Source organism: Chelonoidis abingdonii, chromosome 21, assembly GCF_003597395.2.
Source record: "Chelonoidis abingdonii isolate Lonesome George chromosome 21, CheloAbing_2.0, whole genome shotgun sequence".
NCBI classification, from domain to species: domain Eukaryota; kingdom Metazoa; phylum Chordata; order Testudines; family Testudinidae; genus Chelonoidis; species Chelonoidis abingdonii.
Window position 1 is genome coordinate 439,006 of NC_133789.1, and position 61,552 is coordinate 500,557.

The 61,552-nt window shown below is 51.3% G+C and overlaps 2 protein-coding genes and 1 long non-coding RNA gene across 8 annotated transcripts; 1 reads left to right on the forward strand and 2 right to left on the reverse strand.

Moving 5' to 3' along the window:
• Window positions 1–38,526: 38,526 nt before the first annotated feature.
• On the reverse strand, window positions 38,527–39,700 carry ARL4D (ARF like GTPase 4D). The gene has a single exon (XM_032772800.2). It carries the CDS (start codon window positions 39,698–39,700, stop codon window positions 39,098–39,100), a length of 603 nt encoding a protein of 200 aa, XP_032628691.1. The 3' UTR covers window positions 38,527–39,097.
• A 5,041-nt stretch (window positions 39,701–44,741) lies between these two features.
• Window positions 44,742–46,731, forward strand: LOC116820337 (uncharacterized). The gene is made up of 3 exons (XR_004372606.2): window positions 44,742–44,865; window positions 45,685–45,767; window positions 46,508–46,731. It is a non-coding gene; the product is annotated as an uncharacterized LOC116820337 (long non-coding RNA).
• Window positions 46,732–48,367: 1,636 nt separating this feature from the next.
• Window positions 48,368–60,675, reverse strand: TMEM106A (transmembrane protein 106A). Of its 6 annotated transcripts, none has more exons than XM_075059743.1 (8): window positions 60,550–60,675; window positions 55,400–55,628; window positions 54,872–54,935; window positions 54,218–54,377; window positions 53,495–53,635; window positions 52,988–53,031; window positions 52,016–52,069; window positions 48,368–50,283 (listed from the first exon to the last, which is right to left on the reverse strand). In XM_075059743.1, the coding sequence occupies exons 1-8, from the start codon at window positions 60,658–60,660 to the stop codon at window positions 50,163–50,165; spliced, it is 924 nt and encodes a 307-aa protein (XP_074915844.1). In that variant the 5' UTR covers window positions 60,661–60,675; the 3' UTR covers window positions 48,368–50,162. The 6 variants fall into 6 exon arrangements, with proteins under 6 accessions (XP_074915844.1, XP_032628593.1, XP_032628595.1 ...); XM_032772702.2 differs by lacking the exon at window positions 60,550–60,675 and adding an exon at window positions 60,202–60,335 and having other exon boundaries at window positions 55,400–55,646; XM_032772704.2 differs by lacking the exon at window positions 60,550–60,675 and adding an exon at window positions 59,625–59,723 and having other exon boundaries at window positions 55,400–55,646.
• Window positions 60,676–61,552: the final 877 nt, after the last annotated feature.

The window sequence follows — 61,552 nt, forward strand, 5'->3', positions numbered from 1 at the left end:
TGCCATCTTTGGCAGCTCTTAGAAGCTCTCACACAAAAACAAATACATCCGAGGGCTAAATACCAGAGAGCGAGAGGAGCGATTTAAGCGTCAACATTGGCACAAGAACAAATGGATAGAAACTGGCCATGAATAAGTTTAGGCTTGGTTTCTAGCCATCAGAGGAGTGAAGTTACAGAACAGCTTTTCAAAGGGAGCAGTGGGGAGAAAAACCTAATTTGTTTTAAGACTGAGCTTGAGAAGTTCATGGAGGGGCTGGTGTGATGAGATTGCCTACAATGGCATATGGCCCATCCTCAACTGCTATTAACAAATGTCTCCAACTGCCAGAGATAGGACATTAGATGGGGAGGGCTCTGAGTTACTACAGAGAATTCTTTCCCAGGTGTCTGGCTTGGGGGTTTTCCTACATGCTCAGGGTCAAACTGATCACCACATCTGGGGTCAGGAAGAAATTTTTCCCCAGATTAGCAGAGACAATGGCAGGGTTTCACCTTCCTCTGCAACATGGGTCACTTGGTGGTTTGAAAAAAGTGTTTAAATAGTGGATTCTCTGAGGACTTCAGAAACTCAGCCAGAGTTTAGGGGTCTGTTACAGGAGCGAGTGGATGAGGTTCTGTGGCCTGTGCTGTGTGTGAAGAAGGTCAGATTAGATCAGAGGTAGGCAACCTGAGACACATGTGCCAAAGGCAGCACGCAAGCTGATTTTCAGTGGCACTCACACTGCCTGGGCCCTGGCCACCAGTCCAGGGGGCTCTGCATTTAATTAATCACTTCTAAAAGGTTGCCAACCTCTGGATTAGACCATCATGATGGTCCCTTCTGGCCTTCAAGTCTATGAGTCTAAAAAAGTAAAATAAAAAGAGTTCTTAGTTATTAAAGCAGCCACTGATTTTGGGGGCCCAACTTAAGATCATGAGGAGCTCCCAGAAGGGTGCAGAACAGCAGTTTGGGGAAAGGAATCATCTGACCTTCCAAGGTGAGAGTATTTCATCCTTAGTCCTCAGCAGCAGGAAGCTCCCTGCTCCTCCTTGGCAGCTCCCTGAGCTCTTTGCTCTCCCTTGGCTATTCTTTAACTCTGGGAAGTATGTTGAGATACAGCTTTTGACGAAAAAGCAGCAGAGAATCCCGTGGCACCTTATAGACTAACAGACGTTTTGGAGCGTGAGCTTTCGTGGGTGAATACCCACTTCGTCAGATATGCGAGGAGTGCGTCTGACTGAAGTGGGTATCACCCACGAAAAGCTCACGCTCCAAACGTCTGTTTCTGTTAGTCTATAAGGTGCCACAGGATTCTCTGCTGCTTTTACAGATCCAGACTAACACGGCTACCCCTCTGATAGCTTTTGATGAAGGACACTATGCCTTATACCTGCACAGGGAGAAGGTGTCTGCTAATAGAGGGCTCTTGAATCCAGCAGCCAAAAGCATGGCAAGGTCCAATGGCTGAAGTCACACTCAGTCATTTGTGTCTTGGAAACAAGTTGCATATTTTTAAATAAAATTGGAAACAAGTTGCATATTTTTAAATAATGAAGGCAATTAACCATTGGAACAAGGTATGAGATAAATTCTCCGTCATTTGGACATCTTTTTATCTGTCTTGGGTGCTTATCTGGCCCCCCTTACCATGTAATCTGAGCATCTCAAAATCTTTACTGTATTCATCCTCACAAAATCCACATGAGGAAGGACAGTGCTGATAGTCCCATTTCCAGGATGGAACACCGAGGCACAGAGACTAGGACTTGCCAAAGTCACACAAAGTCTGTGTTGGAGTGAAGAATTGAATGCAGGTCTCCGGGTCCAAGGCTAGTCTCTAACCACTGAACCATCCCTCCCATTCTTGTGCTAAAATACGCCTCTAGTTCAGCCACACATTCTCAGGCTTGAAATCACTAGGTGGAATTCTTGGCCCTGCGCTGTGCAAGAGGTCAGACTAGATCACCACAATGGGCCCCTCTGGTCTTAAAATCTATGGGCCAGATTCTCTCTTTCTGTGTGGCTTGTGCCCTGATTTGCACTAGTGCAAAGTGGCAGTAGAACATTTCTGAGTCACAGTGATAGTGCTCTGTGCCTTCTTTTCACTGGTCTAATTGACTACTCCAGGGGCAGACCAACAGGGACTCTGGTCCTGTGAATCTAGGAACGGTGTCAATTAGTGGCTAAGTGTTGCTGTTGCATTCCTTCCCTGCTGCCCAGGCTGCGCCTCCCTCCTGTACACACCAATCAGAATCCTTCCCATGCCATCCAGAGCAGTGCATAGCGCGAGCAAGTTTCCACCCTTCCTGTGTCTCCTGGGCTGCTTTCTGCATGTCCTCTGCATTGTTAAATCTAATAAGTTTTCCTCTCTAGGTACTGTTCAGTGGAGGCATTTGCTCTGTCGGCCCCTTTTACATGCAGCTCCAGCTGCCCCCTCTCCCTCCCCCGGCCTGCCAGTTCCTGCTCCTCAATGAATCCTCAAATGGCAACAAAGGCATCTTGGAAGAACTTGTCTCCTGCCCCCCCTCACCAGCATGACCAGTGTGTCTGGGCACCAAATGGAAAGTGCAGGCATGAGGCATCCCAGTGGGGACCCGACTGAGGTCTGCCTTTATTGAGGGTTCAATTCTTGCCGACAGGAGGACATGAGGCACAGGAGAGAACCCAAGGCCTGCTGTGAGGTGTGTATGTGCACACGCGCACACACACACACACGTTTGAGATTGGAGTTTCCTGCAGGCCTCTGCAGAATTCCTCCATGTGTCCTCTGGGGCCTGCACCACTCTGGTGCCCATAAGCCTATGAACCACCTAAGTCCTGCGAGAACCCGCAGGCACATGGACAAGGATGACTTTCATGCCCAGCCCATTGCCCAGGCAGTACCTCCCGCTTTCTCTGGGCACACCTTGCACTTGGCATTGCAAATCACCACCTCAGTTTCGATGCTGCCCCAGCGAGAGCAAAAACAATAACAGGGAGCAGCCAGGGCGCCATGCCGGGCAATGGCCTTGTTGTCATCTCTGAAGGGATTAAAGCGTGACAGCTTGGGCTTTTCCAGGAGCAGTGGGGCAAGGAGCCAGGCTTGTGTCAACACATCCACAGAGCTTCCTACCTGCCAGGATGCCACTGGGCTGAGATCCTGCCCTGCCACAGCAGGCATTGCACGAGCCTTGCCATGTTCTTGGCTGCCTGCTGCTGCATCCGGGGATCTCCCCACGCTCAGCAGCATCAGCAAGAGAGGCTGCAGCACAGTCCTGAGCCCTAGTATTTTATTTAATTATTTGGGGCTAAAATACTAACGTGGCCCGTTGACGCCAGCACTGTTACCTATAAAACAAATGCAATTAAATCTCAGCAGCAGTAAAAGGATCAGAGCTACAGGAACTCGGCAGGCAGGCAGCCAGCCAGCTACCCACTTCATCAGCCAGGAAGCAAACCCCCACACCTTCTCCCACCAGGGTCTTTTGCAGTGCTCCTGGAGAGTCCCCAAATCTGGACTGTTACAGACCAAGGCAGGGAGCAGGTTTCAGAGCCTCCGAATCCTCATAGAGGAACTTCAAAAAACAAGAAGGAGGATTTAAAAAGCAACCATGCCCTGAGCGCACAACAAGAGTCTGGGAGCAAAATTTAATAGAAAGAGATCAAAGAACCACCACTGCTACCCACTGGCCTCCCCTCTCTCCTCCTGGTGTGTCAGGACCCAGTTAGCCTGCATAGGACCTTTCCCCATCAAATAAAGGGTTGGGGAAGGAGGAGCCGTCAGGCGCCACGGGCTTTATTGAAAAGGCTCCCTGCTACCCAGGGGGAGCGGGAGGGGACAGGAGGAGCAGAGGAGAAATACCAAAATCTGGATGATTAAAGGATAAAAGGTTTTGTTAGCCAGCACATTTGAACTAACACTCCAATGCCCTGGCGGAGACAGAGCAAGTTGTATTTTAACCTAGTGAACACTTGCAGGGAGCCTAGGTTGCAACGCGATCAGCTAATAACGTTCAGCTGTAACTTGTGCTGTTTAGTGTACTGGGGTGGGGTATCAATGGTTTTTAAAGCCAGCCCTTTGTCCCCAGTGATCGTGCACAATGAGGACCCAATACCAAAGGAGGCCTCTGGGCACCGCTGCAATGCAAATAAAAATACCAGTAATGGGTCAGAGCTGCTCCTCTCCTTGTATTGCTGGAGAGGTTCCCCACTGTCCTGTCCAACTCCCCAGACCCACACACTTGCGCCCCGCTACTTCTATCTAGTAGCCCATGCAGCCTCCCCCTCAGATTCACCCAGGAGGAGATGGCTGGGGAGCAGAGCCAGGGATGCAGCTGACCTTTGAGATGCAGCATACTCTGCAGAACTGTTTGTTCATTCAGCTCTGGGCTGATGCTAATGATTCCTGACGTGTGTGAGGAGCTGTCTGAGTCAAAAGCATCCTGCAAATAATTGACTGGAGAGACCTTTGAAATCAGGGCAGGAAAGCTACAGCAACAGGGAAAATGTGACTCTCTGAACAGCTGGGGGAGAAACCAGGTCTCTTGTGTCTGCCTGTCCCCACAGCTCCTGTGACACCTCACAGCCCACTTAATGGACCTCTCTGCTAAGGGAAGAGAAGAGCTAAAGTGTGTTTCCCACGGTGCCAACCAAGCAACCGCAGCTGTGGAAATGCAGGAAAGTGATAAAGCTGCTGAATAACTAGTTCCAACCTAGCTACACCCATGATGTGCTGCATTCCTCCACTCCACACACAGATCTTACTCTCCTCCGCCAGAGAGGGCGCGAATGCCTTGCTAAGCAGTCCTGCTTCACATCCCGGACCAGGCAGGTGCTAACGGCCTAAAGCAGGAGTTTATAGCAAAGACTCCTGTGACCCACACGGTGGGAAGGAAAAATAATCAAATACTGATTGTCGATATTTATTTGTATTTAAAACACCAGCAACACCTCTCCCAAGCTCTAGACACCTGCCATCAAGTAATAGATGCCACCCCATTGTCATAGATGCCACCCCATCCGCAAATGTAGATTGTCAGCACCATATCCCACACCTCAGCCAACCCCAAAGAGAGAGTTTTCCAGCCTGCACTGAAGGTTGTTGTAAAGGCGGGTTGTTCCAGGCTGGGGCAGGAGGCAGTGAAACTTCCAGCCGAGGCTCCTTCCTCGTGAGCATGCTAATAGGCAGGATCGTGCTCCTAGCAGCGCAGGAGCTGGACGGCTGCTTGGCAGTGGGAAGTGTTAGTGGTTTATTTTTTAGTATTTCATGAGGATAGGGGGGAGCTAATGGTGGTGATTTTACTAAAATTGTGTTACAAGCTAAACATGTCATTTTAAACCTAATCAATGTTAATTGGAAGATAAATAAATACCAGAAACGTCGTCTCAGCAAAGCACTAAAAATTGCTGAAAGACCTAGTTCTACAAACACAGAAACGCATCAAGCACCCAACAATTCAAGAGAGGAATATAGACAGCATAAGCTTGGCCATCATAGAAAGAATTGTATATACACAGAAAACTTCTCAGAAATATGGGTGCTTTCCTGGACATACCTGAATACTCCTGTTAAATACTTAGGGGAGGCGGGGTTAGCTTCACTCTCTACTCTTTCTCTCTCCTCCGAAATTTGCTTCTATTCTTTATCTTATGCTAATATTTTTTCTTTAATTTCTCTATACATACACTAAGGATAAGGCAGAATAAGATCTAAAACTAATTGGATTTTTATAAACAAATTGTGTTTGTTTGTAAACTGTGTAATATATAGAACCAATTTTGTCTGTGTGTGTGTGTATATATATATGTATAAACGGAGAAAACGGTGGGGATTTTACACAGTTTTACAGTCAGCAACATGAATATAAAATGTGAACACCACACAGTGGGTCCCTTCCAAACTGATGCTTTGTCCAGCACAAAGCTGATCATGCCCCAGAACTTGTCTCTGCTTTTCCCACATGGGCCCCTGCTCAACATGCAGCCTATTGGAGCAGGGGTGCCACCAGCTATCCTGGGGCTATGCGCAGCTGGAGGCTCCCAAATCAGTGTTAAATGCAACGTAAACCCCAACCCCCACCCCCATTTTGGGAGATGGAAGATCCCCGCTGTGGCAGTGCAAAAACTCATTTGCTTCCCAGTTAAAAACTTTTCCCTTAGTCCCAGATTCCTCATGCAAACCAGCTTGCCCCTTCCTGGGTCTGATAGGAGGATTATGAGGCAGAATGACAGCAAATGGAAATGTGATTTTGGGAGCCTCCTTGTAATCAGACAGGCTGGGGTTGTTCCAAGCACAAACCATCTCACGAGAGATTAGCTGCAAGCAGCTGCTGTTGCCCAGGCTGTTTGCAATCACTCAGGCAAGTTAAGATTCGTGCAATGCACAGATGGAGCCCAGATCCCCCTGGCCCTCCCTCCTCTACAGATTAGCTATTATATAAGGAATCTCTGGCCTACAGACAGATGGACAGGTGGGAAGGGGTGTGACGTGTGGGTGAGGAGGGATGTGGTCAGTTCCAACCCTGGAACTGCTCTTGAATCTGATCAACGTTAAATCTCCAAATGAAACAAACACTGGACGCTGCAGAGCTTGTCCTAGGACTAACATTGTTCCATCGCCCTGCATGAAAATGAATTTTTAAAAAGTAAAAAAAAAAAGGACAAGATTGCAAAACCCAACACCTTGTAACTGTGTAATGACACCCTCGTGTTCCCCCAAAGCCCCCAGCAATATACCAATGGGGGCAGGGTTTTTGCTTTTTTTTTTTTCTTCAAATCTCCACTTCCTAAACCAAGTAAGAGAGAGAAGAGGAGACAGAGGAGAATGGGAGGGGTGGAGAGAAGGAGCACATGCAGGGAGGGGACCATGAATCAGATGACAGGGTATTTACAAAACACCATTAACTGGACATCCGAGATTCTGGCAGTTTCACATTTTCTGAGCACCGCCCACAAGCTTATTTCTCTTGGAGCAATAACACAATTTCCCCCTTTCCTGATCATGATTTATATCTTCAGAGGCTCGACTAAAAGAGAAGCCCCCTCCGCCCCAGACACACATCCATGCAACCCCCACACCACCACCACAGCTCTGGATTCTGGGGGTTAAAGAAAACCCCTCTCCTGGGATCACCATATTACCAGCCTGGCTGGGAACCTGACCAGGGGCTGGGGACTTCTGAAGGTGCAGTTCTTCGTCGGATGGGTCCTTGAACTGCCAATGCCAAGCTGCAGCTGGTGAATCGTACTCAGTGTTCCCTGTAAGGCGCTGGGAAGAGTATTTTTGGGTAACATGTTGAGACAGGCTCTCCTGCATTTCCAGCTGGGCAGGAGCAGGCAGGTCCCTCTACCCCCAGGGAGGAAAGGGTGTTGTGAGGATTCATCAGTGGTGTCTGTGCACGGCTTGGAGCCGCACAGTGCTGTAAACACTGAGTGTTTTCCCCATCCGTGGTAATTGCTTAAGACTCACCTCACTGCTGACGCAAGGCCTTTCCATCCTTCCCGTTATGATTCAGAGCAGCGCAGGCTGCAAATGCTGGGGAGAGCACAGTGCACTCACCTCAATCGCCGTAGGCACATTAGCTCCCTCCAGGGCTGGAGAGGTGCCCAAGCCCAGCACTGAGGTGCACCAGGAGCCTGGTGGAGCTGCTTGCTTAAGAGATGGATCTCAGGAGCTGTGCATTGTCTCTGGCAGAGGAATGGGGGCCTGCCGTAGGAGATGGATTACTCAGAGATCTAGGGGAAGGTGGGACTAAGTCCTATTAGAGTTCAGAATGAAGGGCTGTTTGTCAGCTCCCCCCACCAACCCATCCCCCTGTCTTCTTTGCCACCCCCTGGGGGAAAACGCTTCCCAAACCTGCCCCTAAAGCCACTGCCCAGTCCTCCTCCAAACCCCTCCTCAAGCCCCACTCACCTGTCGGACCAGAAGGGAACCTGCCAGATGAGGATGACTAGGGAGGTGGGCAGTAAAACGACTGCTATTTACCAGACACTGCTGGCATGCACAGGGGGAGTTCATGCAGTGCTCCTGCTCCTGCTCCTGCTCCTGCTCCTGCTCCCGTTAGGCCCTGGTTCTCTGGTACCCCCCATTGCTGTATCCTGTCGTACGGTAGATGGTAAGCGCTTTGGGCGAGGCTGTCTGTCATTACATATTTGTCCAGCACCCAGTACAAAGGGTCGCTGATGCTGAATGGGACCTCTGGCGGCTACCACAATACAAATAATAAAGGAGAAGGACATAGCACCACAGGGAGTCTGGGAAAACCCAGTCCTGGTGCAGACTTCCAGCCGGTGACTCCTGGCCAGCAGCACCTCTGCCCGGGCCAGGGGCTGATAATCTTGCCAACTTGTAATGTGGACAGATGGCCACTAGGCTGAGCGCCAAACTTCTTTTCACTTCTGTGACCTGAACTAGACTGAACCTCCAGGCTCCAGTGGTAGCTGACTAGGCCATCCCCTCAGTATGGCACAGAATCCGCCTACAGTGCTAAGCACCACATCCTGTAACAGCAACCCAGGGCACAGCTTCTGTGCATGGCCTCTGCACTGTGCTTAAGGCGGCTGGGCAGTGGCTAGCAGGACAGCAGGCAGCGCTGGACTCTCCAGTAATTTGCACCTTGTGAATATGACCTCTCTTTTGTCTTGCCCACATACTGATCACCATATTTGGGGTCAGGAAGGAATTTTCCTCCAGGGAAGATTGGCAGAGGCCCTGGACGTTTTTTGCCTTCCTCTGCAGCATGGGGCATGGGTCACTTGCTGGAGGATTCTCTGCACCTTAAAGTCTTTAAACCACGATTTGAGGACTTCAGTAACTCAGACATAGGTTAGGGGTTTGTTACAGGAGTGGGTGGGTGAGATTCTGTGGCCTGCCTTGTGCAGGAGGTCAGACTAGATGATCATAATGGTCCCTTCTGACCTTAAACCTATGAGTCTCTCCTCCAAGGATCTCAGATCCCTTCACATACTCCGAAGTGCCAATACTGAAGAAAGTTCCAAGGTTCTTGGGTTCACATTTCCTGGGTCTCAGGTGGGTGAGTGTGTGCTGCAGAGGGTGGAGCAGCTCTGAGTTAGGGTGTGGGTTTCTTTCCCAACATGAACCCAGCACACCTGCCCTGCTGGAGGCGTTTTCCATTGAGGCAGGTGGGAGCAAGGAGTGCTTGCAGAGGATTTCTGCAGCTGGGGAAACCCTCAAAGTTTGAAATCTTCCACAGCAAGATTTTGGGTTTTTTAAATAGAGATTTAGTGACATCCCCAGCTGCAAACAGACTGAATTGTTCAGTCTCTTCTATAAACAGGGCTGCTGAGTACAGAGCTCTGTACGAGCAGAGGCAGCCCTGGGCCTGTTCTGTCTGCAGTTGCTATGGGATACCTCTGCCATCTCAGTCTTTTAAAGTGTTTTGGGCCAGAAGAGGGTAAAACCCACCAATGTGAACCACCAGCCATTTCTCCCTTGCAAACCTGGGTGCGTTTGAGGGTCAGGTAAAAGCATTTATACATTTTCCCAAATCCGGAAGAGCCACTGAAAAACCCAAACATGCCAATGAGAGAGAGAGCCCTATAAACCTCTTTGTAAAGATTCTTCCTTTGCTGCACTTGCCCGACAGAGTCCCCAAGGCATGGCCTCTCTGCTTGTATGAAATCAGGCTCTGTGCAGCTTCTGCCACTGCTCTGAGAACCATGCTGGGCTCATCCTAATCCCTGCCCACAGCGTCCAGGGCTGCTCCCAAGAAACACATTGACTTTCTCTGCCCCAGAGCAGCTGCACTGAGAATGCCCTGCCTGTTCTGGGGCCTCATGTATCAAAAGCAGCATGTCTCTGGACTCCCATTTCTTGGGATCTCAATGTGTATCCTTATGCAGGATCATTAATCCCCCCGAGCCCCGGCTTCTTGCACATAGCACCTTGGCTTCATCAGGGCACCTCTGCTAATTTGTCTGTTGCCAAGGTGCTGCAAAGTCATATCATGCTTCTCAGTCCAGAACAGATGTTCCTGAAAGAAAAGGGAACAAACAAAGTGCCGCGGAGAATTGTGGACTGGAACTTCTCGTTGAGTCACTGGTTGCATGGCATCAGCCAGGATATATAGATATATATTTATATTCCTCTTTTCTATAAACAACCTGAGGTCTGAGCCACTTATGTGTCCACGGGCCTACACATTGGCCTGAGTATCTGAGTTAGCATCAGCAATCACATTTCCTGTCGAAGGTGTCTGTCCCTTTAGGCCTCCCAATAGCAGCCACGCTGATGTTCAAAACTCTAGCCAAAATGTTCAGATCCGGGTGCCTACAGATGGGCCAACAGAGCCACATTTCGATACTTCAGTAAGGATCTAGATTTTCAGTACTGAGCACCCAGTGTAGTTGTCAGCAGGAGCTGCAGGTGCTCAGCACCTCTGAAAACCATCTAATTTTTATCTAGCTCCTTTATATGGATTTAGGCAACTAATTTTTAGATACTCAAGTCTGAAAATTTTGCTCTAAGAACATAGTGTGGATAGAATTTTACCCCCATTTCCAGCTCTCAAAAATTCTTGCTTGTCTGGCTACTTCCTCCTCAACTGCAGCCACAGAGTCTCTTGCCCTGCGACAATCAGAGCCGCACAGGTTCTGTTCCAATGAGACTCAGCAGCAGCCCATTTACCTGGATTTCTGGCCCGGTAGTGTTTGACCCGGGTAGGACTGTGGCATGAGACATCTTCTTAGCACCATGGGGCCCAGTCTTCACTTTGTAACCACTTCCAGCTTGTTATCCTTTGGGACTGCCAGCCTCTTCCCTTGGTCTTTCTCAGGTTCCTATTAATTTAAAGCCTGGATTATTTTGCTCAGGTGGTATTTTATGTGCTATTCTTCCACTCCGCTCCAAGACTAACCCTGGCTCCCTTTGCTATACAGATGGTATGTAAATCTAACTGCCGCCTTCATTGATATGCAGATGATATGTAAATCTATTTGCAATTTTTTTTCTTGACCCTCCAATACTGTATCTTCTTTCAGGATTTGTTTGAGATCCTGGCTCATCATCCACAGCCCAAACGAATGGCAGATGGGGCGGGCTCCTCAGAAGCATGCATCGGGTTGACCAAACCCTGCTCCCAGTGCAAGCCAGTGGTGAAACACCCATGGACTTCAAGGGGTGCCAAGATAGGCCAACACTTTGCTCTTAAAAAAAAAATCCCTCCTGCTGTGTATTGGCTACTGGTTTGAACCCCAGCTCCTGCTAGTCTCTTGACTCAAACTCAAGCTCAATTTGCATTTAAAGGCAGTGGTCCCTAGTTCATCTTATGTAGCTCACTAAACATATTGACTAAGGCTGCTCTTTGGTGGCATGGGAACATTTTGTCTCTCTCTTTGCATGAGAAGGGAGGGCTGGGTACTAGATACAGGATATGGAGACATGAACTAGAAGGCTTCTAAAAGGAATTGGCCCTTTATTTGGGTATCAGGAATATGCAGCATTATCGTTAATTCTTACAAAGATCTGGGAGAGATAATAACCCCTGTGTAGCAGAGTTGATGCTGCTTTCTGATTGAAAGGCCAGGTTGACTCCTGATGTGGAGCCAGATTATCCCCTATTTGCTACTGGGGGTTTCTTCCCCCTTTCTTTACAGAGCTGGTGCTGGCCACTGTCAGAGACAGGAGACTGGACTAGATGGACCTCGAGGCTGATCCAGTCTGGCAGTTGCTATGTTCCCATGGGACCCTGTCAGCATTCCTCAGCTGTGAGTTCTTGTGATCTCTAGAAGCTCTCACTCACACACACACACATACCCCTTTGTGATCCATTTCTGTAAAATTATTTCCCCCAGTTCCTTTCAAAAAAACAGATGAATGGCTTTCAGCTGGTGCAGGTCTTAGTGGCTCTCTCCCTTTCTGAGCCAAGTGCCAAGGCTGCCATATGCCTGAGCACCGAAGACAGTTATTGCTCATCTCTCTACGTTTTTATTCCTTGCTCATCACCATGATATAGTCCATTTCCACAGCTTGCATTCCAGCATAAGACTTCCATGTTTTGGCACTGCGGCTCATGTAAGTTGCTAGGAATTGCGACCACTCCAGGCTGCCAGCAGGAACTACGAGCGATAAATGCACACTATTGCTGCTGGACTCTTGTAGCTCCAGACAACACCTTTAAACCAGACTTCTGTGTCTGCAGGTGATCATTGCAGCCGTGTCCCAATGACATGCATTGTCTCTGCACTGCTGACTGCACTCCAGAGCCAAGGGGTGCCATGCTACCAAGATGAGATGCTCACCAAACTGTTGGCTTTTCTGACTTGCTGGCGGTTTTCCTGTTTCTTCCATTGTTTTCTGCCAAGCTTTATTTCAAGAGCAGCTTCCCATGTATGTGACATTCAATAGAAGAAAATATGTGAGCTGCTCTTTAGGTTAACATTGAATCCCATGCACCAGCCACATCCTGGCATGTTGCTTTCATAGATTCATAGATTCATAGACTCTAGGACTGGAAGGGACCTCGAGAGGTCATCGAGTCCAGTCCCCTGCCCTCATAGCAGGACCAAATACTGTCTAGACCATCCCTGATAGACATTTATCTAACCTACTCTTAAATATCTCCAGAGATGGAGATTCCACAACCTCCCTAGGCAATTTATTCCAGTGTTTAACTACCCTGACAGTTAGGAACTTTTTCCTAATGTCCAACCTAAATCTCCCTTGCTGCAGTTTAAGCCCATTGCTTCTTGTTCTATCATTAGAGGCTAAGGTGAACAAGTTTTCTCCCTCCTCCTGATGACACCCTTTTAGATACCTGAAAACTGCTATCATGTCCCCTCTCAGTCTTCTCTTTTCCAAACTAAATAAACCCAATTCTTTCAGCCTTCCTTCATAGGTCATGTTCTCAAGACCTTTAATCATTCTTGTTGCTCTTCTCTGGACCCTCTCCAATTTCTCCACATCTTTCTTGAAATGCGGTGCCCAGAACTGGACACAATACTCCAGTTGAGGCCTAACCAGCACAGAGTAGAGCGGACGAATGACTTCTCATGTCTTGTTTCCATCAAGGACCAGGGGCGTGTGCAAGGGGGAGGCACGGGGCACAGAACCCCCCAATAATTGTCAGGGGCACAGAACTGCTGCGGAGGCAGGGAAGATCAAGCTCCTGCTGGGGCTGGGCTGGGCAGGGTGGAGGGAGGAAAGATCGAGTTCATTCCCAGGGCCGGAGGGGAAGAGGGCGGGCAGTCAGCTTCTGTGCCCCTCCAAAGGAGGTCAAATTTAAATTCCTGCACACGTTCCTGTCAAGGTGTGACCTGGGGTCCAGAACACAAGACTAAACTGGGAGCATTTGCTCTTGACTTCTCTAAACTTATGTTTGTGACTTTGGAGCTCCTGAAAATGCCTGAACTGGCAGCACAAGTTTCCCACTACAACCCTGCCAATGCACCTCTGTCCTGCTCCATACACCCCCCAATATCACAGCCCACGTGCCAATGCACCTCAGTCCAGCCCCACAGCAGCCCCTACTACTCCAGCACTGATCACACACGCAGCTCTGTGCTGCACCACAATGCTGACTGCACTACTGCTTCACACACATCCTTCACAGCTCTGTTCCGCACTGATTTTGGTGTCCTCTGTATTATGTGGAGTCTGAGGCAACTGGAAACCTTCACCTGTTCTGAAGCTCTAAACTGACACTGTTTTGCAGTGACCTCATTTTTAATCAAATCTTTCTGTAAAAGAAACATGATCTTAGCAAACTCTGCACACCTCAGGGTTGGGAAAACATGTTCCAGCTGCAGCACTTGCCCTGTCTGAAGTGGGGGAGGAGAGCCAGACAAAGCAGAATGAACACAGAGGGTCTAACTCAGCCCCGGAGGATGCCATTGACTTCAGTAGAGCTCCCCAGGGACACGCTGAGCCCAGGGGACAGTTTCATTCTTTAACCTGTCTGACTGTTTAAGAGCTTTCTCTGACCTGCAGTACAATAGCATCTGAGCAGCACAGTGTCTGTGATGTGTTTCTCCTCCCAACAGCCCTGTGAGGCAGGGCAAAGCTGGGAATTGAAGCACAGAGAAGCTAAGTGACTTGCCCATGGCCATACAGGAAGAATGTGGCAGAATAGGGAGTTGATCGGAGACTTCCAAGTGTCAGGCTAGCACTGGACCATCCTTGCTCTCGGTCAGACCAGGACCCAAGAGCTGTCAGCGTCTCATGTGTGGCAGGTGCCTCACCCCCTCCAAAGCACACAGACAAACCCAGGTATAGTCTCACAGATGCAGTAGAGCCTTTTCTATTGTTTCCTGCTTGCATCAACAGGAAACATCCCAGCTATTAATGGGAGCTAACATCTTAAAGCCCTGAAATTGGACACTGCAGGAGGTTGGGGAAGCCAAGAGTTTATCTCTCAGTGTCGCTGCAAATGGCATCCTTCCACTGACTGTGTGTCACCAAAGTCTCAAGCAATTTCCATTGCCTCCAGCGTGGTGTGAGCTGGGGCCCTCAGATTAATGGCCCAGGACAGAACATTTAATTCCCAGCCTACTTGGGGGCAGGGGCCTGTGCTGTCCCATTCACTGTTAATTCGGCATAGCATTGGGGAGGAAAAATCCTGCCACCCTGGCTGTGCTCCAAAAGGTCAGGTTAATAGTTATCCCAGTGCCACAGCCATGCTCAGATTAACCCTTCCTGTGCCAGGAGGACATTGCTGGGGGTGTGGAGGAGGTGCAGTCACACTCAATAGGAAACACCTCCGAGACAGAGTAGGGGCTCTAGTAGAGAAGCGCCTGGGAGCCTGGACTCCTGGGTCCTTTCCCAGCTCTTCCACTGACTTTCCATATGATTTTGGGAGAGTCATTTCTTTAGGCTGTAAGAACTTCTGAGCAGAACCGCCGTCTTTCTGTGCATTTGTGCCATGCCAGCTCAGCGCCACTCCCGGCAGAGCTCCAGCCTTCACCCTGTACCAAGCCCATAGCTCCAGTTCACTCTTAGACCAGACACACCCAAGAAGCATCATCTCAGCACCCTTTCTCCCTCGAGGGACAGCCTGCTGTCTCCAAGCCATGGCCGGACCATGGCACCCACTCCCTACAGGGCTCCCAGCCATGCCCTCTGCATGATGAGGTCAGGCAGTGCCATCTCAGTGCCCTCTCTCCCTGAAGGGAGCTGGGAAGTGCAGAGGCACTTGGCTGCAGGCAGCCAAAAGAGAGAAACCGCAATCGCGTGGTGGTATGAAATGACTGAGCAACATGCCTGAGAACCAGGGGAGCATATGGGAGCAGGGGGGATTGCAGCAGCTGGGGCTTCTGAGCTGGCAAGAGTTGACCCAGAGCCAGGCACAGGGCCATGACTGTCAGACTCGACACACATGAGCACCCGTTGAACTGACTGAGGCTGCAGGTGGGCAGAGAGAGAGCACAGGGTTTGCACTGTGCACATGCTGCTGCCACTCAGAACTCTCATTTGGCAGCGCATCTTGCCATTGTAAGGACTGGGGCCGGCAGCAGATGCAGATCTGACAGAGGCACTGAATGTCTGAGGAGGAGGAGGAGGCTCAAGTTGTCCCTCAGCGATGATCACCCAAGCTCTCTGCCTCATTCCCTGGAGTCACATCTGCACAGCACTAGCACGTTTGCTCTCAGCTGGCTGGGGCAGGAAGTCCCCACTGCAGAGCTGCATGCACAGTCTGAGCATGGGCTAGGAGACAGGACTGAGTCCTGAGTTCTAATCCCAGCTCTGACTCTGATGCCTTCTAGGACCTTGGGCTTGTCACTGGCCTTCTGTGCCTAAAGCTCCCTGCCTATTTGATGGCCATAATAATACATGTCTGCAGCTCAGAGGGGTTGTGAAGCACCATGGATGTGCTGTGTAGTATTATCATGGTGTATCCTACAGTGGCTCACAGATTTTGACACTGATGCAGCGTTACTATTATTTATTCTTATTATTTAACCAACAGATTCAGCCTGAGGTAAACTATAACTGTAAGTTCTGACAAGCGCCAGCAAGAATCTGGGATTCTTGCATCTGACCCTTTATTTCTGTTGCAAGAAGCAATGTCTGTTTGCACAGGTGGACTGCATTATTGACTATCACAGCTCTCTGCAGTCCCCTAGCAGCAATTAGCAGCTAACGAGCACTGCACCCCTTGATAACATTCAGCTTTACCTGAGCAGTGACACTCACATCAAATCCAAACTGTTCCTGAAGCTGATTTGGAAATGAAAATATTAAATATCTTCTGACACATAAAGGGCCTCTTGCATTGACATTCCCATTTGATGCCCTGCTGCTTTCAAATCATGTCTCTGTTGGGGGGCAGAGGAGGGGTTTCCCCTCCGTTTCTTACTACTTGGGAAATTTGCATGAAAACAGGATCTTTATTTTCTATAAGTTCTACCTGCTCCAGCTGCTTCCTCCCTCCTTGACATCACAGTCCCTTATTTGTGATGTCAGCATTAGTTGCTATAGAGATTATTCCGCCATCACAGATTCAGAAGCCAATGGGGGACAGATGCTGATGGACCCATCCAGGAAAAAAGATCCTACATGCCTCTTGAAATGTCAGTATGTAGGGGAAGAGAAATACAGCAATGTACTGTTATGAGTCAGAAGCAAAATCATTCCAGGGAAGGCATTAGCAGATCTCGCCTTTATTCCTACATAAAACAAACTTCAGTGCAGCCTTCTAATAATAAATTATCCTCATCAGTCACTTAAGACTTGGCACCTCTAGAAAATCCTCCCTTCCAGGATCTTGAAGTGCTTCAGAACATACAGAAACTAAGCCTCCAGCAGAGTTGAAGACAGTGCAAGGTTATTGCCCTCTTCTCATATCCCGGGGGGAGCCAAAGAAAAGAGAAGTGAAGTCATTTGGTCACAGTCACACAGCTCATCTCTGCAGACTTGGGGCTAGAACCCAGGAGTCCTGCCACCTGCTCTGTGCTCTGACCATTAGCCCAGGCTTGTCCCCCTTGGTTCAGATCCTCAAAAGGGAATTAGCTTTATGGGGCTTAAAACCCCTATTTCTATGTTTCCCCTTCAGGGCAAATCCAGCTCAAACCTGAAGCAATGGGGCCTGCACCACAGCCAGGGGCCAGCCCCTGAACCTTGGTGCATGAAAGGTCCTCCACACCAGGAGCACAGTCTGTGTGCAGGATCCAGGTATGAGCTGGGAAATGCCCAGGTGTGCAGAGCTGTGTCCCAAGATCTGCAGACAGGGCTGTCACTCACTCAACTTCCTACACAGCTGGGAACACCCACCCAGAGCCAGCCTTGGTTGCAGACACGCCCTCACTCATCATTCGGGACTCTGCCCCGTGCTTAGCCCACATTTGAGGGGTGACAGAAGAGACAATGCTGCCAACATCTCAGTTATTCTGGGCCTTTCCTGCCTGCACGGGGCTGAGACCGGGTGTGGGAGGGGAGCAAATCACAGACAGTTTCTCACTTGAAGCTACAGAGGTATTTCTGCTAATCCAGTGCTTGTGCATTTTCCCCACAGAGGGATTCCTGCTAGTTCCTGCCACTGTACTCAGTCCCCTTACCCAGGCAGGCGCTACCTTCCAGATACTGAGCTCAGCCAAGGGAACACTGCTGCCACCTTCCAGCTGCAGGGACTGCTCCCTTCATGATACATCCTGTGGGCTGGTTAAGCCCTCAGGGATGGGGTGCTGCGAGCACAGTTTTCTCAGTGCTAGAAAATCCACCATCCTTGGGTACCAGCCTCCTCCGAGTGGAATGGATGGATGCAACCTTGCCAAGGTTGTAGGTGTGTAATACCTGCATTAAGGTTCCCTGGGTCCCCCTTGTCCCTCCCATTGGCATGTGGGCCATTTATGCCAGCTGGACTGATGCAAAGGGACTGCAGAGCAGGTGTAAATCCCCTGGCACAGGAGAATCTCTGCAACAAGCTGCAGTACAAGGGGCATTTGGGGCTGGAAGGAGATGGGGCAGGGCACAGGAATAAAGGACGCATCAGGGCAAAGTTCAGGTGGACCCGCACCCTGCTGGTTCTCCAGAGAGGCCAGTGAAGCAGGGGCATGACTAAGGGCTTCACTGGCCTCCACTGGGGACTACACAAGCCCCTACAACCAGAGAGGTGCAAGCTGCCTTCCCTCTGTCCCTGCACCAGTGTGGGCATGAATCTGGTTTTGTATCCTGACCAGCTGCTCCTTCATAATCTTTTCCCCACCCCTGAAATCTATACAGAGGATCAGCCCAGGGCCAGCCTATGGATTTAGTAAGTCACATAGCTGAGCCCGCAGTGCCCAGCACCTGTACTGCCTCCACCCAGCACTGCCTGTTCTTCCAAGGTTGTCCTACCAGCTGCCAGGGTGAGTCATCTGGGCTAATGCTGCAGAGACTCCATCCTGTGCCATTTATAGCCAGCCCCACATGACATGCATGAGGCTCCTAGTGAGAGGGACAGCAACAGCCCAGGAACTCTCAGAACCGGCCTCCTCTTGGAGTCTCTCCTGAAGCCTGGTAAGAGAGGGATTCTGCTCAGATGACCCACAGGCAGCATTCAAAGCTAATGAGGGACTAGTGGGGATAGGGCTGCCAACCTTCCAGGACTGGCCTGGAGTTTCCAGGAATTACAGATTAATCTTTAATTAAAGATGATGTCATGTGATGAAATCTCCAGGAATGCATCCAACTAAAATTGGCAACCCTATGTGGGGAACCCCCAGGGCTGCAGCAGCCACAAGCCCTGGGAGCCCTAAGCCCAGCGACAAGCAGAGAGTGCACCATGTTCCCCAACTCAAGGAAGGGACGGAAATTAGACAACACTCTGCAATTCCTTGCCAGTGTCACAGCAGAGCTGCAACCCTCCCCTGGAGCACTGCAGGCCACACAGCTTTGGAATGTGCCTCAAACTCCCCCAGGTGAAAGCAGGTTTTGTTCATTAATTAGGTATTAATTCTTCTGTACATGATGGCTCCTGTAGTTATCCAGGAGCAGGTTCTGCTCTTCGCAGGACAGGGAGCAGCAGCCTGTCCAGAGGCCAGCGTCTTGCTGGTAGCTGGGCCCCAGTGCGAGCTGTTAGCTGGGGAAGCATGCAGCTCCTTGAGGCACAGTGTCCTGTTGTGCTGCAGTAGGGCCAAAGGCTCCTGTCAAGAGGGGGCACCATGGCTCTGGGCTCTACGCACACGTTGCTGCAACATATGGAGCTGCGCCTCGCACTGGAGGATCCACAGTATCCATGCACTGTAACAGAGCATCTCATGACAAGCTCCCACCTCCAGGAGCCTTCTGCAAAGCGCTGGTTGTGAGAGCCCCATCCCTACCGTGGCTCATGCTCCCACTCAGACAGGCATCACCAGCCCAGTGCTGACACCCTCCAAAGTGCAAACACCCTTCCCCCTTGCACTCTCAGCTCCCCTTCACTTGCAAAAGCAGATTCAGAAAAGGTTCTGTTGCCCTGCTAGAGACCCAGCTTTCTGGGTTGGACTCAGCCTTGGTCCCGTCACACCATTGACAGGGGATGCCATGAAAATGGCACCCCCAGCGCAGCAAATGGAAAGTTGAGCTTTACACAGCTTGGTAATGAACCTGCTGCCTCCCCTTTGCCAGTGTATCACAGCACGTTTCTGCATGTCCTAGGGATCCCCATTGACAGTGGAGAATTCCTCCAGTGTAGGGGGATCCCAGCAGGTGTAGCACCCTGGAGGGAGATGAGCCACCTGGGCTGCACCTCTGACATAAGGGAGCATACTGGGGGCAGCTTGGAGCAGAGCTGCCCTACACATGACCTCCACCAGCACAAGGGCCTTTCAATGGGCTCTCTGCAGCCACCTCTCCACTGCGTCCAAGCAAACTGGGGCCTTTGTTTTCAGCCACCTCTTGCATCCTGGCATGGAGCAAGTCTGCCAGCTCTAGGTCCTCTAGTCAAAAACACGAATAAACAGCAGAATAATCCATAGACCTGGCTTTGCCCATCTCCTCAGTGGGTAAAAGCAAGAGAAAGCCAGGTGCTTGTGCTCGGCAGGGACTGTTTTCCAGCTTCCTAAGGCAGAGCCACACTAAAAATAAGACCAATGCAGCTCAGTGCAACATCTGGGAGCTAAATGCTGAGGTTTCCGAGATGACGCATGCCTGGAGCAAGAGGTGCTTGGCTTGCCCTGGGCCTCATCCAACACTGCCAGAGGGCATAAACACAGTGAGATCCCAGCAGCAGCAGCATCTTTAACACACCTGTCTTTTCAGAGCCAGGCTGCCTGTCTGCAGCCATGTCCTGTTTGGTAGAACGGCACTCAGCACCAGGCAGCTGTTATGCATGATTTACAGTGGCTCCAGCATTGTTTGTGGATATTGTGCTAAAATCTTCTGCGCCAGCGAAGTTTAGCTCTGAGGGATCTCCCCATGCCCCTTCCCCACAACTTGACATGACAGGATCAGAGATGGGTAATAGATCATGGGACAAAACAAGGCCAACTGCCCATGAGGCCTGCATGCAGCATGGGGAGATGATGATGGTATGAATTCTGAGCAGCCCAGCCCAGCCCAGGAACATTGTGGAGGGGTGGAAGAATAGACGGAGGTGCCTCCCCATAGAGAGAGAACAATCTTCACCCCCAGGGTGACCCACCCCAGCTTGCTGGGGATTTCATCTGGTGACCACATAAACCATGAGAGAGAATCGCTTGCTCCTGAACAATACACTCGCATAGTAAGTCTAGCCAGTCAGTGACACAGGGGTCTGGGTTTCTCCTGGGCTCTGTGCCACTTGTTCAGAGGGAAAGGACGCTGTGCTTTATTTGCATAATACTTGGGAACCAACAAAACACCCGGATGCTTAGCTGAAACGCTCTCCTCTTGGCCTGGGGGACAGAGGTGACCGACCTGTAATCATTTAGGTATCTGTGTTTAGGATTCTAACTGCTCAGCTGAGCTGTGTGCAAGTAACCTGCCTCTACCTCACTAGCAATGAGGTTCTGAGGAAATGCAGCACATCCAGTTTGCATGGTAATGAACCTCTCTTCCTGAAAGGTGTTGGTTACAAAAAGGCCAGGAGGGTTGCTTGCCCAGGGATAAGGAATGCCACTCATTGTAATGAAGAGAAGGGAATGCTGTGGGCTGGGCATGATTGCAGGGCATGAGGCAAATCCTGTCAGTATGTTGCATACCAGGAAGAGGGGAATTATAGGTGTAGGTTTGCTTTCTCTTCAGGAGGGAGGCCTTCCTCCACAGCCCATGTGCAGTTAGACACCCTCCTGCCTAGGGAAATGAGTGATTTGTAAATCCTGATATGGCCACATTGGAGGGGAAGGGATTCTCTCTGGCTGCACTTGGGCGACCTGACCAGAGAAGAGCTAAGTTCGAGAAGGGGCCCTGCTTGGTTGCTATGGTGACCAGATAACTTTTATGGATGTTAACTTCTTCCCTATTTCTGGTTTCTCTCAGGTCTGTGAAAGCCAAAATGTGACGCTTGTGGTTAAGCAGAGCTGACTGTTTATTTGCCTGTCACCCACCGGTGCTCTCCAAGGAAACAGAACTCTGTCTTTAAGGGACATGGCAGCCTTTCTCAAGGTTAAAGGCTACGGAGAAGCTGCAATTGTCCTCCGGAGGAGTCCCACAGAAATGTCCATGGCTTTCAGTGTGGGGAGACGGGAAGCCTGGTGACCTATGGACATGATGTGACCCCATGCCTCAGCCCCATTGGTCACTGTTAGCATCATTTGCATTGCAACAATGCTCAGGGTCTCCACTGGGCCAAGCACCGCACAGAAACATCAGGAAATGGTCCCTGCCCCAAGGAGCTTCCAACCTGGACAGACAAAGGCTGGGCGCGAAAGCAGAGGCTTGGGGGTGGTGTATGTGATTTGCTCAAGGTCGCCCAGCAAGTCAGTGGCAGAGCTGGAGTGTTTGTCCAGAGTCCTAGCCACTAGACCACACTGCTTTCTCAGGGGGAGAGTACATCCCCTCTGACTCGCTAGAGGAGGTCCCTGGCCTCCCTTTCTCTCCCACTCCAGCTGCTCATCAGGACACTGGCACTGTGCCAAGCATTGGTGAGTCTGAGCGAGGGGCTCACTGTGTAAGAAGGACCCGCCCCGCCCCCCAGCTCAATAGTTCATGCTGGTTGTTATGCAAAGAGCAGGCTGGTTCCTGAGGCAGGCGCTCTGACTGCAGAGGATGTAAGCTGGTAATGAAGGCCAACGGGGGAGCCAGCAAACAATGCCGTGAAAAGCACTAGATAAATATTCACATAATGCCTCTCCTCCGAGCAGCGTCACAGCTGGAGAGAGTCACCAGGGAGGCTGGACGGGCAACGGGCCAGCACTGGCTCAGAGTATCCGACTGTCAGGGGTAGGAGAGGAGAACCAGGACAGTCAGTCATGCCTCATGCGCCAACCCAGCTTGGCCTGTAATGCACTGGCAATCTGAGGGCCCTCCAGGAGGTGCCGCAGCAGCCAGCCAAGCCTCGGACAGGTGGAGGGCGGGCAGAGATCTGGCCTCAGCCATTGGTGGACTCCTGCCTCAGCCACATTGATTCACCGTAGCTCTGGACGCTGCCTCATACAAACTACGGCAGCCCAGCAGCACAGGCCACTGTGGACACATCCCGCCAGGCTCTCCACAGGTTCCCCCATGAACAGATTCCAACCCAAGGTCTCTGTCCTGATTCTGAAATCTCTCCATGAGACTGGCCCTGGCCAGCACAGATGCCTCCCACTGTTACTACGGTCTCCCTTGACTTCTGTGCTTCACCAGCACAACAGGACTGTTGGCCAACAGCCAGGTCTAGCCTGTGGAACTCACTGCCACAAGATGTGTCTTCTCCATCTTTGCTTCCCCTCACTAGCACATCATCAAATTGAATAAAGCCCTCACTTATCCCCATGCCCTGTGGCAGGCAGGAAGGAGAGAGAGTTCCTTTGCTGTGTGTGTTCTTTCCAAGGGCTTCTGTGCTACACTTCAGTGAGAAGGGACCTAGGTAAATGGGGACTGGAGCTGGAGGAGAGGATGTGGGGAAATGCTGTCTGGATGCAAGGACACAAGCCCCTCCTGATGCTCACAGCTGAGGGCGCTGGAAGGTCACTGTCCATGTAATGGGAACCGGGTCACTTCTCTCTCCACTGAGCAGGACTTTCCCTTGTTAGCATGTTTCCTTTCAGTCCCCTCCTTGTACTAACTGCTGCAGGGTCCCAAGTGCTGGGGATGAGGGAGAAAATTAGGATTAACCAAAAACCAAAGACATTTAATATAGAACCAGCCATTCTCTCCCCCTTGTTCTTCACGCCTGGCTGTAGCATGTTGGGAAAGGGGGACCAAAGGTAGTTGCCTTTGGCTCCACAGGGATCAATTACACAGCTCCAGAGGATCAGCAGAGATGCTTGCTCTGATAGCGGTGTCAGTCTTCCTGCTCTGGGCCTGGTGCTAATTCCTGCTTTGATCATTTGGATGAGATTAAACAAGTTGCTCTGGATGATTGAGGGGTGGTGCTCAGAGTCTGCTGGGTTCCCATCTGCCCAGGACATGGCAGGCATTGCTGCTTCATGGATGGCAGTGAGTCAGCTGTGCATGGAGGATTCCTCAGGCAGGGATGTGAGGAGCATCTGGGCTTCTACCGACAGGGATGGTCAGAAAAAACCAGGCAGATGGGAACTCAGAGACTAAGCCCCATTCCCTGCCCACTTACCAGCACGTCTGCAGGAAAGCATGTGTGCCCTTGTTTGGGCCTGTATTGGTATGCTTCCACAGCAAAGAAAAACCCACAGCTGACCCGTTCCAGCCAACTGGGGCTGCAGGGCTGTTTCATTGCTGTGCAGAGCTGAAGCCTGAGCTCTGGGACCCTTCCACGCACCCCGAGCCCAAATGTCTACACAGCAATGAAACAGCCCTGAAGCCTGAGCCCGAGTCAGCTGACACAGACCAAACGTGGGTGCCTAGTTGCTGTGAAGACATACCCCATGTGTGCTCTTGTACCATGGGTATGCCTGTGTGTACCTTGACTTGGATCGTACGGCTGCAGGTCTGTGTGAGCCCACGTCTGCTCCTGCACACGGCGGTATGTATCCACATGACAACACTCATGCATGGGCCTGTTAGTACGTAGTGGGGTGTGCAGTAGTAACTAGGCTGCTGGGGGTCTGGATGGCTTAGGGGACTGAAGATGTCCCCAGTCCAAAGGGCCCAGAGAGCCTGCATGCAGGGTCAACTGGAGAGAGAGGACATTGACAGCGGGGAGCGTGCTGGGGAGATGGATCATGGAACAGATTCCCTCACAGTGAATTGCTCCCTCAGCCCCAGAATCTGGGACACAGAAGTCTCCCTCTGGGTTTGGTTTGTTAGCTGCTTCCTTCTCTTACTTGTGTTCCACCCACTCCAGAGGAGGTAAGTGAAGCTGCAGAGTTGGCATCTGCTGTACTACACCATTAATCTTCCTCCCCTTGTGCCTTTCACAGATGGGTTCCTCCAGCTCCCTGGAGAGCTGCAGACGGGGTCCAAAAACTGCAGAACACAGCAGGACTCCTAGCCAGCTATCGCAGACATGCCACTCCCTGCCCTCCATTGAGGAGCTGCAGCCAAGAGTTTTTCCCACTTCTATTGAAATCAATTCTGCACAGCCCAGAGAAGCGTAAGAAACCAACTGATGCATGAAATGACCTTTAGAGTTATGCAAGTAGATGCAAATTACAGAGAGTCCAGGCCCAAAGAGACATTGAATTTCAGACCAATAAGCCCCCAGTCTCCTACTGCCCCATGCTCGTCTGAATTTTCATGAAGAAATTACAGTCTGCAGAATTCTGAGCCAGTAATTTAAACAGCACATTGGACAATATTTCATCTTTCCTTTCTATTGATCTTTGGCCTGTGCTTTAGTCTAATAATTATTCAGGTATTTCATACTTCATTTTACAATGTTCTTCAGGGGAACAGAAAAGGCTGTTTATCTTTGGGAGAACAGATGGGAAAGAAAGAGACTGCAGCCAGGAATTTCTTCTTCTTTGGAGCTGATCAAACTCTTATGGTTGAATTGTCAAGAATAAACATAATCAAATAGTGTTGACGACTTCAGCTGAGAGAGCAGAATGCATTTCAGAAGGAGACCTCGGCCTTTGCATATTCGTTCAACACACACACACCAGCTGGCAGCTTCTAATATCACACACATCAGAACTCTCCATGGATAAAAATCTTCCTTTTACAGCAGACACCCCAGAAGCTGCTTTTAGCACCAGAAAACGTGGGACCTAAATCTGCCAGGTGATTTTCAGTTCTTAGCCCCCTTGCCTTCCCATCGCAGCATCTCAATCTGTCTTTGCCTTGACTTATTTACCAATGGAAAACAAGAAGAATATACAGTCCTGGGAGCTGGATGTGTACGAATCTCAGAGAAGGGTGGGGAACCACTTCTGAGAAGTGGGACGAACTGGGGGACAAAGCGTGAGGCTAGGAAGTGAGAATTCTGGGTTCTCTCTATCCCTTTGTTTTCTATAGCATCTGTTGCCATGGTAACAAAGTCTGCCACTTAGACTGAAGCACCACTTAATTCCCAGAGATCAACTGCATGGAGCAACCTCAGCTGTGTTCTGTTAGGAATCTCCCACTAGCAGCTAGTGGGCTATTCCTGCCCCCTGGGGAGGAAAGGGGGCCCCGTCTGGTTCAGGTCATGGCCAAAGAAGTGGCAGGATCAGGTTTCAACCTCCATTTGTCAGCCAGATCTTTGGTCTGAGTTAGCTGCTAAGTGCCACCATCGCACAGGGCTGAGCTGGATTCTTTAGCAATAGCCCAATTCCTGGGCCTTGTCGGGGCTGTGTCTCCAGGCCTGCTCTGGGGTTGCAGACAGTTCCTGTCCCCGCCCCATGTGGTTAGTTGGGTGAGCCACCATGGAATCAGGGTCCTGCTGCCTGTGCAAACAGGAACACTCCCTGTGGAGAGCACTGGGTAAACATCATCACCAGCTTGATCCTCACCGCGAGGGGGGCACTTTCCCCATTTGAAACAGAGACTGAGGCCAGAGGTTTCAGATGGGCTCAGCTCCCCTTAGACATCCAGCCAAGGGAAGATGTTTTCAAACATGCCCAACTCCCACCGCTCCCATTATCACAAAGGAATCACCACCTTCCACCTCTTCTGAGGGCAAAGGGATTCAAGGCAGAGCCTCGACTCTGACTCAGGAATCCCAGCATCCAGTTCCAGGCTGGGCTGCGTCATTCCTGCTCCCCACGGTACCCTCTCCAAGGGAGCTGGTGATGGCAATCAAGGAGCTTGCCCATCAGGTTGTGAATACACGGTGGGAGTTGGGCCACGTAGTAGGAGATCAAGAGTAGGATGGGTGGCTGAGCATCTGATGATATCGGCAGAGTCCAAGTTTGTGGTCTGCCTCTGTTTGTGGAGCATGCCCACGGCATCCATCTCTGCAGAGCTGGGGTCCCACAGGGCCTTGCTGTCAGGTAAGATGTGTTTGGAATTGTGACCAGCACAAACCCACCAGACAGCTGGGCATTACAGGCTCAGGAGAGACCTGTCAGACCAGAGGCTGTTGCATGTCAAAGGGAGAGAAAGGGACCCATGTGGGGCTAATCACAGCACGCTCCTCAGTCCATGCTGCTTCTCTCTGAAAAGAAGAGAATTTACGTGGACATTCCAAGTTTGGCTGCAGTGACTTCAGCACTGGTGAGCCCCTGAGACTGCTCCCTACAGCCAGCCCTACCTGGTACCAATTCATCCTTACAGCCTTCGAACTGCCTAGCCCTCCTGGCACGCACACGCCAGCAAGACTTGCCATAATCACTGGGCTTTAACTGATCAGTTGCACCCAGTGTGGCCTGCCAGCAAGCAAATCTAGAGCCCAGGAGTGGCTGGAGCAATGAGACTCTGTTGTAGCCCCCAGACTTTCCCCTTGTTCCCTTTCAGTGAGCTTGCTCCAGCTAAAGAGAGGGGCCCATGTGTGGTTTGTTTGCAAAACCAGGAGACGTGATGCAAATGCAGCCCCTGTTCAAATGTTTTCAGCATAAATATGTCTGGAGATTGCCTGAAGAGCCCTCCAAACTACTCCAGGTTCAGCCAACCACTGAGCTGCATCCGAGCTAATGCATTCACCACCCATCTGTCCCCTACAAGGTCAGAGCCAGGAGCATAACTCCACAGGACTGCATGCCCTGACCCACTTTGTTGCACTGAAGTTTCCCCTTTAATTAAAGTGCTGACCAGAGAGAGGGTCTAGCATCTCCAGCAACTCGCAGCTCAGATAATGAAATGCCACATAAAAGAAAGTCAGCAGGGTTGTGAATTTCGTGTACAGATTTAGTTATCCAGACTTCTTGTTCTTTTCCAGAGACTCTCTCTGCAGTGCGGTGGGCATTGGGGTCTTTGCTGCAATCATACGATGTAAAACACAGCACCGAGAAGCTGAGAGCATGTCTCTGCCTTGCTGAGTGATTGCTGAGCCTTGAGCCGCAGCACTCTGGGGACTGGCTTTATTCTCTACACTGCCATCCTGATGCAAAACCCAAGCTGCTGAGAGTATGGCAGAGCAGTGAGCCACACAACCTCACAACTCACATTTTATACCCGAATTTCACTTTCCAGCCAAGAATCTTGGTTTCCCAGAGGTCTTGCTTTGGTATCTTGTCTAACTGCAGGTGTCAGGACAGTAGATGGGCAAGTGTTGCCAGCAAATTCTGCTGAGACAGTCACCTCAGACCTAGAGAGAGGAGACTGCCCAGGTCAGCATTTCCATCCCTAGCCTCTTTCACTCTCTTTCGCCTTGGCTCAGCAACTGTCTCCTCCCGTTTATTTGTCTCACTGGCCCTGGCTCACTGTCACCTTTTAAATCTCTTGAGCCCTGCACGGTCAGGATAGGATTGTACTGAGAGTGAATAACTTCTCCTTGCACACATGATCCACCCTTGCTGATCTCCAGTTGGGTGTTTGCCTTTTACAGCCTTCCCAGATAGGTTTGATATCACCAACACGGTTTGTACCAGGCACTTATCCCTCCATTGACATCACCTCCTCCCAAGCTGAAATGCAGGGACGGCTCAGCCCAGTTCCTGGAGATAGAAGCTCCTATGGTTCTTACAGGAAAGCAGCATTTGGCAGCTGGATAATGGCAAGTGGCAGGCTCTCTAATGATTGCTCATGCATCATGCAGGCCAGTCCTGCACTGAGGTTCTGGGCATGGACACCGTGATCCAATGGGCCTTTTCCATCTCAAAGGGCTGTGCCATGCTGAATTCTGGGGGTAATCAACCTCTCTGGGCCAGGCTCAATCTGAAGTGGTCCCTGGCAATAGAGTCACTGAGTACCTCACAGATATTTATGAATGTCCTTGGGCACGCCTAGGAAGTATCCCCGTGTTACGGATGGGAGCTGGGGCAGAGACTTACTCAAGGACACACATGGAGTCTGTAGCAAAGCTAGGAAATGACACTCACTTCTTAGCCACAAGCCCATCCTGCACATCGCTTCGCTCTGAGCAGCTGATTGGCTGAGGCACTTTCTGCAAGAGGCTCTTTCTGCATTGACTGAAGAACAAAGCTCCTCCTCAAAGCGGACAACTTAACCAAGATAAATGGGGTGACAACCCCTTAACATCAGCTTCCCATCCCTACAGCTATTTACACCAGTTCTGGATTTGTCTGCCAATCTGCAGGCTTGGGAGGACTGGGCAAGCATCCAGGACCCACCAGACACGACCACATGGCTGCTCAGATGGTGCCCCTTATACCCAGGGCTGGGACAGTCACAGGGCTCATCCATGGCACTAGCTCCTTGAGCACAGAACTGGCCATTGCAACCCATCAAGAGTTTCTGAGCTAGTCCTTATCTCCCACCTCTGCCCACTGGCACCTTGGCATCGCCAGTTCCTGGACCTGTTTTTCTAACTGCTGCCTTTTATGTTCATGACATCACTTCCTCCCAGTCTGGTTACTGACATTTCCTGTTCGAAGGAACTGGGACACATGCTGAGCTTTATTGTGCCATGATATTGATGAACTTGGGGGTCTGTTCTCCCAGCTCTCATGTAGCCTTTGGAGCTGGAGAAGTCATGTGATCAGTCATCCAGCATCTCCTCCCTTTCTGCCTCACTCCCCCTCCACCCTGCAGTCACAGGTTGTCATAAGTAGATAGGTAAGGTAAGGGTTAATTTTCTTTTGCCGGTAAAGGGTGAACAAAGGGAACCAAACACCTGACCAGAGGACTCGAACCATCCAGAAGATGCTGTGGATTTTTACAAGGTCCAGAGGGCAGGCGAATTTGCTGTCTCTAGCGTCGTTCTGTTTTTCCCAGGCCGTGTAGGAAACATCGTTTCGCTAGACTCGCTATTTTCTTCTCAGATTTTTCCTACAGAAGTGGAGTACAAAGGGCCACAAGGCAAATATGCTGTTAAGATGTGGTATGGTTGTATTCGACAGGTGTGTTGATATATGCTGGAGCTGTTTAAAGGGGCATCTTTAAATCAGACTGTCTATTCATATTTTCTTATAAGCAACAGCCTGTATTGGATCTCTTAATGCAGTATTATTTGTTTTGTTATTTTCTTTCTTTTTATATAAGTTCTTTTTAGAACTTGTGGGAGTTTCTTTCCTAGTGTAGGCAAAGGGATAGACATCTCTGTACCAGCTATCTGTCTCCCTCACGGGAAGACAGAGCGGGGAGGGAAGCATTACATTCTGTGGGTTATTTTCCTATTTTCCAGGGAAAGAACAGCGTCCGGGAAAGAGAGAAAGAATCACTCTGTTCCCGTTGTGGTGTCGGTGTTTCTCCTAGTTACTGCTAAAGACCAGAGGGGGGGGGAATCTCCTGGTGTGTTAGCTGTGATTAGCTTTGAATGCCTAGCCTCGAGGGACTTAATAGTCTCTCTGTGGGGCTTTTGTCTACACTTATCAGTCATTTGGCAGCGCTGCCGTTACAGCTGTGGTCGTCAGCTGTCGTACGGCCAGCGGCTGCAGTGTGTGCCACACTGACAGCGACCAGCATGCTGTGTTCCACACTTGCAGTGGTTGCAGCGCTGTTGTGACGTGGTGCATTGTGGGCACGCGGTTCCACGAGAGCTACTCAGTCCATTTTGTCGCTGTGGGTTGTGGGAAGGGACGGAAGGTGCGGTTATTTCTCGGTTCCTGTCCAACCGGACCGTGCTTGCACGTGTGGAATCGGACCCCATGCCGTAAGAGGGCCCCCGCACCTTAGACCTTTTTTTAAAAAAAAACAAAAAACTTACCATCGTTCCCCAGCTGCGGTCTGCATCCATCGTCCGCTCCTTAGTGAGGCTCGGCCGCGGTCGCCCGCGGCGCATGGCCCGCTCTCCAAGCTAGAGCTCCAGCACGGGCGCGGGGCTTGCGGCGCTCGCGGCGGGTGCCAGCCATGAGAGTGGGGCGGTGGGCTTTGTCGCGCGCTCCGGCCAGGAGAACAGAGTCGCGGAGCTTTGCGCGCCGGTCTCCCGAGCACGGGCAGAAGCTAGCGCGACCCGGAACCGCCGCCTCCGGAGCGACTCCGGCCGGACTCGGAGCTGCAACGGAAGCCCGCGACCGCTGGAGCTCCGGCCAGAGCACGGCAAGCCCCGCGACCCCGGCTGGAGCTCTGCGCCCCTTTAAATAGCCCCCTGAGCCCTGGGGCAGTGAGGGGGTAATTTAAAAGTCCTGGGGCTCCCAGCTGCCTCCCACCCCGTCCTTCAAATATGGAGCCCCGCCTACCCCACCTTTGCAGTTTCACCGCTGCGTCCCGCGGCTATTTAAAAGGTCCCCGGAGATAGAAGGAGTTTGGGGCTACTCTTAAAGGGCTGGGGTTCCAGTGCCTCTGCTGCACCTCATGACCTGCCCACACCAGTCCCAGCCCCCTCTGGCTGCAGCCAGCTCTGCACCCCGTGCCCACAGCCACCTCTGCCAAACACCCTGTCCTGTCTCCAGCCAACCCTGCCACACCCCCTGCCAAACCAGCCAGCCCCCACACACATGCTGCCCGCACAGCTCTGCACACTCTGCCCAGCCCGCACCCCCTGCCCTGTTCAGTCAACAACCCTGTCGCTTTTGCACCCCACTGGCTCTGAAGCAGACCTGCCCACACCCCTTGTCTCCAACCAGCCCCACATCCCTTGCCCTGCCTGCAGCCCAGACCCTACCTTCCAGTCGAGCCCTGCCCTGCCTTCAAGCCAGCCCCAATCCACTGCATGCCCTCTGCAGTTTCCAGGGCATTAACCCTGCAGGGAGCAGCTGACCAACACAGTGCACACCCCAGGGAGTGGCAGGACCACACATTGAAAACAGCAGTCATTAATAACCAATCTAAACGCATATATGATGCAATGTATATAATTAATTATTCATGATAGTTATGAAAGTAAAAATAACATGAAGAAAATGAGAGGCTTTTTTTCCCCACCTTTTGTTTTTTAAGTGATCCCTGCCGATCTGTGCTTCTCTGGTAGTCAATTCTTTCTCTTGGCAGCCTTCTCCTTTATCTTGGTCAGCTGTTCTCTTTTTCATGGTTTCCTTTCCCTCCAGTCTTGCAACTTTTTAATTTCTGTGGATACAGACTTCCTAACTGCTTCACCATCTCTTCTTAGTTCTTCCTTGTGTTTTTTCTTAAGCTTTGCTGTCTTTCAGAATCTGCACTGATGGGCAGTATATCAAGGTCACTTTAAAAAAAAAAAAAACAGAGATAAACTTTAATTACAGAGCTCATTGTTTTAAAGATTTTTTGTAGCATCATTTACACGTTCTGAGCATAGCACAGAGAGGCCGCAGCTGCAGATAGAGATGGCGAGTTTCCCCACACGCGGCTACAGTGAAGGGGGGCGTACGTGGCTCACCTGGGAAGGGGTGGGGTGGGGGTTGCTTCACTTGTGGAAGCCATGGGTTTCTGTGGCTTGTGGAAAGCAAAGAGCAGCTACAGAAATAACACTGAACCCTACACCACAATCTGCCACAGCAGCTACTACTCAGAGCCATCTTGCCCACATGCTCACCTCGGGAAGGGGTGGGGGTTGCTTCACTCTGGGAAGCCATGGGTTTCTGTGGCTTGTGGAAAGCAAGAGCAGCTACAGGGAAATCAATGGGTTATTCCACATCTAGGCATAGCTTGCAGGCAGCCATAGCCCCCATGCTCCAAAACGAGCTATGCGTCCTTACATAAGAGAACTTGCTACCAGGACAGGCTCCTCTGCTGGTTCTCCACATACATGCTCGCAGCAGCTGCGCCTGAGCTCCTTAGCTTCTTCCTAGCTCTGCGAACAATAGGCTCTGCCTTGCATGACTCCTGGAGTCTCCAAACACCTCAGTAGCCTCCCTCTGGGTTCCTCTAACCCTCCCCCTCCTTTCCAGGCCTCTGAGCCCAGGGCGTGGAGTGCAAAGTGATGCCAGAGAGGCTGAAGAGGAATGCTGGGATAAGTGTCCTTAATACCCTGGAGAATAACAAACCTTTTGGCGCGCGGGATGGGGCAGGTGTACTGGGACTTTGCCCACCTGACTGCCAAGCTTGCATCACACAGCGTGTCTCGCTTACACCAAGAAAAACAGAACAGAACCCAGGTGTACAGCCAGCGCTGTGCAAACAGTGGATTGGCAGCACTGGTGAGCTTTTAAGTAGACCACCGCTAAGTTGCAGCGCTGTAAACCCCTCTCACCAGCGCTGCAACTGCCAGGTAGTACAAGCCGTTGGGTTTTGCATTCAAGGAGTAAGTTATAGCATCGCCGGTCTCCACCCAGGAAGAGGGGAAGCTGGGGGATGAGCATAGGGAGACCCAGGGGTCTGGGTCTTGGGGGTCTTCCCAAAGGAAGTTGGGGAGTCCACAGAGGGGGTCCCCCAAGGAGTATTTGGGGAATCCAGGCTGATAAGAGCCTAATTCTTATCTGGTGGCAGCAAAGTAAAATCCAAGCTGGTAGTGAGCTTGGGGGAGGTTCAGATAAACACTCAGATTTTGTACGCTAAAGTCCAAATCTGGGACAAACGTTTATTACACAGGTTCAAAGAGCTTCTTTTGAAGGCAGCTGATATAAGAACATAAAGCTGCTGGAGCCCTCTCTGGGCACACAAAGATCCTGCCCATCTTTAGGTTTGTGCTACTGATTCTGAAAGCAGCAGGACAGCCTCAGCTTTTGAACTGCCCTGATCTTCCTCTAGAGACATAAGCTAGTCTATAATCAGACACATGTGCGTGCCAGTTTGCAGACTGTCCAGGGCAAAAGGCTTTTGTGTTTTATTTGGGAGGGGAAATCTTGACCCAAGGAACCAAGAGCCACATTTTCTGGGCTCTGCTACTGAGCTGTTAGGTGACCTTGGGCAAATCACTTAGCATCTGTGAAATGCCAGTGTCCCTTCCTCACAGAGTTGTTGGGAGGCTCAGTTAAACAGAACTTATAAAAGACCGAATTTTCCTATGGAAGCCATGTCAGTGCTGTGTTATCATCATTGCCTTCCCCAAGAGGGACAGGAAAGTGGAATCTCTTTAGTGCATCTTTCCCAGGGATTGGAAAGAAATTAAATCAGCAGTACTCTCTCTCTGTGCACTTATACAGAGCCCTCTCTCAGCCCAGCTGAGCTCCAGTAGAGCCCAGCATTCTGCTTCATTTTGGGAGAGGGGTTTGCAGCCCACTGCCTTTGGGAGGAACGAGATTCTTCTCTGAACCACTGGCCAGCAGACCACGGGAAGGGCTGGGCAGGAGCAGGAGCTGTGCATTCCCCTACCCAAACATCTGCTTTAGGTAGAGGCTGAAAGGCTTCATCCAGGTCTCTAGTATTGGCCCTTGGAATAAATCTGCCCTCAAAGACCACCTCTTTGGTTTTGCTCCGTTTGCTCCTAATGCAGCCTGTTTTGGACAGGAAGTTCTATGATTGTTTGCTTCCTTAAGGCACTGGATTACTTAGCGCGTGCTATATGGCACAAGGAAATCCTGGAAGCCCCCCACCTCAGGCACTATATCAACAAGATATGCCAACAATAACTAATAGCTGTAGGAAACTTCCATCAGTTGGATAGTTCATAGATTTTAAGATTAGAGGGACAGTTACGACTATCTAGCCTGCCCTCCTGCATGGCCCGCACCAGAGAACCTCTCCCCTCGGTTCTGGCAGTGGAGGGAATCATTCTTCCCCACTCCATGAGTGAATGCTGCTAAGCCCACTAACTCATGGCCGAACTAAGGCCTGTGCTTTAGAGATGCTGCCAGTCTCTACTGAACAGACCCTGAGCGTTGATGAGTTAAGCACATGAGGGCAGTGGAGAACCTGTTCCAATAAGTTACCCTCACACCAGGAGGAAGGTTCAGCCAGTTCCAGTCTCTGGTCAAAACAAGGCCATTCCCTTGAGTGTATTCTCCAGGTGTGTGAGAGATGCAGCGGAAAAGTGGCTGCAGTGAGAATGTCTCCCCTGCAATTCTCTGGCTTTGTGTGGCTCAGCAGACCAGGTGAAGCTTGACTGCTCCTGACTGCAAGTAAACACAGGGCTTTCCTAGTGCTGCTCCAGAACTTGCCTTCTCTTGCAGAGCAGACCCACTTTCCACCGTGGGGGCTAGGCACTCAGGTTAGGCTTTGATGGAGTTATTTGGGGCTTACCTGCTCTGCTACTTAATCACTGCGAGCAGCCGTTGTATAAGTTAATTAAAAAATTAAGAGGTAACAACAAAGCTTGAATTAAGCTCATTACAATTTTGGAAACTCAGCATCTCCCTCCCAGCCACACCTGACTCAAATCTCTGTGACATACCTTGCCAGATGGGAAGCTTCAAAGCATGCTGAAAAGATGCTCTGCATGGACCCATCCCCATTACACAGTCTCCCACGTGACTGTTCAATACCAGGTCCTTGACCTCCCAGGTGATGCCATGGGAAACTCTTAGCGAAAGCATATGGCCTCCTGGTCCTGCCGTTAATCAAGTTCCTACCTTCCCCACCTAAAGCTGGAGGATTGTGGGCAATACTGATTTAAACAAGTCAGCAGAACACCTAGGGTGGGGTGTTGGAGCCAGAGAGGATGCCAGATGAACACACAGCTGTGTGTTCCTTATATAACAACCCCTAGGGGATTTAAACTGATTGCAGTGCACTTGGTTACATAAAGAGAACGAGGCTGAGGCTCATTCTGTCAGCAGGGCACCTTGCTTTCTGTGGCTCAGAATGGGACTCTGCATTCCACCACTTGGCAAAGCTCATCTCATTTAAAATGCTCAGCTCTCCCCCATCCCATGCGAACTGAGCCAGGAGCCCTGCTCAGAGCAAATCCCCTGGCACGTGGAAACAGGCTTTGCTCTCCCTTCCCCTGCTATCTGGGGAGAAGTGGGTGTGGCTGCTGCAATAGCCTGGACCCATCATAGCCCATCCCTCAAGGATCTCAGGGCACTGCATTCACATAAAACCCCCTCAGGGTCCTGTGGCAGCCTGGGCTCAAGAGCCAAAGCCGCAGTCTGAGTCGCAATAGCCATGCTGCTATTTTAGCGCAGTAACTTGAGGCCCATGAGTACAAGTCTGTCTACCCAGGCTCCCTCCCAGCTACAGATTAGACATACCCAAAGAGGCCACCTACCTACTACCCAAGGTAGTAGCCAACGCACAAGAGAGACCTAAGGGCTTATCCACACGGAGTTACTCAAGTGCTCTGACTCCCAACCCCCACTCCTCCTCTAAGCCCCAAACTGGTTTCCTATTCTGCGCACTGTGATGATGCTAGTGCAATGCAGAGAGCCCCACTGCCCTCCAGCCCCCTACGAGTTCAGCGCTGCTAAGCTACAAGACAATCTCAGAGCTCCTGCCTGCCTGCCTGCACAGAGGGGAGTGCATCTGGGGAAGATCTTATATAGGATGGATGTGACCCAAGCGGCCATCAGAGAAGAGCGGGATTGGCTGTGAGAGTAAACAGGCAGCCTAGTGGAACATTTTTCATGAGGTTCAGCTGGACCCATTCAGGGTCTTGCTAATAAGGAAAACTGCCAGTATCAACAGAAGGACTAACTTTTAGGTGCCCAGAAAATCACTGGCACAAGAATCGGTTCCACAAAGCCTAGGGTTGTCAACTTTTTAATCACACAAAACTGAACACCCCTGCCCCGCCCCTTCTCTGAGGCCCCGCCCTGCTCACTTCATCCCCCCTCCCTCACTTACCCGCTCTCCCCCACCCTCACTGAGGGTCCCTTTTCGACCGGGTGTTCGAATTGTTAGGCACGTAGGCAAGTCCCCGAACAATGCACAGGGACAGCTAGATACCTGGGAACCACCTAATCTAGCCAATGGGAGATGCTGATGAGAAGGGTGTGTCCTACGTCCCATCACTGTCACAGAGCTCAGCACCACAGGCCTGGGCTGCAGGGAGGCACCTACCTCTGCTAGTGATCTCTAGCTAGACCTTCCTCTCTCAGAGGTTGGTGGCTTTGGCAGCTAGGCTGCCCTTGCAAGAACTACAGGAGGCTATGGTTCAATTCCCCCTGCCCACCATCCAGTGTGCACATGTGAAATTAATTTAACACCCCTATGTTAGGAGACAGGGGAAATGGAATCTCCCACTGTCCAGTCTCTAGACCATTCATTGTTTTATATTATTTTATCATGTCCCTTTTTATTCTAAAAGAAACAATCCAGTACTTTCATTGTCTCTCCATGTGGAGGAGTGTAGCAGAAGAGTTAACTTTGATACTATAGATCTCACTTCCTGGGCATGGCTTTCGTATTAAACTCTGAAGCCCCCTCCCTCCTCCAGATCCCCTTCTCCCCATCCCACCTCAGGCAGAGGCCCACTCCTGATGCTCTTCACCTTGGCCCAGGTTCCCAAAGGTACTTAGGCACCTGCCTCCCCTGGGGAGTTGATGGGAGCTAGCACACAAAAACCTCTAAGGATCTAGGTCCTTGTGACTGACACACTGCAGGTGTGATGGTCCTTCTGTGTCAGGGCTGGGGGATGCCTCCACCAGGGGAGAAGCAGAGCAAGGCCAGCCCACAGGACCATGCTCACAAAACTCATTCCATTATTTAAACAGCTTTTTAGGCAAATTATGTGCAAACCCTTGCTGCATATCCCCATCTTCTCTGGCAACTAACCCAAACCCAGGGCCCACATCAGGCTAATACCAAAGGAGAAGGGATTCTCTGGGAGGAAGTCAGCCCCCTACCACCCTTCCCTGCTGTGTGAGATGTTGTGAATGGTCCAGCTCTCAGTTCTCTGTGCTTAAAGCCAGTCAGACTCCACTGCTCCTCCTCGTGGAGCCATAGGGCTGCGCCTTCTCTTTGTCTGGAAAAGGGGAACTTGAGATCTTCACGTGCAGTTCATGATGTAAACTGTTCACCCGCTACAGGAACATGAGACATGGCAGCTGCACACATGGGTCAGGGGGCTCTGACCCCGCCACTGACCCACAAACTGCTGAGCACAGCTGAGGGAGCAAAAGTTAATATAAAAGTATAATCTTGTTTAGTGAAACGGGTTCTAGCCGCACACACACGACCAGCTTAAGCTGAACAAACCCTGCATTTATTCATACTCATCTGGCAGCCAAGACACATTTTTAGTCTGGGTCACATTTGGGGCTAACACAGCAGTAAATGCCTCCGATTGCTGTTCTGGCCACCACTGCATTTACCAGCCCATCTTTAAAGGAGTGGGGGGAGGAACATCTTGTGTTCACAGGAAACGAGCTGTCCTGCTTATTCCTCCCCCAGACCCCAGTTCCTGTTGCAGCAACCAAGTTTGCTGTCACCTTTGTATAGTTAGAATTGATAGGTGTTAGGTTGCAGTGTTATTGTAACTGTACGGGCCCAGGAGATTAGAGAGCGATGGTGCGGGAGGTAATATTTTTTATTGGACCAACTTCTGTTGGCGAGAGAGATGAGCTTGTGAACTACACAGAGCTCCTGAACTCTCAAAAGTGTCTCTTTCACCAGCAGCAGTTGATCCAATAAGATGATCTCCCGCATCTGTGGCATTTATAGCCTGTGAACAGCCCAGCCGCTACCAAAAAGGGACCCAGGGACAGGGTAGCACATCTGATCCCAGCCAGTTAAGTATGAGGGAAGGAAGAAGCCTTGGGCTTTTCACAGTTACTTAAAGGCTCCAAGCTCATTTTCACACATGACACCTGCTCAGCTCCATACAGGCCACTTCAAATGGTGACTTAGGTCTAGTGTTTCAGTGGAGCAATGTTTGAGATTTACCGTGGACAGGGTAGTAGGAATTGCCACACCAGCACCAGATGCATCAGAGGAAGGTAGAACATCACAGTAGCAGAGTGAAATAATTTGCTTTCCCCAACCCCCACATCAGGGTTCATCCTGGTCTCCAGGAGTTCAAGGCAGGTTTAAACCTACAGCCTGAGGCTTAATATCCCTCCTTGGCAAAATGTGTCTCATCACTAGTTATAACTCCAGATGCTGCATAAAACAGCAAATGCTGGCATGTATGGGAGCGGCAGGGTCTTACCAGCCCTGGAAAAAAACCCATCGGGTCATGTTTTTGTTACTATTCATTAGTGCAGCAGCCAGACATTTGGTTGGTTTCTTTCGACCCCCACAAGAGCTCACTCCCTCAGCGTGGAGACAAGGACAGATTAGATCTGTCACTTTAAAGTCTTCTTTCCTCAAAGACCAGCTAACTGTTTAGCACAGTCCTTGGTTTCAGTAAAAGGCAGCCCTGCCTCTAATCCCAATGTGCCTTTTGTCCTGATAAAGCCAAGTATGAACTCGGACAGCATGAAAGTGAAGACTCAAAGCCACTCCCAGCTATCCAATCTGTCTGTTTAATAACTTATCTTTAGTTCCTACAAAAAAAATACACATGGCTTATAAAAAAAATCCCAGTAATACAAAGATTCCCCTCCCCCACCTTTCCTACAGCAATGATGGAAGTTAACACCCCCACGCCTAGAAAACCCACTTGCAGTGTTTTCATCTAATGCAAGTTGCCATCAGGTTGCAGTCTCCTAATCCTACCCTCCCTCTCTGTAAATTTGTTTTTGACACATTAGGGGCCATTGCTCTCAGTCTGGCTGTGGCACTTGTATGTCCTGTCAGCGCATCGGCAGTCCCTACAGCACACTCCCATTGGAGCTGTCCCAAATCCTGGGTAAAGAGTTCACCGGGCCGGCACACAGGACGGTGTGTGGCGCTGTCCCATAATAAAGTCCTTGTCTACATGGGAGGTGTAGCCACGCTGGGATGAGCCAGGCCTGACACAGGAGCCGCTCACCCTGCACCCAACAAGCAAGGCCCTGGCAGCTGGGTGGGGCTGGGGCAAGCTACGGGGGCTGCTCATCGCCTCTTCTTGTTATGCCGCAGCATCTTTTTCCTCTTGAGAATCATTTCGTAGAGTTTCTCCAGCCCCTGCTGCAGGCCCAGCCCGTCCACCGCGCTGCAGCCCTGGGTGCAACTGAGGGTGGAGGAGCTCAGCTCGTGCAGGGCCAGCAGCTTCTCCACCTCAGAGGCTGCCAGCGCCCCCGGCAGGTCCTGCTTGTTGGCCAGGATGAGCACGGGGACGCCCTGGTTCTCGGAAGTCCGGGTGATCCGGTGCAGCTCCACCCTGGCCTCCTCCAAGCGCTCCCCCTCCGCCGAGTCCACCACGAAGACCAGCCCGTCCGTGCGGCGGGTGTAGGACTTCCAGAGTGGCCGCAGCTTCTCCTGGCCGCCCACGTCCCACACCTGGAAGGCGATGGCGCGGGAGCCCCCCAGCGGCACCCGGATCTTCTCCATGTTGAAGCCCTTGGTGGGCGCGCTCTTGACGAACTCCTTGAACTTGAGCCGGTAGAGCAGCGAGGTCTTGCCGGCCGCGTCCAGCCCGATCAGCACCACGTGCAGTGCCTGGAAGTGTGGCAGGAAGGGTGGCGCGGGTGCAATCTCTGCCAGTTGGTTCCCCATGGCTGGGCGAGGCTGCGCTATCAGGTGCTCCAGGCTGCGGAAGGGGAGAAGGGCAGGATGAGCAGGAGGGCCAGCCCGAGACACCCCCCAGCGCCCAGCACAGGAAGGGGTAGGCAGGGGGACCCCCGAGCAGCCGGCCCCTTTGCAGACGCTCCAGGGGCCGACTTGGGAACAGGGTCCTTCCCCCGGGGAAGGGAGGGGCTGGGCACGCGCCCCGGCCCGTTCCCCTGGGTCTCTCCAGCTCCCCCATCCCCACGGGGGAGGAGTTCCCCGGTGCCCGGCGGGGTCCAGCGCCCCCCGCAGCCAGGTTCGTGGGGGTCCCCGGGAGAACCCAGCCCTTCCCGGCACAAACCCAGGGCGGTTCGCTCTCCGGCCGCGCCTCCCGTTTACCTGCCATAGGGGCCGGGGCAGCCCGGGATCGGAGCCTACCCGTCCGGCGGGACCCTCCCAGCGCCACGGAGCCGCCACCGAGGCCGCCTCGCTGCAGCGACTGGAGCAGCTGCTGAAACTCCTGCAAGGGCGGCGGCGAGGGAGCTAAACGCCCGCGAGCCAGCCCCGTGATGTCACGACGCCTGAGCCAATCAACGCAAGCCGCAGTGCACAGCTGGCTACAGCTGTTTGCACCTGGCCAGGAGCCCGGAGCGTAGAGCCAGCCCCGGGGGAGGAGTGAGCAGCCCCCAACTCGCTGCGTGACCGGGGCGGGGGAGAGGAGAGCCCGCAGCTTCCGCCCTGCTCCACCCCGCAGGGTGAACTCCCGCGAGCCCCATCACGGCGGGGAGGTGTCACCTTTCCCAGGCCAGATAATGCATGTGGGAAAGAGTGGGGAGAAAGGAACGGGACCTGACGAAACAAATAAAAAGTTACCCTCCCGTTATCCCAGGCAGAGCCTTCTCCCCCAGGGAATGAGGCACAGGCCCTCACCTGCAAATCTAGTTTAGCTGAGGTACTAGGGTAATGGACATTACAGAAAACCCTACAATATTCAGACTAGAGGGAATATCCAATGGGATCCTAAAGGTGCACAGGCCCCAGGGCAAAGCCTTGTTTGCACAAAGAAAGCTCACAGCTAGTGGCAGTAGCTTCTTTCCTTATGTTGGAGAGTGTCTATAAGGACTGACTGAGATGCAGGTGTGCCTGCAAGCTGAGAATGAAAGGTCCCTTTGTCACTGGTAGATGCTGCTCCCCAAATGAAGATGGTGACTGTTAACAGTCAATCACCAAATTAAATATGCTTCCTAGGAAGGCGGCTCCTGTTCTAGGAGAATGTATGCTCTGGGTGACAGCTGTCAATCACAGCTGGTGTTATTCGGTAGGGTTTTTTCTATGCTTCAGCTCCTGCTAGCCTTCGAGGTAATGATACTCACCAGGCAGCCAGAGCTCATTTACAATGAGCCTGCTGACAGAGAAGCCAATTACACAGTCTTAACAGAGTTAAAGGAATAAACTCCTGCTATCTATAAATACCTGACTGGGAGCATAAGCAAAGTACCTTGCAGGCAGATGCCTGCTCACTCCTAGGCTGTGTAAACAATTAGGGAGCATCTAAAGCAGAAGGATGGTCTTGAGGCAGCGACCTGGGACTCAGGAGATCTGGATTCAGGTCCTGGTTCTGCCACAGGGTCCCTGTGAGATGTCAGGCAAGTCACTGAATCTCTGCACCTCAACTCCCCATCTCTGAAAGGGGGATGACCCTATTTCCCTACTGCACTCTAAGAGTAAATGCATTAAAGGCTGTGAGGGGTTTGGATGTCACTTAGATGGTTTTGGCAGGGCTATGTAGCGTTTCCGCCCCGCAGATTAAGATGCTGCTTCATTCTGAATGAAGCACTTGCATAGTCCATAGGGTTTCTAAATAACCGAGTTTTGATTAAATAGCTCCATGTTTGAGAGGCACAGACAGGTGAAGTGACTTGCCCGAGTCTACACAGCACAGCAATAACAGAGCCAGGAATGGAACCCAGGAGTCCTGGCTCCCAATCCCTTCTGCTCTCACCACCGGGCACAGTTCCCTCCCCATGTGTAACACAGCCCCTTCTTAAAACCGTTACTACTACTTATAGGAGTCACTCTCGATTTAGCACTGACACAACCCTGCTGTTCAGGCCTATGAATCTGCCAGTCGGCATCACAAGTGGGCGATGAGCTAATTCAGAGGCTGTCAATAGACTGCACTGCTATACTTATCAAGCCAAACCAAGCCAGATTGTCACTGACGGGTAATTTAATGGGCAACATCTCATCCTGCTGGAAGTCAGTGGTGGATGGTTCAGGGAACACAGAAGTGGACCTTTCACCTCCCGTGAGTCCTGCCGGCTATCTCAAGTGAAATGAGTTTTACTAAACCCAGTAATCCACTACACTTAATTCATTAATGTGTAGACAAATCTGGCAGCCTCTAGTCAAGGATAATACCCGAGGCTGTCCATACGCAGGGACTCAGTATCTTCTGGCATTAATGATCCTTCAAGGCTAAAAGGAGCAGTGAGGAAACACAGGTCATCTTCCGCTGTGGCAGGCCCACCTCCCTGGTGCATACCCCCAACAGAGACCATTGGTCCTGCACACCCTGTTCTGTTACCCCTATTCTCTGTGCTCCTGCCCACTTCTTTGTGTCATTTCTTGCTTGTAAACTCTTTGGGGGCAGGGAGTCATTTTTATGTCTGTTTGGTGCCTGGCCCAATAGGTCCCATCCTGTACCAGAGAACTAGGCACTACCACAATAGAGATGTTCAATAACAACAATCAGTTTTTCAATGGGATGTTTTATTGCTGTCATTTGATAGCTCTGGGGTACCTAGGAATACAGTGGTTATTTGGAACACCCACTCTTGGCAGACTTTGCTCTGAAGGAAGCTAGACAGGGATATGAAGGCAGAACTTACAGCACCTTGGTGAAGGATAAGCCGCTCTTTGAAAGCCCTGGTTCCTCCTGGAGAGAGGGAGGCGGAGTTCAGTGCAGCTGCCACAGAAATCAGAGAACCGGATTCGATCAGGCTGGATGGCTGTGCGCACGCTGCTATGGGCAGGTGAGCTGTGCGGGCACAGGAGACACTCCTCCTGCATTGCCAGTTAACGCCACAGTAATTCCAGCAAGCCCCGAGGGAGCCCTGGGCCCCGGCGGTTTGACACCTGAAACAGCCAGATCCGAGCTCCCGAACGGGGGTGGGAGCTGGGCGCCAGCCGCCCTCACAAGCCCTGCGCAGAGGCGAAGCCTGGCCAAGCGCCCATGGGCGTTATTGCTGCAGACAGGCGGTGCTGCCCAGGCTCGGTGGGTCGGTCCCTAGCGGAGATGGGGACAGGGCAGCCTGGCGGGGACAGGGAACAGCCCGGCCCTGCAGGTGGCCCAGGCCCTGCCCTGCCCCACCGCAGGAGCCCCCAGGGGCCCAGGGCTCCCTGTGTGCCCGACTGGTCCCCGGCGCCTGAGGCAGCGCAGCGCCCCCTGGCGGGAGCCCGGTCCCCGGCGCCTGAGGCAGCGCAGCGCCCCCTGACGGGAGCCCGGTTCCCGGCGACTGAGGCAGCGCAGCGCCCCCTGGCGGGAGCCCGGTCCCCCGTGCACCTGAGGCAGCGGCAGCGCCCCCCCTGGCGGGAGCCCGGTCCCCGGCGCCTGAAGCAGCGCAGCGCGCCCTGGCGGGAGCCCGGTTCCCGGCGACTGGAGGCAGCGCAGCCGCCCCTGGCGGGAGCCCGGTCCCCGCGCCTGAGGCAGCGCAGCGCCCCCTGGCGGGAGCCCGGTCCCCGGCGCCTGAGGCAGCGCAGCGCCCCCTGGCGGGAGCCCGGTTCCCGGCAACTGAGGCAGCGCAGCGCCCCCTGGCGGGAGCCCGGTCCCCGCGCCTGAGGCAGCGCAGCGCCCCCTGGCGGGAGCCCGGTCCCCGGCGCCTGAGGCAGCGCGCAGCGCCCCCTGGCGGGGAGCCCGGTCCCCGGCGACTGAGGCAGCGCAGCGCCCCCCTGGCGGGAGCCCGGTCCCCGGCGCCTGAGGCAGCGCAGCGCCCCCTGGCGGGGAGCCCGGGCCGCAGGGGCCCAGCGGCCCCCGCGCCTGAGGCACGCGCAGCGCAGCGCCCCCTGGCGGGAGCCCGGGCCACAGGGCCCAGCCGGTCCCGGCGCCTGAGGCAGCGCAGCACCCCCTGGCGGGAGCCGCGGTTCCCGGCGCCTGAGGCAGCGCAGCGCCCCCTGGCGGGAGCCCGGGCCGCAGGGGCCCAGCCGGTCCCCGGCGACTGAGGCAGCGCAGCGCCCCCTGGCGGGAGCCCAGTCCCCGGCGACTGAGGCAGCGCAGCGCCCCCTGGCGGGAGCCCGGTTCCCGGCGCCTGAAGGCAGCGCAGCGCCCCCTGGTGGGAGCCCGGCCCCCCGGCGCCTGAGGCAGCGCAGCGCAAGCGCCCCCTGGCGGGAGCCCGGTCCCCGGCGCCTGAGGCAGCGCAGCGCCCCCTGGCGGGAGCCCGGTCCCGGCGACTGAGCAGCGCAGCGCCCCTGGCGGGGGAGCCCGGCCGCAGGGGCACCAGCCGGGCTGGCTCCGAGGGAGGGGCCCCGGCAGGGCCAGCGCCGCCCCGGACCCGAGTCACACTTTTTTTTTTTGCTTTTTCCTGCTCATATTCTCTTTGTTCATCTCCATATCAGTTTATTTTTCTCATCTGTGCACTGCTTTCTATTTTATTACTGTCTCTCCTTTTCTTTCTTTGAAAAACTGCCCCTTCTTTCTTCTCATTGTCTGTCTTTTATATTCACTCCCTTGTTCTCTATTGCTCACAGCTAGGGCCCTACCAAATTCATGGCTGTGAAAAACACGCCACGGATCATGAAATCTGGTTTCCCCCGTGAAATCTGGCTATTGTAGAGGAAACCAGATTTCACCAAGCTGGGCAGCTGGAGAGCAGCAGCTACTGGCCAGGAGCCCAGTTCTGAAGGCAGCACCACCACCAGCAGCAGCACAAAAGTAGTGAGAGTGGCTTGATATGCGGGGAGGTTATAACTTTTGGGGGTACGGCAGGGCCGGCTTTATAGATTGGCGAGCGGGGGGTCCATGGCCGGGGGGCGGGCGGAGAAGGGGCGAGGACCTGCCGGCGGCTGCTCACTGTTCGTTCCTGTGCAGAAGGCGGAAGAAGCCGCCAAGACGGCGCCGGAGCAGAGGCCTGAAATCAGCCCCTCCCAGCTGCAGCCCCAGGGCCCCCCCCGGCCAGGTGAGGGGAGCTGGGCGGGCACGTTGGGGGTTAAGGGGCTAGGGAGGGTCACTGTCCGCGGTGACAGCTTGGCCTGCAGGGGCACAGGGCCCGAGACATTTGTGAAACCCCCTTTCGGGGGGGGGGGGGAAGTGGTGACATTTGAAGATATCAAAATTGTTTCCTGTGATGCAGTGATGAGCATCGAGTCAAAACCGAAATCGAGCCAAAGGCCTATCCTGTAGCCTGCCGCCAACCATTGTATGGTGACCTGAAGGGGTGCTGAGCTCCATGCTTCAGCTGGAGCTGAAGATGCTCAGCACCTCTGAAAAATTAGGCCTTTTTTCCTACAGAATGTGGTGGGCAAAGCCTTCACTGGACAAATACCTGAATGAAACTAGAAAGTGAGAGGAATGCGCTGCTCCCCTCCTCACCATTCACAGCACCGGAGAAAATTCCTGTAGGGAAATGCATTGGTCCACTCACACATCATTCCCCACCTGTAGCATTTAGCTAAGTTGGGGGGTGGGGTGAATAATACGTTTCCAGATGAGTGAGCTAGTAACTGAAGCAGGGTGTAGGATTACAGGAGAATTGACTCAATGACTGGAGCGTAGAAGGGGGCTGCTAGGACTAAGGCAGCGTTTCCAGTGGCTCGTACAGCGGACTGCAGGTCAGGGCTCCTGGATTCTGTTACCCAATAAGTCTGGGTGGGTCTATCGCTCTTCATGGCTTTGCAGTCATTCAGGGCAAAGGTATTTAGTGAAATAAATTCACATTTGGAGAGAGAGTTTCTGCAAAGGCAACTGAATTTGGTTAGTAACTTGTGATTTGTTTCAGAAGTCACCTGCTCCTGCCAGTGCTGCCCATGCAAGTGTCATTACGTGACGATAAGCAGCGCAAAACTGCCGCGTAGATTCTCAGTAAGTTGATGGGGAAGAGGTGAGAAAAGAATTGGGAGCAAGAATTAGCTGTTTGCTTCTTTGATGTAAGGGTGTGATCCTTATGCATGAGATCCTGGGTTTCTCTACAAGGAAATTCCCTAAGATTAATAGATTCTAGGACTGGAAGGGACCTCGAGAGGTCATCGAGTCCAGTCCCCTGCCTTCATGGCAGGACCAAATACTGTCTAGACCATCCCTGATAGACATTTAATAGATCTCATCTTTTGTTGCCATCACAGCGATCTTAATGAATCTCATCCACATCAAGAATTAGAGTTTCTCTCTTCTCAGTTGTTTTGCCACATTAACTATACTGGTATAGCTAAAGCAGCAAAATGTTCCTGGCATGAATGCAGTTACACTGGTATAAAAGAGCCTACAGCAGCTTAACTTATTCCAGTTCAGTGCCTCCAGTATCAGGAGTTATCATCAACACGAGGCATCTGAACTGTTGCTGGAGGTAAATTCCTCTCAGTTCTGCACAAAACTGTTTTCTTGCCAATAGTGGATCATTATTTAAACTCCCTCTGCTGCCCATTCCTCACCTCTCTTTGAAATTCAGTTGTGAATGGTAAAAAAATGGTTCATTTTGTTTTAAAATCTTTTACAAATCCCTCCCCCCAAATTATAAAATGGTATGGCATAGAACAGCCACCATGCACCCGTCCATTATACACAAGAAACTTGGAGGCAAATTCTCTCTCTCCGTACCCTTCCAGGCTGTGCAATACATACAACAATGGTAATGACCAAGTAACCAGCAGCGCAGGAATGACTCCTCACCTCGTAACATGCCTTTAAGCACCAAGGACATCCAGACAAGTGCAGCTGAATCCAACACTATAACGAAGCCATCAGCATGAAGAACACATAGGACCTGCCGGCCACTTCCCATTAGGGGCTGTAACCCTTAATGTGTAATAAACTCTCCACACCCACAGAACATCATGAGAGATGGTCTCTCTTAGGCAATCAAGAGCACTCTGTATTTGAACATAGTCCATTCGCTTTGCCACAACCTTCCTGCTAAGACAGTTGCAACCAACCAAGGCCTGGTACTTTATATGAAAACTATGCTAAGTTCAGACAAAGAAAGCAGCATCCTTAAGAATTGACATAGAACTTTTAAACTAGTGTCACCTGTCCACACACAAAAAATTGATTTGATAGACAAAATTCTGAGGGAAGAGACAATAAATACAGTGACAATTTTAGCCCATTACACTCCGCTGCTTACAGTCAATCAGGAATCAGATTCTCCTTCCCCTTCTCCTTCCCCCCCTCCTTTTTTTGGGGGGCAAGGAAGCCTCTGGCATTTCTTGTAAGTTATTATTGGAAAGAAGCATTTCACCAGTGCCAGCATCGGCACAGCTCAGGATTTTTTACACGCTGGGTGAAATCCTGCAAGTGTTTCATTGGGACCGTGGGGGTGGGGAGGAAAGTGTACAGCCGTGACAAATCTGTTCCTGATTTGTGAAGGGAACAGTCTTTTTGACAGCATGCTCTAGGGGTGCTACCCTTTACTCTGGCAGAGCAGGAAATCTGCTCCTTTCCTACCCTGACACATTCATCCTTCCAAGAGCTGCTAACAGAGTAACTGTGGGGTCTCCATCCCTCCTCACCTAATTGCACTAACTTTAATAACCCACACAGGGGACGACAAACCCTTTTCCCACAGAAGTTCACTGTAGATACCGAAAACGTTCTAGTTAAGAGGCCAAATTCTAACCCATAGGAGCATCAGCAGAGCTGGCTCCAGGCACCAGCTTAGCAAACAGGTGCTTGGGGTGGTCACTCTAGAGGGGCGGCAGGTTCAGCTATTCAGTGGCAATTTGGCGGAGGGTCTCTCACTCCCAGTCGGAGCGAAGGACCTCCCGCTGAATTGCCCCAGATCGCGATTGTGGCTTTTATTTTTTTTGTCTGCTAGGGGCGGCAAAACCCCTGGAGCCGGCCCTGAGCATGAGGCAGCACAGAAGGCAGGGAGAGGGATAGCTCAGTGGTTTGAGCATTGGCCTGCTAAACCCAGGGTTGTGAGTTCAGTCCTTGAGGGGGCCGCTTAGGGATCTGAGGCAAAAAATCAGTACTTGGTCCTGCTTAGGTCCCTTTCCTTTCAATTCCTTATCCGTAAAGCTGAAGCAGTCACACATCCCTTCCTCAGGGGGTGGGTTATGATGTACATGAGGTGATCAGACACTGAAGAAAGGCCAGTAAACAGAATTTGATCTCAGGGTGCTATATTTACAGCTAGAGAGAAACAACTGCCCTGTAGGATGCTGCTATGCACAACCAGCCAATGAGAGCAACTCCTGCCTCTGGCAGAAAGTAGCTGCAAAACCCTGGGTGTCCCTGGACATTGCTCTCCTGGGAGGGGATGTTCAGCATGCACCTTCATGGAGGCCTTGGTTTTCCCATTTAAAACCTTCCTCCTCCCTTTTTAAGCCATAACATGCAGTGATTCCCACTGGCCAGCAAGTGTCACTGTAACACTAGATGGAGACTGATTTTGCCAGGGAATCAGGTACCCACTCAGCATCCTCAGGAGTCGTCCCAGCACAGCTCATAAGGAGAAAGCACCACTCTGATTTACAAAGCCTTTTTTATTCGTGAAGAGACTGACGCAGGCGCATAACACAGGCACAGCCGTGCGAGGGCAGAGACAGCAGGAAGAGAAGAGCAGAGCAGGTGCAACAACACAGTGAATACAGATGATGGAAAAGGATGAGCCAACAAACAAGAGACGCTTTCAGAACACAAGGAGCTTCCTCACCCCTGCCTCAGGCAGGGATTTACTCCATTGAAACTTTAATGGAACATATAAAAATCAGGAAAAGACACTTAATCATTAACGTGCCTCTGCTGAAATGTGCTAGTTTGGGAGCCCTGGAGACTGGACCTCTGGATCCACCGAGAAGGTAGATGAAAGGCAAGCTACAGAACACTGCCCTGCTGGGACCTCTAGGAAGGTCAGGCTCCTTGGCGTCTCTGCTGAAAGTGCCACCCCAGGGGGAAGGGTCTTGTGGACAGTGATTAGTTCTTTGCTGAGGCACAAAGGTTTCCTCTCTCAACTACTCTGATACATGTTGCTTTTCCCACTATGTCCCATCTGGCTGGAGAGGTGTTTAAGGCAATGCTGGGCTGCTCTGGGTCAGATCATATGCCCAGCAATTTCTATACATCCATCCAGGCAGAATGTGCCAATCATTAGCAACGCTGGGATCTAAGGAAGGTGCTTATGCCCATGTGTCTAGCAGGCAGTAACATGAGTGTGCGTCCTCTGCCTGAGATGTTCCTACAGAGAATGAGTCTGTACCGTACAAGGCCCTGGAGAGGGTGGAAGAGCAGCCGGGGCTTCTTCCCTCATAGTAAATGCTACAAATAGGTATAAACGGCAGCTGTTGTTTCCTGGCATTTGCACAAACAGAGCTTTTCTTATCCAAGTAAGACTCCTGCCACTCGTTAAACTCCTTAATACAGGAGCCCACAAGGGAGCACCCCAGCAAATGGCACGTGCTGTGTGGAGAACGCATGATGGACCCCTCACCTCCCTCTACCATCTGGGAAGTAGCAATCCCTCTCCTCCCCTCCTCCACGCTGCAAGGATGCAGCAGAGTTTGATCACTTTGGGTACAAGATAGACCGTGGCTGCTGCATCAATCTGAACTGCCCAATCCTTCATGCGAGACGATCCCTCTGGTAGGATTAGGAAAAGCCAGGGAATGAACATACTTACCCAGCCCCCCCCGGCAGAGGAACTTGGCCCAACATCTACTACACCACCTTTACCCCTCTCTGTGCAAACCAGGCATAGTTTTAGCCAATAATTCAGTGCTTGTTATTTAAGAGCCAGAGGTTCTTAGATGTCAGGTCAAGTTGGGTTTCTCCTGCTTTGCAGAGCTGGGGATGTGATTGCTATCCAAGAATCACTAGGCAAGACGCTCTCCAGCCAAGAGCGCCCACACCACAGGGCACAGGCACAAAAAGGTTATTTGGCAGGAAGAGCTGATTTGGCCAATAGGTAATGCCTCCGCTAGTGCAACAGAGAAATACTGCACAGGGTAAGGCAGCTAACAATCTAGCAGAGTTCTCTTAATCAGTTAATACAGCTATTTCCCTACACAGTGTGCGCAATCTGCTGACGCCAACCCCCATACAGGATACAAATGGGAATTGCAAACTCAGAGCAGCATGTTCCAAGTTCATGAAATTCTATCAGTCTGTAACCAGGAAACAGCAGCAGACTGAAAATCTCCTCCCAAGGGAGAGCCAAATGTCCTGTTTAAAATCACGTGGCTTGGAAGAGAAGCCCCTGGAGTTGCTGTGTCCCTGGTACAACTTGCCTTTGCGACAGAAGAATGTCATTGTCCAGTGACCCCATCATGGTGGGCAGTGGTACAGTGGGTGAGGCAGCGTCGCATTCCCTCTACAGTCCACATACTGGTATCTCTCAAAAGCCAGCTGCTCCGAGTGGCACAGGTACGAGCATGTCAAGGTGCCCCTGCAACACACAATCACAACAAGAAGCCATTTTACTTGAACTATAAAGAGGTTTGAAAGCACCAAGGTGGATCTTCTGCTGGGATTTCACTTTAAGGAAAAGTTCCATTGTGGCCTTTCCCAACCACTCAGACAAATTTTCGTCTTTCTTACTCTGGAGCTCCAAACCACTCGCACCAAAAGTCCAGGCCAAGCTGCCCCATTTCACACATTTGTAGGGGGCTCCCTCAGACCGCATTAATTTTTAAGGTGGCATTTAAGCGATCCCCTATCAGCAATCTGCAATGTTCTTCTAACACAGCCTTTAAAGCTGGACCCATTCACTGCTACAGCCTCTGCACCTCTGTGCTACTCTGCCTGCTTCTGAAAGGTCACGCCAAACAAACCGAGCACTTGCATATTCGAAGCAACAAAGTAGTGTGACAACAAGACATACCTTCCCATTCTGTGCTCAGTGTTACAGCAAAGAAGAGTTTGTACCCTACCATGCCAGGCACCACAGGGCTAACACAAGAGAGGCAGCAAAGGTCACCACTGAGTCACCTTCTGCCTGCTGCGAGTGACAACAATGGCCAGCAGATAGATGATGTGGCTGCAGGAGTGTGGCCGAGCACCAGCGCCACTGCAGATGTTCACACCATCCAACTTGATACTCAGCCCCATCAACACCAGGTCTCAGTACAGAGGGGATACAGATTGTTTAACTGCTAGAGCAGACGGGCCAAACCATTATCATCCCAGATTGTACCACGGGCACTTGGCCACGCTATGTCTAAGCCAGTGGTTCTCAACCTATTTACCATTGTGGGCTGCATGCAGCACTACCCGTATGGCCCCGAAGATGTCACACGGGCTGCAGCTGAGAGCCACACTCTAAGCTATGGTTCAAGAACAGTGTTGGAAATGGGTTTGTCGTCACTGCTCCACTGGCAACCAGACAGGAAACTGCTGTCAATGGCAGGTCAGTTTCTGGGTCATGTTACTGACCAACCCCTGGGAAGGACTGTGTGGGCCCACACTCACTCCCACCTCCGTAGGAGGAGGGGCAAAACTTTCTTGGCTTGCCTGGTGTGGGCCACTCTCACTGGCTCATTCAAAATACAGCACAATTCATGTGCAGTCAAGCTGAGTGCAATGCCTTCTTCCTGGCCAGGACCTCCTCTGCGGCCAGGATGTCTGCAGAAGATGAGGCCAGGGCAGGATCTCTGCAGGAGAGAGAATGTGCTTTGTTCCTTCACACCCTGGTGTCTCAGCCATCTGGGGTCTTTGTTCAAATGCTGAAGACCTCAGGCACCAGTCTGAGTCACTCTGCCTCAACATGGTGGATGTACAGGATCTGTCCTCTGGGGAACAGGCCAAGCTCATTCTGCCCCTGCACCATTCACCCCAGACACAGGTATAGCTGTTCCTAAGGCAGGCACAAACAGCACCACTGTACAAGTCACCTCACCAACACTCTGGGTTTGCACTGCTGGAGCTCCCTGGGGGCTGAAGTCAGGGCATGTTCCTCTGCACCAATAGTTTGGATGACTTTCCCCTTAAAATTCAAATAACTGTTACACACCCACACCAACAGTTGCAAACCTACCTGGGGAAAGAGTAATTACAACTTCGAACAGTCTTGGTCTCTGAAAACACTAATACAAAGGGAAATCCAGATTGCCTCAATGAGGAATGTTTGGGACCGCGCAGATCAATGGCGAGTGATTCACTTTTAACCAAATGCCACTTACTGTATGTGCAGTAGAACGTTGTGGACTTTGATTTTGATCCAGGTGCAGATGTTGCTTAGGAGACAGAAAACAGAGAATTAATTGTGCAGTACAACAGTTTCATCAAACAAGACCTGTCCTACCCCACAGAATAACCCAGACCTGGGGAGAGAGCACAAGCTTCTCCGATCAGGTCTACACTTGGAAGGCTTTGCCTATGTGGCTGGACCGATCGGCTTACTTCCTTGTATGGAGACTGCTTATACTGGCAAACCTTATTCCTTTAAACCTTTAGCTGATAAAGTTTATTCCAGCCATGCCCCCCTCTCCTTGAGCAATATAAGCTATTCTGGTGAAAGTGCCTTTTTGCCAGTATAACTGCATCTACATTAGGGGCTTTTACTGACACAGCTAATTTGGTCAGAGATCACAACCTCGACAGACATAGCTATGCAGCAGAAGTTTGTAGTGTAGACCTGACACCCTCCCTGCAAATGCATCAAGCAGAACAAGACGGGAGAATTCACATTCCGGCAACACCTGACATCTCCCCCACCATGGGCAGAGCAGGAAACAGATCGCACAAGATGCCTGTGGAGAATCAGCAAACTGCTCATTTACAGAGATTGGGGGTGCTAGATACAAATTAGTCCATCTGTGTGCAGTTAAGTGTATCAGGCATTACCAAACCAGATTTATTAATCTGTGGGGGGTATTAGATTTGAAAGTGATACAGTCTTGTCAGTTGCAGTTTGGGAAAACATTTAATGCAGAAGAACTAGAAAGGAATTTAAAATGGACATGCTGGGTTTCTGTCCCAACATGATTACATACATAAAAATCAAAGGGACACATTCTCAGCTGCACTGCAGGGTCAGACAGAATGAGGCTACGGCCCAAGTGATAAATTTATGCCAGATTGTCCCGGAGAAAAGCCCAGAAACATTAATGCTACTTACCAGCCAGGAAAGTAAGTATCTGAGAAATACTTACTAGGTATTATAGTCCTGTATAATACTGGAGACTGAATAATATATCTATAAGTAAAACAGAAGAGTTAGTTGGAGATTTACAGTGATTACAGTAAGCATGTACAGGTGCAGCCCAGTGAGCCGAGCACACAGAGAGTTACAGATTATCCCATCAATTCCACACAGCTCAGAGCCAGTATTTAAATCCAATCCACATTGTGTTGGGACCAAGTTACAACATGGCAGTTACAATATGCAGCATGAACCATTGCAGGAAACACCCATATGAGACATCAGCATTCGGTCTTTTGCCTCCTGTGTTTGCTGAGCACTGCCCTGGGCCAGCAGGTGAATGGGCACCTGGAAAGACAGGAACAGGGGCCGGGGGCGGGGAGGGGGGAGGCAGTGAAGGGACTCTCTGCCCCTGGGGCAATAGAAATACAAGGCGACACAGAAGGGGACCACTATTTCTCTCCACCCAAAGGGGGCCAGACATTTCGATAGGGCAGCAAGAGGCAGCAGGACCCACCTGGCCGCTGCACAAAGGGCCAATATTCAGCAAGTTCTTCTTGGTGGTTTTCCCTATCACCACAGACAGGTGTAAGACCTCAATGTCCAGTTGGGTGACAGTGACTGGGTAGAAGTTGTTGTTGGTTACATTCAACACGTTCTAAGGAGAGAGACAAACTCAGCCCAAAGCCCTCACACAGTGAGGGTAACGCATGTGCTGGATTTCCATGCAGTGACCTTGCAGCAGCAAACCCCTGCAAACGCCAGCTCTCAGACACTCGTAGCTTGGCCGTGGCAATTCCCCTCTGCTGAGGATTGTCCCAAGGAAACACCCAAGATCACATTTGGGTGAGAGTCACTAGCTCTTTAAGTTACAGGAGCAAAACTCCTCACCTGCCCCAGAGCTGCTCTGGAGATCACTTGCCCCCTGCTCCACTCCCTATGCCACATATTCATGGCTGGGCTGAAAGCAGAGGAAAGATGCAACACACAGTGACAAACGATTCCCAACATTTGTTACATAGCGCACTTCCACCCAGCAGCACTTCCTGCTCCACCAACATGCCTCATTTCTGACTGGCCACTCCAGTCTTGCCTGCTGTCTTGCCATGCGCACACAGCTCGGCCACCTAGCTCACTACTGACCTGCCAAGCTGTCCTTAAGACTTAGAAGTGAGCCAGCTATGGACTGATAATGAGATATGAGCTCAACATCACCGTACGCGCCACGCTGAGAACTCACTGTCATGTTGAGATTGATTCTGGAAGCAGTGGAATTAAAGGCAATGGAGGAGGCATTCAGCCCTGCGGGCTGCACAGCAATGGAGCGAGGGAACAGGAAGAATATGATGAGAGATGACATCAGAAGGCAAATCGTCACGGCAAGGGATACATAGAGCTTCCTGCAAGACAGCATCAAAGGACTGTAACTCGCCTGGCCCAGCCCTGTCTCTACAGGGTTGGACAAGCACAGGGGGGAGTGAGCGCCAGCCAGACACAGTAAGCACCAAGACATGAGGGCCTGCAAAGGGACTGTGTAGGATCTAGTGGCAGCACGTTCACCTTGGGCCAGGAAGGGTGGGTTTCAGACCCAGAAACATGCTGCTTGTCACTGCTAGAAGTAAGCAGTCCCACGTGGCCCTTTTCAAACAGAACTAGCCCAGAATCCCAGCCCACAGTCCCTCCTGCATCAAGAAGTGCTAGTATAGCCCACTGCCAACACAGAACAGATGCCCTGCAGGCATCAAACCCACTGCAGCTCGGGGCTCAATGAGCAATGAAGCTTTTAAATGAACCTCTGCAAACAGATTCCTCCTGTAATGCTGCGCCCCCCCTAGTTGCACCCATTTAAATGCAGCCAGAGCATTAAAAGAACAGGGGAGAAACAGGACTTTACGTTCGTCTGGGTTTCAGCCTCTGGTCACCGTATGGAATCAGAGCCACCAACTGCTTCTCCTGCTCTGAAAGACAGACGATAAGAGGCACAGGTCAGAAGAGATGCAGCGCACTGGGTGCAGTAGCGAACAGGGCACATCAGGCTACAGAGCACCTCACTACAGGTTAGGGTCTATCAGCATTCTCGTTACAAATGCTGTCCCATTCAGAGGAATGCAGGGGTCTAACTCAAATAACCCTTGTTGGCTTCGGCCAAGCATAGAGACAGACTTAGCTTTGCTAACTTAGGGCTGCACAGATACCTTCCAACAGCCCCAGGTCTTGCACTGATTAATGCAAGATGGAGCCAATTGCAGGCTCTCTCTTTAGTACAGAAATGGAGACTGCATGTCACAGCATGCAGTACTCCATCATGACTGGTGTTCCACTGGGCGCCCAGCTGAGTGAGAAGCAACAAGCAGAGGACTGTTTGGTGAAGTGCCTGGAAAGGCTGGAAACCACTGACCAAGCACACACAAGAACCACCTACCCCTGGGGATCCTTCCTGTTCCCTGGCACGTTGGGCAGTTGATGCAGCCCCGACTCACAGTGCCCACACAGGGCATGCAGGATGCGGCAGAGTCTCCTCCATTGATAGTGCCATAATTGGTGACTTCATCCTCACCAGCCGATTTCCTGCGCAGAATCGATTTCCCTCCCCTCTCCTTCTGGTCAGAGACCTTCCAAAACTGGGAGAACGTTTCGCCCATAGTTGAAAGAGAATTTTTCCACTAGATCTAAAACCAAAAACGTTCCAGAAAAAAAAGTCTCTTTATTGATCAGTCCTGCTAACTCTTGTGTTTTTAATAGCAAATATTACACTAGTGGAGTACTTTCTAAAATCCCACCTCCTGGAGTCATGGGAATGTGTCAGAATCTCAGCTTTCAATTTAAAAAAAATAAAACTAAGTTTTTTCTAGCCCTAATGGTTACAGGGAAAAACTTGAGCATGAGCTAATGGCAACAAAAACAGAAGGTAAATAAAAAGAACCCAATGTGTTTTGGTTTTTCCAATCATTAATTTTGGGGGTATGACTCATGATTTTTTGAATTCTAGGGGGTGGCAACATTGCAAAAATCTACAAGTAACAATTCTGAGGTTCTTTTCATATGGCAGATCACTCATCCGATTGGCAGCAAGAATAGTGCGCGCACGCGCACACACACACACACGTATGCGCTTACTTTTGAATGCATCAACCCCTCACCAAACTTAACCTTACTAAACAGATGCCTAATTAAAATCAGATCAGTGTTTGTCTCTCCCCTTTAGTTTAAACCAAAATGACTTCTCCGATCTTCCTGGCTCACTGCAGCCCCTTGCAATCAGAAACTCATGAATCAGCTGTCACAATGAGCCCACAGCCAAGGCTTATTATTAGAGAGAGTTTGCAACAAAAGAAGAAAAATAGCAGAAGTGAAAGAACAATATTCTACCACCAGACCATCTGAACGCAGCTTCCTCCATGATGTCACCTGCCAGCAGAAAGGAGTGAGGATTGCTCCCTAGTCTAGGCAGCCTTGCTTTAATGACTGAGAGACAGGCTGCTTCTCAACAGAAAGAGTCTAAAGGAAGACTAACTGCTCTCACCCAGAAGGTTGAGAAGCTGGATGTAAAGAACCACTCTTGATTCTTGCTTGAAACGTGCTTGGGGATCTGGGACGCAACACCTGTGGACACATCCAGACCTCTCCTTTAGGCCCCAGACCTCAGAGACCACCGCTGCTGAGAGCTCAGCGTCAGAGTCTCAGCAAACTCCGAAAGCGCTTATATTTATCAGATGGAGGCAAGTAGTGATATTCCTGGTGACAAAGGAAGCCTCTGGACTTGATTAAAGTAAGGAGGTAAGATAATCAACAGTGCTGCAATGGTTTGATCGCAAGGGGATCTTCCCACAGCAGCTCCCTGAGACCCCATTTGCTGAGATACTGCATCCACTGAGCACCCAACCCTTTTGCAATCCTGCAGTTTGGAAGGTTGCAGGTGAGAACATGGGCCCTGAGGCTGGAAAGATTCCAGTGACTCTGCGATTTTTGATCCCCGGCTTTTCTGCTAAGGACCCATCCCTTAGCTCTGCAGCTTCCTTTGGAGAGCTAGGCAGTGGCTCTCAAACTTCATTGCACCATGACCCCCTTCTGACAACAAAAATTACTACGTGACTCCAGGTGGGAGGGGGCCAGAGCCTGAGCCCCCCCACCCTGGGCTGAGTTGGGGGACAGAGCCCTGCTGCCCCAGGCTCAAGCCCTTCAGCTTCAACCCCAGCCCCATGCGGCGGGGCCCAGCGAGTGTAATGCTGGCCGTGGTGTCGCAACCCATAGTTTGAGAACTGTTGAGTTAGTGGCTTCAAAGATACCTCTAGCCAGTTCGGTCTCAGCCTCTTACCATTGCAAATTTCCCCCTATTAATACTTGTGCTTTGTTTTCCTGTCCCAGGAGTAAAAAATGAGGAGGAGCAGAGGCAGCTCTAGACATTTCACCGCCCCAAGCAGAGCGGCATGCTGCGGGGGGCGCTCTGCCAGTCGCCGGTAGGGCAGCAGGCGTCTCCGGTGGACCTCCCACAGGTGTGTCTGCGGAGGGGCCATTGGTCCCGCGGGACCCTCCGCAGTCACGCCTGCGGTAGATCCACCGGAGCCGCCTGCCGCCCTATCAGCGACTGGCAGAGCGCCCCCCGCGGCATGCGTGCTGGGGCCTGGAGCCGCCCCTGAGGAAGAGTAATTAAAGAGGTGGTTTTTAATCAACTAGGACAAAAGACTACAGGGGCTGGGAGACCCCTGCTGATGTCAAGGGAAAGTCAGGCATCAGATTAACCCTTACCTTTGCTGATTTGCAGTACATTAGAACAGCACTCTTAGCTGTGACTTTCAATGCCAGTATAAAATCGCTCTTACATGCGTAACCCCCGAGGGAGAGGGCTTAGGCTGATGTGGTCTGCAAGATACAAAAAGATGGCATAATAATGTATGTAGATAATCTGGGCACTGGGAAGAAGCCGCACTGACTGTGTAGCTGTTGTTATTTATACAGCACCGTGTGTGTGCACAGCCCTTTACAGACAAGAAAAGAGCAACTCCTTGATCAAAAAACAAAACACATTTGAAGGGTGGTGCTGGAAGCTGATAAATGAGTATCATTTCAAAAGGCCCAAAGGACTGACAGTTTGCTGCCTATTACAACAGGCAAGTGCATCACTAGTGATGCTGCCTGCAAATACTAGGCCAAAAGGGCAAAAAGGCTTTGCTTCTTAAAAGCAGCAACCGGGGTTGGAGTTAGTGAAGGGAGCTATAAAAAATAATCAGTGGAAGAAAAGGGAAGCTGATGGTAATGTATATAAATTAGAACTAAGGAACTGTTGACAATCAGTAAGGGAAGCACAAGGAGAAATCTGTGGCCAGCAGAGTTAAGGATAGTAAGAAGTTTTTTTTAAATATATTAGCAAAAAGAATCCTGACAATGGTATTGGTCCATTGCTAGATGGAAACAGTAAAACTATCAACAACAACACAGAAAAGGCAGAAGTGTTGGATAAATATTTCTGTTCTGTATTTGGGGGTGGAAGGGGAACAAATGGTGCAGTCTCTTCCTAGAGTGATAACACACTTTTCATTCCAGTAATATCTCTGGAGGATGTTAAACAGAATCTACTAAAATCAGGGATTTTTAAATGAGCAGGTCCAGATGATTTACGCCCAAGAGTTTTAAAAGAGCTGCTGAGGAGCTCTCTGGACTGTTAATGATGATTTTCAGTAAGTTTGGAGCACCAGGGAAGTTCCAGAAGACTGGAAGAAAGCTAACGTGACAATTTATAAAAACAGTAAATGAGATAACTTGGCTAATTACAGGCATGTCAATCTCACATGGATCCTGGGCAAGATAATGGATCTGCTGATATGGGACTCAATTAATAAAGATTTAAAGGAGGTAATGAATTAATGCCAGTCACTATGGAGTTTAGAAAATAGATCCTGTCAAACTAACTTGGTATCTTTTTTTTGACAAGATGACAAGTTTGGTAGATAAAGGTAACAGTGTTGACATAGCATACTTAGACTCCTGCAAGGTGTTTAGCTTTGTATCACATGACATTTTGATTAAAAAAATCTAACAATATTAAATGAACACAGCACACATCACAGATTAAAAACTGGTTAACTGATAGATTTCAAAATGTGAATGTAAACAGGGGATTATCATCAAGCAGGTGTTTCCCGTGGGGTCCTAGAGAGACTGATTTTCTGCCCTAAGTTATTTAGCAGTTTTATCAATGACCTGGAAGAAAACATAAAATAATCACTGATTAAGTTATTTACCAAAAATTGGGAGAGTGGTAAATAATGAAGTGGGTTAGTCACTGATTTAGCTCGCTTGGCCAACTGGGTGAAAGCAAACAATGCGTTTTAATACAGATAAATGGAAATGTATCCATCTGGAAACAAAGAAGGTAGGCCATACTAACAGGATGGGGGACTAGATGCTGGAGAGCAGTAACTGAAAAATTATTGGGGAGGCATCATGCTGGACTGCTGCTGGAATACTGTGTTCAGGTCTGACGCCCACAATTCAAGGTCACTGAAACTGGAGAGGGTTCAGAGAAGAGCCATGAGAATAATTAAAATACTAGAAATGCTGCCTTACAATGACACACTCAAGCAGCTCATTATTCAGCTTAACAAAGAGAAGGTTAAGGGGTGACTTGATTACAGTCTAGAAGAACTTACACAGGAACAGAAATTTGATACTGGGCTCTTCAGTTGAGCAGACGAAGGTTTAACAAGATCCAATGGCTGGAAGTTGAGGCTAGACAAATTCAGCCTGGAAATAAGGTTTGTGTTATTAACAGTGGGGATAATTCACCACTGGAACAATTTACCAAAGGTTGGAGTGGATCCTCCATCACTGACAATTTTTAAAATAGAGACTGGATGTGTTTCTAGAAGATCTGCTCTGGGAATTATTGTGGGGCAGGTCTCTGGCCTGTGTTATTCAGGAGATCAGAGCAGATGGTCACTGTGTTCCCTTCTGGCCTCGGAATCTATAGATTACTGGCCTCCAGTAGGTAGAGCAGAAGCCCCACAGGAGGCAACACTGCTTCCCCAAGAGGGAGATTGTGTGGGGGTTTGGGAACTTCTGCCCTGATTTCTGTTCAGTTCTCTCAGTCACATGGGGTTTCCTTGGGATGGACAGCAAAGGGGTTTGAATTACAGGCTGGTCTGGCAGGGATGACACAGCTTTAGACATCCAAGGGTACCATTCACACCTCTGCAGTGCCTACTCAACACACTGCCATTCGCTTGCCTGGTTAGTATTGAACAGCTGCCCCTCCATTTGCAATAGTACGGTCCTGTAGGTCACCCCAGCACCTGTGCCATTCGCTCTCTGTTCCACTGTGGTGTTTGTGAGCTTGCACCAGTGGCTAGGAAGAAGCAGAACCCCCTTTCACGGGGGGTGAATGAGATTTTTCAAGCTCAGCCCTTTTCTTCGTGACATGTTTCTTGCTGACAGGGCTCATCAGTTTCCTGCTTGCTAAGGAGCCAGTTGCTGTGTTTTCAAACAGTGCTATGTCATTTCCTACAGGCCTATGGGGTCGGGGGGAGGAGGTAACAGATTTGGGAGTTGGATTTATCTGGCAGGGATCCCCCACTGCTGGCTCTGTGCATGGGGAACAGGGCACCAGTGTATTGGAGGCAGGAGGTGCCTGTACAAGGGGAGCAAGTTACAAGTATTGGAGAGGATGTGGGGGCAAGGTTCTTCCATGGCTAGCTCCGGGCACAGGGCTAGGGGTGGCTGGGCCTGGAGGTGTCTGTGGAGGAGAGCTGGGGGTACATGTAACTAGGGGCAGTGCTGGGTGATGGGGTCCTCCACACGGGGCAGGGCCCACATGGCTGGCTGGGCCTGGGGGTGTCTGTCGAAGGGAGCTGGGGGTACAGGTAACTGGGGGCAGTGCTGGGGTCCCTCACAGGGCAGGCCCCCCATGGCTGGCTGGGGGTGTCTGTGGAAGGGAGCTGGCATGCAGGTAACTGGGGGAACTGCTGGGGTCCCCCTCACAGGGCAGGGACCCACTGGTTAGCTGGGGGTGTCTGTGGAAGGGAGCAAAGAGTACATGAAACTGGGGGCAGTGCTAGGGTCCCCCTCACAGGGCAGGGCCACCATGGCTGGCTGGGCCTGGGGGTGTCTGTGGAAGGAGGCTGGGGGTACAGGTAACTGGGGTCCCCCACACGGGGCAGGGCCCCCATGGCTGGCTGGGCCTGGGAGTGTCTGTGGAAGGGGGCTGGGAGTACAGGTAACTGGGGTCCCCCACACAGGGCAGGGCCCCCATGGCTGGCTGGCTGGCTGGGCCTGGGGGAGTCTGTGGAAGGGGGCTGGGGATACAGGTAACTGGGGTCCCCAACACAAGGCAGGGCCCCCGTGGCTGGCTGGGCCTGGGGGTGTCTGTGGAAGGGGGCTGGGGGTACAGGTAACTGGGGTCCCCCACATGGGGCAGGGCCCCCGTGGCTGGGCCTGGGGGTGTCTGTGGAAGGGGGCTGGGGGTACAGGTAACTGGGGTCCCCCACATGGGGCAGGGCCCCCGTGGCTGGCTGGGCCTGGGGGTGTCTGTGGAAGGGGGCTGGGGGTACAGGTAACTGGGGTCCCCCTCACAGGGCAGGGC

Excerpts from the sequence above, each read along its gene's own strand:
- ARL4D (XM_032772800.2), bottom strand. The coding sequence starts at position 39,700 with ATGGGGAACCAACTGGCAGAGATTGCACCCGCGCCACCCTTCCTGCCA.
- TMEM106A (XM_075059743.1), bottom strand. The coding sequence starts at position 60,660 with ATGGAAGAACCTTGCCCCCACATCCTCTCCAATACTTGTAACTTGCTC. Across the intron at positions 54,936-55,399 it reads AACAGGAAGGATCCCCAGGG|AGCAGGAGAAGCAGTTGGTG; the intron begins GTAGGTGGTTCT and ends TCTGTCTTTCAG. Across the intron at positions 54,378-54,871 it reads AGGCTGAAACCCAGACGAAC|GAAGCTCTATGTATCCCTTG; the intron begins GTAAAGTCCTGT and ends GCTGTCTTGCAG.